The sequence below is a fragment of the Carya illinoinensis genome, chromosome 6, assembly GCF_018687715.1.
Source record: "Carya illinoinensis cultivar Pawnee chromosome 6, C.illinoinensisPawnee_v1, whole genome shotgun sequence".
Lineage (NCBI taxonomy): Eukaryota > Viridiplantae > Streptophyta > Magnoliopsida > Fagales > Juglandaceae > Carya > Carya illinoinensis.
In genome coordinates, this window is record NC_056757.1 from 24,394,597 (window position 1) to 24,466,685 (window position 72,089).

General features: G+C 35.4%; 1 protein-coding gene and 1 non-coding gene across 2 annotated transcripts; one reads left to right on the forward strand and one right to left on the reverse strand.

Moving 5' to 3' along the window:
* Positions 1-16,861: 16,861 nt before the first annotated feature.
* LOC122314549 lies at positions 16,862-16,969 on the reverse strand. Its single transcript, XR_006243770.1, has one exon. It is a non-coding gene; the product is annotated as a small nucleolar RNA R71 (small nucleolar RNA).
* A 21,618-nt stretch (positions 16,970-38,587) lies between these two features.
* LOC122314314 (ubiquitin-40S ribosomal protein S27a-like) lies at positions 38,588-39,330 on the forward strand. Its single transcript, XM_043129814.1, has one exon. It carries the CDS (start codon positions 38,689-38,691, stop codon positions 39,157-39,159), a length of 471 nt encoding a protein of 156 aa, XP_042985748.1. The 5' UTR covers positions 38,588-38,688; the 3' UTR covers positions 39,160-39,330.
* The last annotated feature ends 32,759 nt before the right edge of the window (positions 39,331-72,089 follow it).

Below are 72,089 nucleotides of genomic sequence, written 5' to 3' on the forward strand. Positions count from 1 at the left end.
TTTTCTTTTCAAAAAATTCAAACCTAATCTTTTACTTTTTGCATATGACAAAAGGAGCACACTTTCCTTTTCAAAAAATTCAAACCTAATCTTTTACTTTTTGTATATGACAAAAGGAGCACACTTTACTTTTCAAATTTTTCAAACAAAATCATCTTCCTTTTGTATAAGTCTAAAAAAGCATCAATTACTTTTGAAAATATTCAAATAAAACATGCACATGTGAAAGATGACAATCAATCATCTTTAATATTTTCAAAATTCAACCCTTTAATCAAGGCATGCACATGTAAAAGATGACAATCAATCATCTTTTAAAATTTTTAAATTTAATTTTCAAAAAATATTCATGCACATGTGGAAAATGTATTTTAATGCTTTATGATAAAATATTAATTTTGAGCATTAATCCTAATTTCAAATTTTGAAGAGATTTACAACATTACTCTATAACTTTAATGTGAACTTGTTCCCTTCTTGCTCATGCTTGTTTCCTTGATGTGCTTGACTCCATTGTGTAGACAACTTGAGTTTGAGATTTCTTTATTCTTTGAATTCATTTGTTATTATCAAAATTCATGTGTAGATATATAATTACACAAAACTTGAAACCTTGGGTTCAACACTAACATATGCACATTTAATTGCACACATATCTAAGAATGTTGCTACGTCAATCTAAATCAAAACAAATATAATTAACATACATCGCAAGATTGAAAATTCGCTAAGCTTTCTAATCATTTCTTGCAGCACAATGTCTAAAATTTCTCACTTAATTTTTGCACAAGTTTATATTGTATAGAAGTTAATTCCAAATCAATCTCAACCATAATCCCACTAGGATAAGAAATCTACCGAGTTAGTTACATGCAATAAAAATTTCTTCCTAGATCGAAGAAATGCATTTGGGCCAATCATAACTAGTTTATCATGTTCTAAATCCTCCATTTTAATTCTCATGCTACTTAATCCTCCATTTTATCACATTCTAAAAGTTTAAAAACTAATTTCTAATATTAGCCTAACAAATGCTAGCAATAAAATCAGCTCACACAATTACATGTAATCACAATACATGTAAAACAATTTATCACATTTAGCCCAATTAATTATTATTCACAAATAATAATAATCTAGGCAATTTATAACATAAAAGAAGTGCCTATAAAATAGGACAAAACATGATCTCGTAATGTCATGGCATGCACGTATTCAATAACCACATACAAAAAAAATATATATATATAAATATTTTAAAAAAATATTCATATGCCACAACGGTGTGCTGATTTAAATAAATAAAATCAGCAAATACACCAACAATAAGCTCTATCTCAATGGTTGAACTCATAGGGCCTTTTCTTGTTTGGCAAAAAAATAAGCATATTATTCCAAGCCAGATAACCTGTGGGCTGCCCTCCTAGGCACTTAGTCCATTGCTTAAAATAACATTTTTTTTTTATTTATAAACATATGGGCTTTGTTAAAAAACAAAGTACTAGAAGTCGGGCCCAAAGCTTAATTTAAAAAAAAAAACAGACACATCAACATTTGAGTCTAGATCTATTTTCTAGAATAAGCCAGTCCATCACAAGATAAAAATTGTTCTTATTCTTCCCCCACTAGGGCACTGTCCATCCAAAGAGAAAAAAAAAATTTCAGCCACCAACACCCTCTCATACGCTCCATAGGGCTCTACCCTCTCATACACTCCATAGGGCAATGACTTGTGGTGTTGACCCTTATCAAACTTTGGAGTACGACGTTCTGCCCCTTTGCATCCAAGGTGCTGCCTACAGTGGTTTCTATCAATTGCTGTAGAGCACACCACTTTTCACTACATAGATTGGCGCTAGTATGGGTGCTTGGCTGTAATGGATCCCAAAACTTTAATTGATAATGTCATACATCCATAAGCTTTAGAAATTTATTTGTGGTAATTCCCAAACCTCCCAGGAAAGTTCCAACTTCCAAATACAAGCATTCCGAATTAATTCCCTTTCATCCCTTCCCTTCCCTTTATATGAAATTACAAAGAAAATAACAAACTCTTCTAACTGACTTCACTGACTTTTGATACAGCCAGTCTACTCGACATGTGAATAAGACTACCATTTCTGCATACTACAATCATAAAACGCAACACTTCACTACTTGACATTTGAATATTCCTACTAATAGCCTCTCTTTGAATGATAAATTGGCATGTTATACTGCTCAACAATAGCTTGCAAAGATTCTTGAATCACTAAAGGCATTCCTGCACCTTACCTCTTTCTCTCCCTGGTAGCCACATCATCCCCATCATCATCATTGTCACTAACTTCTTTTCTAGCTCTCATTTTCTGGTTAACTGAATTTTTCATGGATAGTTGTTATAACGCCACAATAGAAGACCCAACCATATGGCCTGTACTAAAAAAAGACTAGTCAATGATACAATTAGAGTCCCATTAGAACTTTATAAAAGCAAGAACTCATCATTCCCAAGTAATGTTGGATCACATTTACCACTTACCATTATCCTCATTATATGGGGGATCATAGTAGCTCTTCAAAATTTATCTCACTGCCTGTAACAAGGATATCTACCAATTTGTGTACAAGAACTATCTCTAATAGAACTTTTGTCTTTCCTCCTTTTTTTGTTTATGCTCAAGAATATAATTTAACTCTGTGGCAACTACTTTGAATTGACTAGATAATTTCATGAAATTTGGATCTTTCTCCACTTGCTCCTTCTCAAGTTTTTTTTTTCTTTTTTTTTCAAGAGCAGCTGTCCATGCGTTATAAAGAGTTCCTCTGGTGCTAAGTTTTTGGACACTGAATCTGCACCAACCTTCAAGGATAACTAAGTATGTGACTATCCCACTTGGCTTCTCCACATTTTCCCTTCCCCTTCCTCTATCAAAGGGCCACAAACCACATCCTTCTTTGTGTGCAAACTGAAATGCCCAGCGCTACTCTATGTTCCCCTCACAATCTCCAATTTCAAGCCTTTGCCTAAAGATTTGCCTACCAATCTCCATATGCATGATGGTTACATTTGGGACATCCACATCAAACATTATTTCCTTAAGGGCATCTTTGGTGGCAATAGTAAGCTAAGCAGTAAATAAGAGAGCGAAACCCATGGGCTTCTTGCCTTTGAAGTTCACTTGTGAAGCCTCGTAGCCAAGCTGCCATCTCAGTAGATTCAGTAACTCTCTCTCTCTCTCTCATCCTCTAGAAGATCCATGATGAATGTCATACGCACCTTCAAACGTATAATTGCAATTTTCTCTTCCATGGAAGTCAGATTCGATCGTAACGACTCGATTAAAAGTGGGCCTAAGATGCGGGAGAAAAGGACATTCAAGAGTGTGTGAGAAAGCATAGTTTGAAACATACCCCAAAAATATCCCAGTATTAGAGCATCCTCATTGGCTTGGCCAAATGAGAAGGTTGACCAAACTTTGCATAATCTAGGTCAAAAACATCCCACATTGAATTGGGAATATCTAAAATAATTTAGATTTCTACTACAGTGGTTGGCTAAAGATGGAGGACGACAGTTGATTCACCAAATATTAAAATACTAATTTCTTATTGGATTGAGTATATTGCTAGGTATTTGGTTAGTAATTAAGAAATTTAGATAGAATTTTAGATGAGTTTAATCTTAATTTTTGGTTATTAGCATTAAATGACTTTTGAAAATATGATTTTTAATATTAATTTAATTAAAATATAATTATTATTAATATTAAATTGGTAGTTAATATTTTAATTAGAATATAAAATGTGATACAAATAAATTAAATAAAAAATTATTAATTTAATAATATTTTATTATTATATAGAGAGTGAATGACTAATTCAATGTGGAGATTAAATTTAAATGGAATAGGCAAATGTTAAAAAAGTGTATTATTAGCTAAATTGAAGATGAATTTGGCCAAACCAATGAGGATGCTCTATGAAGACATGGCCAATTGATGGGAGCATCTTCTCGTCGTAATCTCCACCACAATTTCTACAAAGGGTCTTGCTATCGACTTTGTCTTCACCCTTTTCCCGTCTAGAGAAATGAAATGGAGAAAGAACCCCAAAAGAATATGTGGCAGCGCTTTCTCTTCCTCTATCAAAGGGCTCAAAAATACCCTTAAATGGAAATTCATCATACAACTTAGGCGTCATTTTTTCCCTCCACATCTAATCAAAAAATTCATTCAAGTAACGAGAGCCATACTCGAGTAAAAATTTTCCACATTCACCCTTCATTTTTTGTTTTACTTCGAGATTCCTCAAAAAGTCCTCGTTGATCACCATACCACCTTACTCTCTTATATAGCTTATCAAAACCTTGTTCAGGTTGTTAGTCTTGTAGTACGAGAGCACACCGCCTTCAATACTACAAGAGAGCACATCGTCTTTGAACATGAACCACCTCGACTTCCACCCCTTGTCTTAGTTCACCCACTTGAACAAACTCTAGGCAACACTACCACTGAAGCCCCCATAAACTTTTAAATCAATGGATTTGACGACGGCATCATCCTCCACTTCCTCACTTTCAGTGTCATTCTCAGCTTCACTATTTAAGATTTCAATATCAAAATTTGGGATCTCTTTAATAACTATGGATTTTTGTACATTTTCACCAAACTTATGAATAAGGAGCTTTGCATTGTAAGGTCACTCCTATTTTTCTTCATAACTACGGAATTTTATTTTATAGTTTCTTTACCTTCCGTTGAGTCTACCACTTTTTCTAGAATAATATTCCTCCAATTATGAATATTGTTCTGATTTGCCATCAACTGCAGCACCATTTCATCAATTGGTTCCAATGTCTCTTGATCTCCTGATGGCATTGACTTAGCCAAATGCCAATGCATCTAAAAATTTTGGCTTTATATTACTTAAATATGCTATATTGGAGTAGTCAAAACGTGGGAACTCCACATATGAGCTACAGCAAATTCAAAGTCTTTTGGCATGACATTGTTCATAGCCAAAAGACATATATTATTCTGAAATTGTAGACGCAACTAATGGAAATCCTTTATCTCACTTTTCAGTTCCTCAACACCCCCTTTCACTTTCTCTCCCTTTCTCCCTCGCAGAATACCCTCTTTCAGATTTTAAATCCTCCCTCGATTTCTCTCATTTTCTCTATTCCCTCGCTGAACACACACACACACACACATACTCTCTCTCTCTCTCTCTCTCTCTCTCTCTCTCTCTCTCTCTCTCTCTCTCTCTATTTTTTCTTCTAGTTCTTTTTTATCAGTTTCACTTCTTCTCTTGTTGTCCCATGGTTGTCAAAGTCTTCTCTCTCAATTGAGGAACACTTGGCAGGGATAGTCTGTGTGTTTGCAAGAGGAAATTAGCATCTGATACTACCAAGAATGCTAGGATTTTGGCTTGATATTTTTGCCCTAGACTGCCTCTCCAAGTCTCCCTCATTTTCTATTATGCTTTACAAGGGTAAATTTCCTAACCGTTCTCGTGTTTTTTTATTTCTATTTCTATTGTTTGCTTCATTTTTTGAACAGGTTTGATCTGTGGTGGTGGTGGGGAAAGCATATTGTTGAAATGGGTTTTGCTTTGTGGTTTGCAAAATGTATGGTCAAGTTGCTTGGTTTGTATGCTCTGTGGTCTGCTATGTGTGTGCATTTCATAAGAACAAAATGCTTAATTTCCATTGCCGTTTCTTCATTGTTTAGAACCTCTCTCTCGGATTAGCTATGTTTTGTTTGCTTGGCTTTATAGAATTTGTTAAAAGGATGTTTGGTGGTATTAGTCGAGGATAAATGTTGTGACAATTAATATAGTGATAAAGAAAGATGTCAAACACACAAGGACTATTTACCTCTTAATTATTGAAATTGTTCTAATTCTAAATTATTTGAAAATCAAGAAAAGTGGTGGATTTTGAATCTGAAAAATAAAATAAAAAATAAATAAAATTAAATCAACAAATGAAGAATTGACCAAATACTTAAAAAGAAGAAGATTTCACCCAGGAAGAAAATACTAAGGCATCTGACTTACCTAACCAATCTAATCTCAAATCCTAACCATACAATCAATCAATTATCATCCTATTTGATGGTGAAATATTCTAACTTATCTAAGACTCTCTCTCGAGTAAAATTAGAATTACCCAACATACGATAACCCACAATATGTCTACGTGAATTTAAAAACATTTGAGCACATTAAGATTTATAATATTTCACATAAAAGATGCATAAATCACATTGGCACATTCCCGTCTTTTGCTCAATTCATGGCATACATCATACGAAGTTACACTATATGCATCATTTCTCGAATTAACATGCACAACAAATCACTCAACTATTGGGCAGATAATTGAAAGAATTAAACTCAATGATGTATACTCAAAAAGAATGATAAAATTACGATTATATAGAAATATGATTTGAAATTGTCATGGAGAGGCTACATTGTAGCCTTAGCAATAGAAATGAGCTCAAAACAAACCATAATCATTTTGAAATTTATAATAAAAATTGTACAAAGAGAAAATGAAAGAGTTAAGAAGGAGACTGTTTGTAGTTCAAGAATCTCAATCATTAACAACTCCAATTCGGCCTCTGTTTTCTTCTTCTTTTTCCCAATTTTGAATTCCTATTCAATGGTGAAGAAAATATCCAATTTTCAAGGCTTTCGTCATCCTCTCTCTTATCTCCCCAAAACAAGATTCTTCCAAAATCGGTTGTTTTTCTGCCACCTTCTTGATGTGCTATTTTCTCTATCGAGATCTTCTTTTCTTGAAGAGTCTATGCCCACCGGTCCAAGCTCCCGCTAGGAGCCACCATTAGTTCTAATTATGTTTTTTTCTTTCCTTTTCCTTACATACTTTTAAATATTTTTTTAAAAAAATCATAATATTATTAAAAAAATACTTCCCTAATCACTAAGAAAAATAAATTAAAAAATAAAATAAAAAATTCGACTGGTAACACTGAGCAATAAGTTTGAGTGGTGAGAGTAGCAATTTTTCTTTCTTGAAAATTCATCTACATGAAAGTTGTAGGATTTTATCTTAGTTTTTCATGTATACCGAGATCACCCTTTTTGGAGTTCTCTAGCAAAAATTATGCTCCAAATACTGAAGGATGTTTCAAGAAATTCAAGAAAGAAATGTTCTTTTTTTAGAACTCTTGATGAAGGGAATTTGAATTTGAAAATGAAAATTTTCTCCTTAATTCCCATGACTCCTTCAGTTTATTTATTCCTAATTAATAAATAAATAAAAACTCTAACAAATAATAAAATTAAACACAAACTAGCATAAAAATTAGAGTAAAAGTATGACAAAATTTGTATAAAAATTAAACATATTAATAAAAAAAAAAACTAACAATAAGATTATAAAAAAAGAAGAAGCAAAAATATTTTGGACATCTGAATGCAGTAGGAGAAATAACACCACATGGTGAGCAAAATCATAGAAGATGAGAAACTTGCAGTGCTACAAAAAAAAAAAAAAATCTAAGTTCAATTTGTTATGGTCTTAGATTTATTCCTTCAATTATTGTTACATCCTTGCATTGCTATAAAAAATAAAAAAGAAAAAAGAAAAAGGACTTGTTATTTACAATGAATTGATTCTGCATGTCGATGGATGGATGGTACAATGTGAGAAAGTATTTAGGTGGGTTGCAACCATGAACAAACTTTGTGGTTGGTTTAATTATTTCCAAATTTTTAGTGCTTTTCCTTCCTCTCTTTCCTTGGAAATACTATATATTAGTGCTATTAGAGATCATGTGTATTTTCCTTAGTGGCTCATTTTTCTTTAGAGATCATGGTAGAGAGGAGAGCAGGGGCGACGAAGGCAAATCGCGATAGCAATTGGAACCTAAGAAGCATGAATGAATGCCATGCAACAAGACTATTTTCTTAATATTTAGAGAGAAATTTAAGAAGCATCAAAGAATAATTACGGATGTACATCTACATCTACATCCACACCTCATGGAGGTGTGTAACAATTGGGCAGATTTGCAAAATTCTGATTTTAGTGGTTGCCTAATCACATGTGGCTGGGCAGCAACTATGAGATCTGATTTTTGTTTGAAATGGATGATATTCTTTTGTGGATGAGATCTGATTTCAAACTTTAGTAGTTGGAAATGGACAATATTGTTTTGTGGAATTTGGATATGTGGATAACATTGCTAGTAGAATTATTGCACGTTGTTTGTTAAGTTTGGAAATTCTTTTATGGACTGGTGGGTTGGGTTTAATTTTCAAAATGTTTTGTATCTGGATTGTGGGGCTATTGGTGTATGGTTTGGATTTAATTTCCAAACTGGAACTTGTGCATGAGTTTGTGCATGGACAACTTGCATGTACCAGGAAATACCAAGTTTAGATTTTTCCTGATTTTGCTTGTGGCTATATTAAGTTCTGATTTTGTGCATGTCACAAAATTTTCATGTTGCTAATGAAAGTGGAAACACACATGGACATGCTACCTAGCTACGTACTCATTGTATGTTTTATTTTTCAATGTGATGATGTCTCAATGCAATGAAGATTAATTCCTAAAATTCTTGGAAATAACGTTATAAAAATATTATTATTAAAAAAATAATATTATTTTATTATTTTGGCTAATATATAAGTAATGTTATACACCACACCACCATCCAACTTGCATCTAGGGGTGAGAATCGGCTGGTCCAGACTGGCCAAACCGACCGAATCGGCCATTTTTGGACTAGACCGAATTGGGTCCGGTCTGGTTCGGTCCACTTTTAGGAGGACCAAACTCATTCAGTTCGGTCCCCAGTCTAGGGGTTTTCCATCCCGGACCGGACCGAATGAAAAAAAATAAAAATAAATAAATCTAATTTATATAAATAATTTTATAAATTAATTATATAATTTTTTACTTATACTAATATTTATAATTATATACTAATATTAATAGTCTAATATGGTTTTTAAAAAAATAATGCTAATAATCTAATATTATAATATACTATAGTTATACTTACACTAATATAGACTATATAGTTATATTAAATACTATAAGTAATACTAATACTAATATATAGCTAAATCACTATAAGTATAATTGTATAACTATATATATTTAGTATGAATGTATTATTATATTCTTTAATGTATAACTATAATATATAGTACTACTATATATTAATATATTAACATATTATAAGAGTTATAGTATAAATTATAATATAGAAATTATAATATACTAAATCACTATAACAATGTAACTAATACTAATATATAACTATACTATTAGTCTACTATTAATACTATTATATAGTTATACTTTTCACTATAATTAGTATTAATATATAGTTATATAGTTGTACTAATACTATTAGTCTATTATATAGTCTAAGACTCTTAAGTCTAATATAGGCTATATGGTTATAACTAATACTAATATTATTAATACTAATAATGTAGAAAATAGTTATACTAACTAATTGATTCAACATAACTAATATTACTAATACTAGTATAAGTCTATAACTATATATATTACTAATAGTTATAGACTATACTAATTTATACCATAACTCTTATAATATGTTAATATATTAATACATATTAGTATTACATATTATAGTTAATATATAGACTTTACTAATAGTCTATAACTAATCGTACATTCATAATAACTAAATCATTATAAGTCTATAACTATATATATTTAGTATCAATGTATTATTATACTATTTAATGTACAACTATTAACTATAATATATAGTACTGGTATATATTAATATATTAACATATTATAAGAGTTATGGTATAAATTATAATATATCATATATGTATAAATTTATAATGTATTAGTATAGTTAACTTCATATGTAATATGTTAGGATTAAATCACTATAACTATATAGAGTATTAGTAATATAGTATTTAATATAACTACATAAAATATTAGTAATAAGAGTATTATTATTATTTAATATAGTATGACATAGAGTATTAATAAATGTGTGGTATTTGAAGAGCTATAATAATACTAGTATATTACATATAGTATTACTATTATTACATATAGTTATTAATTATAATATTAGTACTAATTTCTTATTAGTTATAGCAAATAAATTAATAACTATTACTAATTTACTATATACTAATAGACTAATAGTATTAGCATATTATTAATATATATTAATATAATTGTATACTATATATATTAAATATATCACAATATAATTACATAAGTATTAAACAAAATGTCATAGGATATAAAAAAAAAAAAAAAAAAAAAAAAAAGGTCAACCGTGGACCGGACCAGACCAAATGGGACCGGACTGTCCCGACCCTTAGGGAGTTCAGTCCGGTCCAGGGTGGGAAAACCTTGGATTGAATAGGTCCGGTCCGATCCGTAAAACCTCCCCAGACCGGACCGAACTCACCCCTACTTGCATCCCTATATATATTGTGACGCCCCCAAATTCCGTTTGGGATCGGACGGACATTTGAAGCGTCGAGACATGCAACACAAGGTTACCTGCCCCCGTTCATGACATATAAGATGCAATGTTCCTAACATGTATCTAACATTATGCAATATTCACAGCGGATAATTTTTTTCTTTAGCAATACTATGCACCAAATTGAAAATATCTCAAATGCTTAAAACATACTTCATACATAAAGACCTATTGAATAGATCACAACACTAGTCCAAAAATGGTTATGATCCAAAAAGTACTAGAGATGCAACTCCATTGTATAAGTAGTAATTTACGTTAACTATTATATTAACATTGACGTCGCACTGTCGCTTAGTCAACTGTGTCTAGTTTATCAGCTCCTGATTCTCTTTCAGGTCATGTAACAAGATCTACCATTCGGGGAGAATGGTAGTTAGGACTACCAAAGTGAGATTTGATTACAAATCTTATTAAGTTAACAAAAAAACTTCCACACAAGCTAATGATGCATGGATGACAGTAAAAGCATAAATGCATAATCAAATTCATAAGTAATTAAAGCATAACTTGGCGTACAATATAGCATAATTGACATAACTTAAATTGAAACATGAATTGAACTTGACTTGACATGAACTTGATCTGAAACTTGACTTAACATGAAAAATACAAACTCCATAGTTGTTGTGGTCCCATGTATTCTACGTGTAAATACATACTCCACAGTTGTTGTGGCCCCATGTATTCTACACAAACTTGACTTAACATGAAAAATACATACTCCACAGTTGTTGTGGCCCCATGTATTCTATGTGTAAATACATATTCCACAGTTGTTGTGGCCCCATGTATTTTACGTGTCACAATTGCTGTGTCTCACGTAGTGTATGCATCACAATTGCTGTGACCCTATACATAAGTAATCAAGATGAAACGTGACTGGAATACGAAATGACTGAAGCCCTGACATAACATAACGTAACTTGAACATAACTTGAAATACATGACCAACTTGAGATAGAAACATTTCGTAACATGGCATAACATATAATAGACAACATATTTAACATGACATACTTGCAACAGTGAATATTACATGACTTGACATACATGTAATAGATGACATACTTAGCATGACCTACTTGTAAGGTACAGTAATATATGACAGAATATATTATGTAACAAATAAAAATTGATGACAGAATAAATTCTGTATAATAGACAATTACGTGTTAACCTGGCATGGCATGACATATATGATAACACACATACATACACTGTAGTTCCTTTACTTAGCACACATACACAGTAGACTGCTAGTAAGTTAAAAGCTAACTTACCTCAATGTCCGCATTTCTTATAAAACTTCAAGTGCGATCACGAGGAACTGTAATTAGTGATTCTAAAAGTTAAAACTAAATCACTAATAATTTGAAATATGGAAAATACTAACTTAAAGAGTAAAATTTTCATTTTACTCTCTACATGTGGGAAAATGACCGTTTTACCCATAACTTAAGGATTTTGCATACTAACTCCAAAAGTTTCCAAAATTTACATTTCTCATGTAAATTTTGTCCTAAACTTAAATATTAACTTAGAAAAATTTAAAACAAAACACAACTATGAAAAACACACTATGGCCGAAACATCCATAGGCCATTTCCCTTGATTTTTGTTGCAATTCCTTTCAACTTCAAAACTCATGCTTAAACCAAAATTTTGCAACAAACATCTTCCAATCCTAAGTTCAAAACCATACTTAAAACATCCATTTAGAAAAAACTAATAATTAACACCAAACTTTTTTTTGTAAAAAGATTCAAGCACTTGAATCACAAGTTTTGACCTTAAATCAAAACATCTCCAAGAATTTCAAAAATCAAATCTTACTTCTAACATATTCATAATATCATCCTAACATCAACCATGCTTTAAATCATCAAACTAAAGTCACCAAAATCACAAAATAACATTTGAAGTTTTTGGTTTTACACTTAGTCCAAAAACAGAAACTTTTTCCTCAACTAGTTTTGATAAATCTCTTGATCTATGACTTATAAATATATGATCTTCAAACCAAACCATCACATGGTTTAAAAAGATGTCCTAAAACATATATAAGCTTCTAATTCAAGATCACATGGTTAGAAATTAATCAAAACATAAATTTAACCAAGAATATCCATACTTTGGCTTATCTGAATATCTCTTTGCATGAAATTTCATATCTTTGAAACTAACATCAAATATCTTCAAAATAATAATATAACATGTATATAAGATTCTTAGGATCCTCCAATAAAATTATTAAAGTCATTAGAATAGGTTTAGACCACTAAAGAGTTAAACTTTCTCAAAACAGAAACTGTTTTTCTTCTTCCAGTTTCTAAGTTTCTAAATCTAAGAAAATCTTTCATCAAAACCTTTAATCATGCAAAAATCCTCAACCAATAGTCACATATACATGTTAACAATACTCCATAAAAATTTCGGATCAATATCTATCCATTAGTTTGGTTAAAAACTCTAAAATATAACATATTCTCCAGTTTATCTCCCAAAATGGTCTTTCTATAGTTTATATAATATTTGACTGACCACATGATCTTCAAATGGGGCAAATAAGATATCCATGTAAATTAGACTAAAAAAGGAACAACTTATATGAAGGAGACTTTATGATAAAACACTTACAAAAGCTTCGAAATGGGCATGCAAAAGAACTCCTAAAAGCTATCCGAGAGAGAGTGTTTGATATTCTTTTAATGGAAAGTATAAATGAAAATAATTTCATGGGGAGAGGTGGCTGGAGATACTTATGGATGAGATATGGAAGAGATGAGGTTGGAGTGAGAGTTAAGTGTAGGACTCTCTTACCTGAAGTGAGAGTTAAGTGTAGGGCTCTCTTACCCGGAGTGATAGTGGAGTGTAGGACTCTCTTACCTAATAATATCTACAAAAATCAATTCAAGATATTTTTACCCAATAATATCCACGAAATTAGCTTAAAATATTTTTATCTAATAATATCCACAATATTAGCTTAAGATATTTTTATCCAATAATATATACAGTTTTGAACAGACGTTTTGTCCGAAAATATGAAAAAATGTTATTGCGCCATAAGACCTTAAATAACCCTCCGAGTCTAATGGCACAAACCATAATACATTTTGACACTTCTAACTATCTCCAATAATCAAAAACACACTTCTGATACCATAGTAAATAATAACACTAACTATGTAGTTAGACAAAAACCTATACGATTAATGGATTCGTGAAAACTTATGTGGTTTTCACGAGATTCCTAAAGTTAATAGAAATTTCACAATTGAATTTCTAGCGGGCTGTTACATATATCATGTGGCGTATTTATCACTATTTGATGATAAAAAAGCATTCAATAAATTATCATTTAATGATGGTAAATGTGGTATATCTTACCTAGTGGGATGCAAGTAGGATGGTAGTATGATATATAGAATTTTCCCTAATATATAGATAATCCAATGTGTGGTTATATATTGAATGGCTTTGTCTTTGACTTTAGGCAAGACATATAGCTTTAGCCAAATTTTGGCTTTGGTTTTAGCTAGATCATTGCCAATGCTATTATGTGTCAAATGTATAAATAACTTTTAGTATATAAAGAATAGAGAAATTCTAAAAGGAAGCCTTACACTACAAATAAATAGTTTTCTTGTAGTGTTTTTGTACTTACATCTTAATGCTTAAATATGTGTGTGTTTAAATAGAAAGAAGAAAGGAATCATATGTTGGTTAAGTGGGAGTTTATGGTGTAAGGCTTCCTTGTAGTATTTCTCTAAAGAATAAAATATTTTAACAATTTTGTTAAAAAAATTAAGAATTAAAGTGGGAGGGATATATGAATTGAGTTATGCTCAAAATAAGTATACAAATAAGTCCATTTCATATTTTTAAAATTTCATATAAGAATGTTAAAAAATAATCTTGACGTTTGTGTTAAGTAAATCATCATGGAAGATTTAGTACACTCCAAGAGAGGGGAACAAAGTAGTTCATCAGTTAGTAAAGTTTGCTTTTTTTTTTCTTTTTTTTTTTAAATGAAACACTATTTCCTTCATTCAATAAACGGACAATTACAACTTCTAACTTGAAAATACAAGCCAAATTCTAACAATTTCTCGATCTCCAACCTACAAATTTCTTTGTAGTTGATAACATCTTGTTCAATGCCTCCAGACTAAAAGTTTGAGAGACAGGCCTCCAGACTAACCATCTAAGAGACAACACTATCTTAGACCTCCATCTAAGATAGACCACACAACTCCTCCTTCAAAGAGTGGAGTACAAACTCTACGGACCCTAGGTCCTAGAGAGAAACTTGATGAGTGTGCGAAAGTGCACTCTATATACCCTATTATTGGACTAAAATGCTAAAATGTGAATAGAAATCATAGGAATTAATGTGTATTCTTAAATTCAATTTCTATTTACGTTGGGATACTCCTAAGCAGTTTTTTTATGTCTAATTTCAGAGTTTATAAAAGAGCAAGTCAAGCCCATTCAAATTCAAATGAGGACATTCGTGGGGTTTGAGAGCAATTTGGAAGAAAAGAAAAAGAAAAAAGTCACAAAATGAAACCACAAGAAGTCCAAGTCTGAAATTCGCTAGGAGACAGTTTGGATATACTTTAGTCTTTTGACTGTATCCTTTTACTCATATATCAGATTGATGCGATTCTTAATGCATTGGAAAGATATCTTAAAGGGCTATAACTTTATTTCTAATAAGGATTTCCAAATTCGAATTCTTGAAGGATGTACGTGGCTGCCAAGATAAGTCTTAAAATTTAGGCGATTTTTTTATGCGGAAATCAAGAGGACATTAGGGTTTCTTTCTTACCCTATATAAGCATATCATTAGCAAGAAATGGAGGGGAGGAAGAGACACAAGAGGTAGATCTTAAGAGAGGAGAAAATCACTTCCATGGCCATCGTTCGCTTCAGTTTTCTTTGGAGATTTTTGTTGTCCATTATATTTATGGGTAACTAAATTCTCAAGTAGGGTTAGAGATGAACTTGCACATTAGATGGTATTTCTAATTTATTGTTAATTCATGTATTTGATTTTCAATTGCTAAAACTCTTTTGTTTTATCATTCTCAATTCATCGTTGATGTTTTCTTTTCCGAATAATCATAGAATTTATTGTGTTTATGGATTCAGTCATGCTTTTTCTATTGAATGGATTAGTTCTTTGATTATGTTTGGATCAATTATTTATCTATATTGATTTAGTTTTTTGCTGCAATATCGCTTCCTGAATATATTGTCGTCATTGGATTTTATCAATAGGGGTAGTAATTCACGTTTTTTAAAAGTGGTGAATGTTTTTTCAAAGGATTACATTTGATTTAAGTCTGGTTTATAAATCTATATCTTCCGATTGGGAATTGCAGGAATTGAGTTCCTAATTGAGTTATCCAATGAATTAAGAATAATTAAAATACCAGATTTGTGCAAGGGATTCCTGACGCTCTCCTGTTTGTCAAATTTGAGTACTTTTTCCGTTAATCACTTTGCTTCACTTTAATTTACTTTAAAATTAATCTTTTTTTTCTATTACTTATTTAATATTTTTCTTTAGTTTCTTTGTTCCTCTTGCTATTCTTTTAATTTGTCTCCCTGTGGAATCGACACCCCAAAGCTGTGCTACAACTACCGCGTTATTCTTTGGGCGTAATCAAATTTTAGAGCCGTTGCCGGGGAGACGGTAGAAGAATTGTGAGATAGTTTTTCTTTTCAACAGTTTGTAAAGGCGGTAACTTCGTTCCCTATTTTAGCTTGCTGCATCTTTTTTTTTTTTATTTTCCTTTTCTTTTTGTAGTTTTTTTTAGTGTTGGGTTTTTCTCTACCTTGCATGCATAGGTATAGAGATGCCTTGGGTCGGTTTGCTTGTAGACCTGTGTTAGAGTCAGAGTTTAATTTTTTTGATCATTTGTTTGATAATTCTTCTAATTCTGAGAAAATGAGTGAACACGAAGATCAACCCACTAGGACCCTTCAAGATTACCTCTACCCTACACGCACAGCCACACCATCATGCATAATGTTTCCAGCTAATATTCGCCAATTGGATTTTAAAACAGGGATGATACAGTTACTCCCTACTTTTCATGGCTTGGAAAATGAAAATCCAAATGTGCACATTAGGGAGTTTGAGGAATAGTTGCGACTTTTCATAATCAAAATGCAACTGATGACATTGTGAGACTTAAGTTCTTTCCTTTCTCTTTGAAAGATAGAGCTAAGAGTTGGCTATACTCATTGAGACCACGATCTATTGGGTCATGGAATGAGATGACTCAGGTCTTCTTTAATAAATACTTTCCCCAACATAAGACCAATGCTTTAAAAAGATAAATCTCCACCTTTGTACAAAAGGACAGTGAGACTTTGTATCAGTCTTGGGAGAGATTTAAGGAGTTATTGAGTATGTGTCCTCACCATGGGTATGAGAATTGACGCTTAGTGAGCTATTTTTATGAGGGACTTACACCTAGATAGCGTCAATTTGTGGAGATAATGTGTAATGGTGAGTTCTTACAGAAAGATCCTGATGAGGCCATAGAATACCTCAATGAGCTTGCTGAAAAAGTTCACACTTGGACTGGACCTAGTGCTACTGAGAGCACAAATAGGTCACGACCTGCAGGAAACCTAAATGGTGGTGGAATTTACCATCTCAGGGAAGAAGATAACCTAAAGGCTAAGGTTGAGATGCTCATTAGGGAGCTAGAGGTGTTGAAAAATAAAGACTTAAAGCCAACACACGTGGCTAATCATGCAGAGTCTTTTAGACCATGTTTTGTGTGTGGCGGGGTAGATTATCTTGCCCAAGAGTGTCCCACATTTGCTGAGATGAGAGAGATGTATGAGGAACAATGTAATGCCTTAGGTATGTACATGAAGCCTGTTGCACCTTTCTCTGATACCTACAATCCTGGGTGGCGTAATCACCCCAATTTTAGCTGGAAGTCTGAAAACCAGCCGCCCGCACAACCCCCTAGATCATATCCTGCACCATATCATGCACCTCCATCTTCTAGGAGTCCTTTAGAAGACACTTTGCATGCTTTTATTGAGGCACAGAGTAAAACTAATCAAAAGTTTGAATCTTTGATTATGCAGGTTGTTGAAGAAAACAAAGAGATAAAGAGTCATATATCCAAGATAATGAGCTCCTTGAGTGTGAATGAGCGTGGCAAGTTTCATTCTCAAGCTCAATCCGCACCCCAAGGTCAGCATATGGCACAAAAAAATTTAAAAGAAGTCAATGACATTATGACAAGAAGTGGTAAGTCCTTACACATTCCAACAACTGATAAGCAAGAGGATGTTGAAGAGGAACAAAACAATGATAGCACCGAGTTCCCCAAGGATGCCGAGGTAATCAAGAGTCCAGTTAAGGTACCATTTCCTCAAGCTTTAAAATCTGGTATGCGAACTTTGGATCCTAGTAATGAAATCTTGGAGAACCTCAAGCAGGTAAAGATTAACCTTCCTCTTTTGCATGTTATTAAACAAGTTCCCACTTATGCAAAAGTTCTTAAAGATTTGTGTACAGTTAAGAGGAAGCACCATGTTAAGAAGACATCATTTCTGACAGAGCAAGTTAGTGCTCTAATTGAGCAGCGAATTCCTCCTAAGTACAAGGATCCTGGTTGTCCAACCATTGCATGTAATATTGGGAATCATGAGTTTGGGCAAGCCTTGCTAGATCTAGGAGCTAGTGTTAATTTGATGCCTTATTTCATTTATTTGCAGCTTGGTTTGGGTGAAATTAAGCCTACTTCTGTCGTGCTTCAGTTGGTTGATCGTTCAGTTAAGAAACCGAGAGGGATAGTTGAGGATGTTTTGATCCAAATTGACAAGTTTTATTATCCTATTGATTTCTTAATTTTGGACACTCAATCAGTTGTTGAGTCTAACTCTAAAGTTCCTCTCATATTAGGTAGACTTTTCCTTGCTACGGCTAATGCACTTATAAATTGCAGGAATGGGTTGATGAAGTTATCTTTTGGAAACATGACCATGGAGGTCAACATTTTCCATATTGAGAAGCAGCCAACAGATGACGAGTGCCACCAAACGTATATGATTGATGCACTCATAGACAAGGGAGTTCACACAACTCATGATTTTGATCCCCTTGAATATTCCTTTGTGAATTCTGAGTTTAATACATCTGTTAGTGATTCATCTGATGTTATTGATATTTGTGCTGTTTTTTATGAAACTCAGAATTATGACACACAGGTTTGGCAACAGAAATTTGAGGAGTTGCCTAAGAAATGTGGAAAACAGATTCCTGTAAGTATGGAAGCACCAAGAGTTAAATTGAAATCTTTGCCTAAGTCTAAAGTCTATAAGGTTAAAATGAAAACGTTTCATGATAAAAATATTCTTAGGAAGAGGTTTAAACCTAATGACCGAATATACTTATATGATTTTGGATCTCACAAGCACAAATGAAAACTTCAGTTTAGGTGGACTGACCCATTTCTAGTGAAAAATGTTTTTGTAAATAGGGTGGTAGAAATAGAGGATCCTAAGGATGTTCGGATCTTTAAAGTAAATGGTCAACGCCTTAAAATATTAATTGATAGGCAAGTTCCGGAAGTGGAAGACATTCCACTTGTGGATCCAGTCTATCAACCTTGACCACACTACCAAGGTATGTGTTTCTTTATTTATTTTGTTTTGCTTTGTTTTGTTTTTTCTTATTTTCTTTCTTTTCCTTTTTGTTTGCTGTTGTTTTCTTTGTTTTTGATTGCAGGATAGTTTCATTTCATCATTTCAGATTACCATCTTTGGTGTTTAGGGAGCTACCCACGTCACTCATCAGGTGTATTCTACCATTTTCAGTTACTCCCCATTCAATTTTGATTCTTAAACATTGAGGACAATGTTTCATTTAAGTTGGGGGGTGGTGGTGCAAATTCAGTATTTAAAATGCTTGTTGGAACTCTGTGGCATATTTTCATGTGTCAATTTTTTTTAATTTGCATCACACGTGCATCATTTTCACCTGTGTACTCATTCTCATTCATAGTCATCTTCGTGAATTCACCAAACCCACCAAATCATTTTTTGCTGAAACATTCACAGAATTTTTAATGCACTTATCCAAGTTTTGTGGTAAGATGGTGGTTTGACACATGTGGCTAGAGAACTCTTTTGCTTAAGTATTCGTGTGAGTTTGGAGAGGATTGAGAGCATACAAATGCAGTAAATTGTGATAAGCGTTCATTGATCTGTTGAATTTGGCACTTCTTTTGAGAATATCATTACATGGTTTGAGGTACAATGGTGGATATACTTGGGATATGACGAAGGTCAACTTAGGATTAACGTTTGAGCCTTTCAAGCTATCATTTCCATCATAGACCCCTAGTAGCCAACTTTGAGCCAATAAAACACTTGTAGCTTTTTCTTTTCATATGCCCATATCATCCATGCCTCTCCACATTGGAGTATAATCTATACACAGATTTTCTTACCCTTTTTACTTCCAAGTGTATACTAGGTGTGGAATTTGTATTTTCTTTCTTTAATTTTATCATTTTCAATTAAAAAAAAAGAGAAGAAGAAGACGACAGAAAAAAAGAGAAGAGTACAAGTTGCAAAGTGTTCAATTGAGTGAGCTCCAAAAAAAAAATGAAGTTGGTATAGATGGAAAGAATACAAAAGTGGCATGTGTTTGTCCATCAAATTATTGAAAAAAAAAAGAAGAAGAAGGAAAAGCATTATTATTTGATGATCTGAAAATTTGGAAAGTATATCAAGTGAGAAGTGTGGTCTATTGAGATATTTAATAAAATTCCATTTGTATGTACTTGGAAGTTTTTGAATCCCTTTTATCTTTTTTTTTTTTTCATATAATCTCAAAACCAAGCCACATTACAACCTTTTGTGTTGACCATTCTGATCCTAAATAAGCTGTTGGAAAGATTGATGGAAGTCTCATTTGTTAGTGTTCCTATCATAAGATCAATGTTTGCTTGTTGCTTGTACATAATTGCCTAATTTTCCATGAGAGTGTATATACACCCATTGTCAACTCCATAGAGAGAGCCCTTACACGAAACACTATTATACCCGTGAGTTATGAAGTTGAACCTTTTGCTTAAGATGTTCTTGATGTTGCATGTGTCAAGGTTAGTGGTACGATGGTTATGGCTTGGAGAACACACACACACTCTGTGGATTGCTATAGGTGGATTGATCTTGATGGGTTATTGGATTCCTTAGATTGTTTTGATATGTGAATCTGGAAAGTATGACTTGATGGCCTTTATGTGTGATTTTCTTTAGTCTCTTTCATTATTTTGACATGAAAATTGCTAGGGACTAGCAAGGAGTAAGTTGGGGGGTGTGATGAGTGTGCGAAAGTGCACTCTATATACCCTATTATTGGACTAAAATGCTAAAATGTGAATAGAAACCATAGGAATTAATGTGTATTCTTAAATTGAATTTCTATTTACGTTGGGATACTCCTAAGCAGTTTTTTTATGTCTAATTTCAGAGTTTATAAAAGAGTAAGTCAAGCCTAGTCAAATTCAAAGGAGGACATTCATAGGGTTTGAGAGCAATTTGGAAGAAAAGAAAAAGAAAAAAGATCACAAAATGAAACCACAAGAAGTCCAAGTCCGAAATTCGCTAGGAGACAGTCTGGAGATACTTTAGTCTTTTGACTGTATCTTTTTACTCATATATCGGATTGATGCAATTCTTGATGAATTGAAAATCTATCTTAAAGGGCTATAACTTTATCTCTAATAAGGATTTCCAAATTCGAACTCCTGAAGGCTGTACGTGGCTGCCAAGATAAGTCATAAAATTTAGACGATTTTTTTATGCGGAAATCAAGAGGACATTAGGGTTTCTTTCTTACCCTATATAAGCATATCATTAGCAAGAAATGGAGGGGAGGAAGAGGCACAAGAGGTAGATCTTAAGAGAGGAAAAAATCACTTCCATGGCCACCGTTCGCTTCAGTTTTCTCTGGAGATTTTTGTTGTCCATTATATTTATGGGGTAACTAAATTCTCAAGTAGAGTTAGGGATGAACTTGCACACTAGATGGTATTTCTAATTTATTGTTAATTCATGTATTTGATTTTCAATTGCTAAAACTCTTTTGTTTTATCATTCTCAATTCATCGTTGATATTTTCTTCTCTGAATAATCATAGAATTTATTGTGTTTATGGATTCAGTCATGCTTTTTCTATTGAATGGATTAGTTTTTTGATTATGTTTGGATCAATTATTTATCTATATTGATTTAGTTTTTTGTTACAATATCGCTTCCTGAGTATATTGTCGTCATTGGATTTTATCAATAGGGGTAGTAATTCACGTTTTTTAAAAGTGATAATGTTTTTTCAAAGGGTTACATTTGATTTAAGTCTAGTTTATAAATCTATACCTTCCGATTGGGAATTGCGGGAATTGAGTTCCTAATTGAGTTATTCAATGAATTAAGAATAATTAAAACACCAGATTTGTGCAAGGGATTCCCGACGCTCTCCTGTTCGTCAAATTTGAGTACTTTTTCCGTTAATCACATTGTTTCACTTTAATTTACTTTAAAATTAATCTTTTTTCTCTATTACTTATTTAATATTTTTTTTTAGTTTCTTTGTTCCTCTTGCTATTCTTTTAATTTGTCTCCCTGTGGAATCGACACCTCAAAGCTGTGCTACAACTACCGCATTATTCTTTGGGCGTAATCAAAACTCTACGGACCCTAGGTCCTAGAGACAAAAGTTTGCTTTAAATTGTGGGATGAGAGAGTATAGGTGGAAGAAGGTCCATCTTGTATTCATAATCTTATTATGCTTAAAATGCGAGCATCTATATAACTGATTTTTAATAACTTTTTATCATGAATGAATGAAATATAATTGTTTTGAGTTAAAAAAAAAAAAAAAAGTTTTATTTTTTATTTTCTCATTACTGTCAATCCAAATATCTTTAAAACAAAATAATATGATCAGAAATAACCTTTCACACAAATCTTTATCCCGAAGGGTGATACTACACTCACCAAGAATTTTCACCAAAGAGTCTAATTTTTTTCAAAGAGATTTGCTATACATAAGCCTACACACCACACAACACACTTTTTTTTATTTTTTTATTTTTAAAATTTATTTTTAAATTTTTTTTAGATTTATTCTTTTTAAACTAATTGAATTCTTCTACTCATTATCCATATACCAAATATTTGGTAAAAGAAAAAATAAATAAATAAAAAGTGTGGTGTGTGGGCTTATGTTTAAAATTTTTCTTTTATAAATATTTTTTTAAATTCCTTAAACCTTTAAAAGAAATTCACAAAAATATTAAAAAATATTTATTTAACTATTAAGTAAAAAATAATAATTGATGAGAATTCTCGATAGCCATTCTCGATTAGAGTGGCATTTCCTTATCCCAAACATGTATTCAATGGAACCTATGATTTTCTTCTATTCAAATTAAAACATCTCTTAAAAAAAATATTTACAAGTTTACAACCCAAATAGAGTCTTAATAAATCTCATCACTTCAACATAATCCATATTAAAACCCAATTTAAGGCCTTGTTTGGTTAGACAGTTAAGATGAGATGAGATGAGATGTTTTGTTAAAAGTTATGAATGATCTAATTAGTACCTTAGCCCAATTATGAATTACATTAGTAAGCATGGCCCAAACTAGAGGCTAAAAACCCATGGAGGCTTAGTATTCCGTTGTATAATAGAGCGGATAAGTATTAATGTGGCAAGCAGATTACTCCTATTATTTAGGGGTAAGATGAACATATAAGCGTCAATGTGATCTAATCGTAGTATTGATCCGACATTTCTCCACGCTTATATATACAGATATCAGGTAACCCTAAAGGAGATATGATCATATATATACTTGAGTTATTACACACTACCCTCTACTGACTTAAGCATTGGAGGGGTTGCAGGCGTACAACGTTGTCACTCTTTAATATTTCTCAAGTGAACGGTTATGTTTGGGGGTGGGACACGTCCTTTACAGTAGCACCGTTTGTGGGATCCTGCTATTTTTATTTCAATTTCTCAGTTGGACGTCAACGTGATTCTCACATGCCTACTGTGACTCGTTCTCTAGTTAATAGTGAAACAGAAACGCTACCAACCATCATGGAAGCACGACTAGCAGCAACGAAGAAAAAGTTAAATATGGCATTGGACACCATGGAGACTCTAAAGAAGGAGAGCGAAGATTTGAGCCAAAAGAACGTAGAATTCAGTACTCAATTGTGCCTAATCACAGTGAGTAGGGTGAGGGAGAAGTGTATTATAATGGAGAACTGAACCAGGAAGAGGAAGAGAAAAAGAAAATGCATGACAAATTACGAAGTTTGGCAAGGATGTATGAGAGGATGGCAAAAAAGATGGGAGGATTTTCCTCAATAGAACGCCTATCAAACCAAACCGATCTATCGTATAGTTAGAAGATTATGACCATGCCACTTCTGCCAAAATTCCAAGTGCCGCAAATAGATATGTATGATGGGTCCAAGGACCTCATGGACCATTTGGAGAATTTCAAGACTCACATCACACTCCATGGCTTCCCTGAAAAGATTGCCTACCAAGCATTTCCCTTGACCCTAAAGGGAACAGCAAAAGGATGCTTTGAAACCCTCAGACCAAGGTCGATAACTAGCTCTGAAGAGTTGGCCAAGTAGTTCCTTACATTACTCATGCCCAGTAGGAGGCATTGGTGCCTAGTCGCATACCTCATAATGGTTAAACATAGAGAAGATGAGAACTTGAAGGTAGACCTTATTCATTTCAACAAAGAAAGGCTAATGATCGACGATTAAGATGAGAAAATCACCCTTGCTGCCCTCTTTGGCAAAATCTGGCTGTGCAGACCCTTCATGGCTAAACTGGCCAAAATCACTCCTTTCACCCTGAGAGAGTTAATGGATAGGGCAAACGATTTCGTCAACGTTTAAGATACACTACAAGCCTTGGTGGATCCAAGAAAATAGGAAAATAAATTTGAATGAAAGAGCAATCATGTCGATAAGAAACCCGTTTTGAGTCATCTGGATAAAAGAAAAGAGAGGTGACCAGAACACAATCACAGATTGATACACAGCAACTTGAATGTGCAGGAAAATGAGGAGTCCAACAAGGATCACCTTCAAGCCAGAACAAGCAGTCATTACTGTAAGTATCATCAAACGAGTTCACACTAGATCGAGGATTGCACAACTATGAAGAAAAGAGTCATTAAACTGGCGGGAACAAAATAATTGGAGCGAATGGTTGCAGAATGCTCAAACCCTAAGCGACTTATGAGTCGGGGGCAATCCCAAAAGGAGTAATAGTCTCGATAAGCGGCAACAACATCAAGATAATGCTCGAGGGAATGATAGAGATAGGGCGCCCCAGAAGAGTGATAGGGACAAGGTGCCCTTAGGGGAGATCCAGACGATAGTAAGAGGATTTGATGGGGTGGTGTGTCCTTGTCCAACCGAAAGACCTACGCACAAAAAGTGAGATAAGAGGAAGTATATATGGCGGACAGGGCCCCTAAGCATCAAAAGCTTGATACCCAAACAACCATATCTTATGGGGAAAAGGGTCTAGAAGGGGTGCTATTTCCGCACGACAATGGCTTAGTAGCCATTCTCTTAGTGGCCAATTATATGACTAGGTGGATATTGATCGAAACGGCAGTTCAACAGATATATTTCTTTGAGAGGCCTTTACCAAGATAGGTATTAGTGCCAACAAACTAAGACCTTCCCCGACACCATTGAAGGGTTTCTCCAGGGATACAATACAACCAGTGGGTGCCATTACTCTCTTGCTGACCGCCAGGATAAGGGAATGTACGGCTACCACCATGATTTACTATTGGTCATGAATGCCCTATCCTTCTATAATGCCATATTAGGACAGCCAACGCTCAACAATCTCAAGGTGGTTACATCCACCAACCACCTCAAGAAGAAGTTCCCAACCAATGGCCGGGTAGATGAGGCATGGGGTGAACAAGCCTTATGACGGGAATATTATGTATAGGAGTTTAGGAGTAATAAGAACAAGGTATACATTTCTATAAATGGAGATAGAGATTGCACTCAGAAGACCTCAATACCACCTACCACCACCTTTGGTGATTTCTCTGGAGAAGGGCGTGGAGATCAGAGATGAGCAAAATTTGCAGCAGGCCAAAGTCAACTAACCGTTTGAAATAGTAACACTATATCCCGACTGCCTCAAAGCCACCACGAGCATTAGAGAGTTCCCCTGGAAGACAGAGAAGCTATAAAGAAACTGCTGATAGGGCACAAAGACGTGTTCGCTTGGAGCCATGAAGAGATGCTTGGGATAGATAACTGAGTTATTTGAGCATCACATGTGCATTGACCCCTCGTACAAGACCATACACCATAAAAGAAGGTTGTTCAGTGCAGAGAAGTACGCCACCATCACTAACAAGGTGAAACATTTGCTCGCCTCCAGGTTCATCAAGGAAGCCCATTACCTAGAGTGGCTATCCAACGTCGTCCTTGTGAAGAAGGCAAATGGGAAGTAGAGAATGTGCATGGATTTCACTAACATGAATAAGGCTTGCTCAAAAGACAGTTTCCCATTACCATGAATTGATGTTATTGTAAACGCCACCATGAGATACAGGATCTTGAGTTTCATGGATGCCTACTCAAGCTACAATCAGATCTGAATGCATCCGGGGGATGAAGAGAAGATGTCATTCATTACGGATCAGGGACTGTATTGTTACCAGGTTATGCCATCCAGGTTGAAGAATGTAGGGGTGACTTACCAAAAGTTGGTCAACCGAATGTTTAAATAATAGATCGGGAAGTCAATGGAAGGAAATGTTGATTACTTGCTAGTAAAGAGTAAGGAGCCCGCCCAACACCTGCTCTTCCTAAGAGAAGCATTTACAATTATATGCCAGTATAGAATGAAGTTGAACCTGGTGAAGTGTGTGTTCAGGGTCAGTTCAGAAAAGTTCTTGGGTTTTATTGTATCCAAGAGAGGAATTGAGGCTTCTCCTGAAAAGATTGAGGCCATCCTAAACATGAAGCTACCAAAAAACCTAAACGACACTCAACGGTTGGAGGGAAGGGTTGCCGCCCTGAATAGGTTTGTGTCCAAGTTGATGGACAAGTGCCTCCCTTTCTTTGGAGTGCTGCGTAAAGTGCACCCTTGGAAAGAGGAATGAAATGAGGCCTTTGAGAAACTAAAACAACACTTGGCCAATCCAATGCTTCTGAAGCAACAAGAAAAGGGTAATATATTCTATGCATATTTGGTAGCTTCCCTACACGCTGCTTCAACTATCCTAGTAAAAGAAGAAGGATCTGCCCAGCTTCCTGTATACTACTTAAGTTGAGTCTTGAGGGGAGCAAAGGTGAGGTACCTACGAGTGGAGATACTAGCTTTAGCATTGGTGACGGCAGCCAGGAGGCTTTGTCCATACTTCCAAGCTCACATAGTAAGGGTACTCACATAAAGTCCGTTGGAAAAAATATTGTAGAGACTAAACAGCTTAGGAAGGTTAGTAGGGTGGTCGATCAAGCTGAGCAAGTTTGATATAGAGTACCTACCAAGGAAGGCGATGAAAGGGCAAGCATTGGCAGACTTTGTGGCAGAGCTTTCCGACTTCCCCTCAAAAGTTGTGGTAGCTTCGACAGGGAAGTCGTGGATGCTCTTCATAGACGACTCCTCTTGTCAGGCTGGCGGGGGAATAGGAGTACATCTGGTCAACCTTGACAGCCAAAAATGCCATTACATGGCGATCCTTACTTTCAAAACGACCAATAACGAGACAAAATATGATGGACCAGTGGCAGGATTTTCAATAGCCACGATGTTAGGAGCAACTGAGGTGGATACGAAATTAGCAACCAAGTACTAGGCCTATACGCCACAAAGGGTGAGAAGTTAACGAAGTATTTAGCTCGGGTTTGGGAAGCACACAACCAATTCTCATACTTCAATATATCCCAAATACCTCAAGAAGATAACGTAGTGGGAAATAAGCTAGTGCGCGCAACATCAGGGATAGAGGATGTACCCCTCCCATGGAAGGTTGAAAGGAAGGTTATTGAATTCCCAACCATCTGAGAAGAGGTGGGACATGTCCTTTATAGTGTCGCCATGGAGCATCCCTGAATGGGCCGGTGATGTGGTCAATTACCTTGATGTAGGCGAACTCCTAGAAGGAAAGGAAGAGACGAGAAGGATAAGAATGAAGGTAGCAAGATTAATGCCTATCGATGGGATTCTATACAAGAGAGGCTTCGTGACCCCATTATTGCGGTGCATCTCTCCATGGGAGGCGTATTATGTCCTGGCTGAGATACATAAGGGAGAAGGTAGAAACCATTCGAGTGGAAAGGCCATAGCCAAGAAAGTGGTGAAAGCTTGATACTATTGGCCCAACGTGCTAAGAGACACTCGAGAATTTACCAAGAGGTGCATCAAGTGCTAGATGAATGCACCAGTGCCCCAGGCTCCCTGGAAGAACTAACCTCCATGATCGCCCCTTGGCCGTTCACCCAATGGGGAGTGGACCTGGTTGGATCTTTCCCACCTAGAAAGGGGGGGTGTGAGGTTCATGATTGTCGCAGTGGATTATTTCACCAAATGGGTGAAGGCAGAGCTATTGGCAACCATAACAAGTAAGGCAGTGACTTGATTTTTGTGGAAGAACGTCATTTGCCAATACGGAATTCCACAAAGCATAATCTCGGACAATGAGCGACAATCCAACTCAGAACACTACAAGGGATGGTGTGCAGAGCTGAAGATACAAGTTAAGTACTCATGTCTAGGGCACCCACAAGCAAATGGACAAGCAGATGCGACAAATAAGGATTTGATATCGATTATGAAGAAAAAGCTCACAAAGAAAAAAGGAGAATGGGCGGAGGAGCTACCAGAAGTATTATGGGCCTAAGTAAAAACCCCCAAGAGAGAGTCCCCATTCACGTTGGCATATAGGTGTAAGGTTGTACCCCTTAGTGGAGGTGGGGCTACCGAGTTTCTGAACCCTCCATTTCTCGGTGCCCTAAAATAGCAAAGCAATGAAGGAATAACTCGACCTTTTGGAAGACAAAAGGGAAGCGTAAGAAGTCAGGAGGCTGGATGAGAAAAAAAAAAAAAAAAGCCCAGTTGTACTTCAACAAGAGAGTAAAGTTCAGAGCGTTCAAAATAGGAGATTTGGTCTTGAAGAAGAGCGGGGAAACTACAAAGGAAGAAGACAAGCTAAGACCCCGTTGGGAAGGACCATGCGTGGTAATAGCAAACAAAAGGCCAGGGTCCTACCACCTGAAGGACAACCAAGGTAAAGAGTTACCACATCCATAGAATGCAGAACACCTGAAGAAGTTCTACTCGTGAAGGGATTTTACTATTTATTTCTTTGACATCATTGTATTGTTTGCAATATATTTTTTCATTACTCATAAAAACTCCGTTGTTTTTTATTCTTATATATTATGAATAAAGTGCTTTTTCCATCCTTATCCTTGACTAAAGAAGCTGTGCTAAACACCAATCACGAGCCTTAACGACTCATGGTGCCATGTAAAAAAGGCATGGAGCTCATCAGATCACGCCACCCTTAAACTCCAATGCCGAGCCTTAGCAACTTAGGTGCCATGAAAAAATGGCACGGAGGTCATCAGACCATGCCACCCTTAAATACCAATGCCGAGCCTTAACGACTCGTGGTGCCATGTCAAAAGGGCGCAAAGGTCATCATACCACACCATTCCTAAACATCAATGTTGAGCCTTAATGACTAGCAATGCCATGTAAAAAGGGTATAGAGGTCATTAGACCACGCCACCCCTAAACACCAATGCCAAACCTTAACAACTCGTGGTGCCATGTAAAAAGGGCGTAGAGGTCATTAGACCATGCCACCCCTAAACACCAATGTTGATTGTTAATGACTAGATGTGCCATGTAAAAAGAGTGCAGAGATCATGAGACCACGCCACCCTTAGACACCAATGCCAAGCCTTAGTGACTCACGGTGTGTAATGTCCGCACGAGCCTCGATCTACGTGTTGAACCTTATTCTACATACTGTATCTCGATGGTGTGTTCTGAAAGTTATCCTGCAGATTTCAAAGTAAAATAGATATTTTAAGGCTTACGGATATTTTAAATATTATGAAAATATCTATAGAAGATATTTTCAATATTATTAGATAAGCTTGTTTTAATGTAGCATAATTATAATATTTTAATGAGCTCTGAAAATATTATAATTGTAGATAATTACTTATATTAAATATTTTCGTTATTTTAAAATATTAAGAGGTTTAACTTTACGTTGAAAACTCTTATTTAATTTAAATGATTTATCCTCTTTGAGTAATTAACGATGCTTTATCATTTTAAATAATGATGAAGAAATATTATTTTATAAACTTTAGTTTATAAAATAATATTCTATCTTAATTCCTCTCAGTATTTTATTTAAGTGCTTTATTTTAAATAAAACACTTACGCGTTTTCAAATCAGTATTTAAACTCATCGTTAGATCCTTTTAAGGATCCCGAAACGTAGAACTGAGATTAAATGCCCAGGCTTTTTTCTTTTCTTCCTCACTTTTTCTCTTTTTCTTTTTTTTTCTCTCTCTTCTCTCTCCCTCATGCACGTCCAGTCGTGCTTCATCACTATGCATGCATTTCATCTTCACGGTTTGAAGCTTCCAGCCGGCGCCACCTCCAGCCGCCGTGCCCCACCTCCCACACCGGCGTGATCCTCCCTCATCGGCAAGCTTCACTGCACTGGTGGTGTGCTTCATCGGCCACCCAATCTCTCTCCTTCCTCCTCCAAACAAATGGGTCTTCAAGCCTTTTTCTCCTCTTTGAGCCACCATACACGGCCAAATCAGCCACCAAGCACCACCAATGGATTCACCACATCAAGGACTTCCTCCCCATGTCTTTCTTTTCCCCTAACACTCTCTTTTTCTCCGATGAGTCTCCGTAACTAGAGTTTCGGTTGCACCACCGTATGCCGCCGTACACGGCCACCCATGGTGTTCCACCACCACTATCTTGTTCCTCTCATCACCATGACCTTCCTCAAGAAATTTCATGGTCAACGGAGTTATTTATACCTCTCACTCTCCCTCACTCCCAAGGCCGAAATGAGCTTCAAGTGGCCGATCCGCCTCCGTGAGCCACCGTATGGCCCCCACCTCGCCACCACAGCTCCACCACATCTTCATCTACCTTTTCCTAGCTTCTCATGAAGTTTTATGGTCTTCCACCTCCCCAAGCAAACTCCAAGCATTTCGGATTTACTGTTCATGGCATGATGCCGCCGTGCTCCGCCACCTTTGACCACCACGAGGCCATCATGAGCATTTCCAAGGCCACGCCTAGCTATCCTCAAGCCTGAACCACCACCTTACGTGGTGGACAGCCACCATACGCGGTGTTACCACCACGTACGCTCCTCCAACGCTTAATCATGACGAGCAGCAAACGACGCACGGGTTAGCCCGTCGATGGTATAACCCTCTATCTCTAGTTATTTACATTTAAATTAGTTGATTGGTTGGATTGTAGACTGTGTAATTAGTAATTGTGGAGTTTGCTGTGTAGTTGTGAAGCGAAATGTAGTTGTAAAGTGTTGGGCTTGAATTGTAGTATTGTGGATTGTACTATGAAGTGTGGACATAAGATAGATGCCGTAGTTGTGATATGGCGTGATGTGTGAAGAGAGTACGCGTAGAGCGTATTCTGTGTAGTGCAGCGACGCGTTGTGTGACGTGCGTTGTAATAAAGTGTGGCGTAGAATGAAGGGAGTGCGCGTAGAGTGCACTCTATGTTGTATGGTGATGCATCGTGTAGTGTGCATCGTGTTAATAGAAGTTGTAGTAAAAGGAGTACGCATACCGCGTACTCCATGTCGCGTAGCGATACATGGTGAGCCATGTATCGCAGTGATGTTGTTATAGTGTGGATGGAAGAGAGTTCACGTAAATATACTCTGTACTAGGTTGTGATACATCAGATGACGTATCACAAAGGGTCAGATGGCGTAGCAAAGAAGCGTAGGGTGTTTTGTGTAGCGTCAGGAACTGTGTAATAATGTCCCAAAGCAATGGTAATATGGGCTGTAGTCTGGAGTGACGAATGTCACCTTGTGGTTGACTATGGTTAAGAGTATAAGGAAGTGGTGGAAAAGTATCAGAGCGTGCAGCGGAAGCATGATGGGTATCGTGATGTGACTCGGGATTTATCTCGAATTACGTGACGTGACAGAAGTGCATTTATGGATGTAATCCTCTCTTATCAAGTGTTGGGATGAACTTATAAAGAGTCAGGAAGTAGGAAGAGTCCTATCGGCCGGGTCTTAACAAGTTGGTATTGGAGTTTGGAGCTTGTTTATACAAGCAGACGTTTATTGGAATTATAAGTTGCTCTTAGGTGATAAAAAAGGAATGAGATACTTGTGTCTCTGGCAAGACAAGTGCACCAGACAGGTTTACCATATGTAATGAGTAATCTGTCCTAATCATAGTTACATGGTATTTTAGTCCCAGAGTTGGCTTGAATTCCTAAGTGAATGGGAATAAAGATGTAGTATGGGCTAGAATACATGAAAGTAGTGATGAGTATATAGTTTAAGGTTGGAACACATGACTCTGTATGTCAGAATCATGCATTGGATTTTGTAAATAGAAGAACGAGATGGAGGTCTTAGTGTCTTAACCCTAAGGTGAATCATAGAGGTTCACTTTAAGGAATAAGATCTCGAAGGTTTTAGCATAGTAAATAGCACGTAAGAGCTCAGGGATGGATAAAGAGTGTTTCAAGCAAGGCATAGCTCTATTTTTCTAGAATAGTTATTTATGCATTAGATAGATGATGACATAAAGTTATGTGTATGCATGTAGGTTGCCATCTGACACGCACATGAATGGACTGCATGGATTGAGTATGGCATGAAGTCCAGGTAAGTGTTACATTCATACTCTTCTAGAGTTTTCTCTATAGAAATGGAAAAGAAGACGAAAGCTTTTCTGTAAAAAGGAAAATGAAACGTAAGTTTTCAAGTATAAGTACGTAGCGGCCTTTCTTGGCAGCCCCTTTTTATGCACCCAAAGTATGTACGTATATGCATGTGAATAGATGTTATAAGTAGTACGTATTGTATGTATGTTTATGAAAGGAAAGAAATGAAACTTTAAAAGACGTTAGAACTGTTAAAGACTGTAAGGACTGATAAAGAAAGAAAACTATCTTTTCTAAAATAAAATAACTCTTTCTAAAACAACTTTAATGGAAAGAAAGAAAATCATTTCCTCTTAAACGACACGAATAAAAAGGAAAGAGCTGTAAAGAAATGAAAGGATTGAATGCATGATGTATGAAAATATGTAAGGGCCACATGGACTGGAATGGAAATGGTACCAAAAGAATGTATGGGGCAGATTGCATTGCCAGGTAAGTAGTATTGGAAGTGCACCCAGTGCTGCACCCTGATGGAATGGATTCCAACCCGTGGCCACGGGTGGAATCAGGTTCAAAAGACCGCTAACCCCAGGGCACGGGGCGTAACAGTGTGCAATGGCCAATGAAAGTGATAAGAATGAACGTACGCATGTTAAGAATAGATGCATGTATGTATGTATGAATGGACTGAATGCATGAATGTACGTAAGTAAGAAAAGATGATTTAATGAACGTATGTATGCATGAATGTATGTAGAAATATAAATGCATGAAAAGATTCTTTAAGAGATGAAGGCAGCGATGCGTGGGGAACTGTTTTAAAGAAGAAAGCACGTTTTAAATAAAAACCCCACCTCGAAACGTTTTCAAACGAAAAGAAAGATATATGCATGCTATGTAAGATATGTATGTATGGAATGATAACTGCATGACTGGAAAGCTATGTTATTATATTTTGACTGTATGAAGTAATGCTTATGAGTCATCGACTCATTTTAGTTTTTATATGTGCCTCCCAGGCACAAGATGAGCATGACAGGTCATGACAGGCACAGCCCAAGGGGAAGAGCACGAAGGCCTAGGCAAGATGTTTCATATTAGAAGCTTTAATTATGAATTGTAATGTTTTCCGTTGAAAGCTTTAATTAAGAAAAAAAAATGAAATTTTATTTATGACATGGAGTCTTTTGTATCCTGGTATGAATGGAAAAGAAATTTAAAATGAATCATAATTCCCGTCGATTTTTATCAAAATTGATATGAAAAATGACCCACCATAAGGACGGGCGTTACACGGTGCCATGTAAAAAAGGTGTGAAGGTCATCATACCACACCAACCCTAAACACCAATGCTGAGCCTTAGTGACTCGCGGTGCCATATAAAAAGGGCACGGAATTCATCAGATCATGCTACCTTTAAATATTAATGCCGAGTCTTAATGACTCGCGGTGCTATGTAAAAAGGGTGATGAGGTCATCAGACCACGCCACCTCTAAACACCAATGTCAAGTTTTAATGACTCACAGTGCCATGTAAAAAGGGCGCGGAAGTCATTAGACTATGCCACCCTTAAACACCAATATTGAGCCTTAGCAACTCGCAGTGCTAGGCAAAAAAGGGGGTAGAGACCGTTAGTCTACACCACCCCTAAATGCTGACTATGAGCCTGAAACGACTCATAGCACACCATATGGAAGGCACAATGGCCAATGGAGTATTCTCTCCCTCCTTCACGGAGAAGAGAGGGCAAGAAGGCCAACGCTACTCTCCAACCCAAACTACTTGCCAATAATAATAGAGAGACAAAAAAAAAAGCAAAAGGGAAAATCAAAGATGCAAACAATAAGGAAACACAAGGGAAAAAGAGAAAAGCAGCAAACCACCAGAAGAAAAACACAATCCAATCCATATACAAAATATGCAAAGCCACAACTAGGCAATCATAGCTAAAACAATTGTTCTCAAAATATACAAAAACCTTTATTATAGAGAATTACACGATCTATAATTCTAGAGGGAAGGAAAAAGGAGGTATTGTTGCAAGAGAGACTTAGGCTACGTCATTTCCAGTGGGTGGGGAATGAGGAGGAACATCCTTGAAGGCGTTTGGCATCTCTGCTTGACCAAATGTGACGGCCTGATGGGGGCAACTGTATCAGGCTTGAATAAATTCTAATCCAAGCGTGACAAGTCGGCAGACGGATTCGTCTTTAGGTGGGACCTAAGCCTTAGCACACTAGAACCATAGCTGTAAGCAAAAGCGTGGTCTTGAGTGGCCGGGACAGAAGCCAACTAGGAGCACAGGCATGCAATTTCCTCTATGGCATCTTTCATTGCGACCTTTGTCTCATTCAGGCGAGTGTCTTTCGCCATGATGACCAAATTTAGCAACCTCTGCTCCTCATTAGAATTTTCCCAACTCTTCTTATATTGATTGTGGTGCTGCTACAACTATGCAGGGTAACCCCAAACCTCAAAGAGGTCAAGGCTGTCTGTTTCCCTTTTTCCAAAGCAACCCCCAGGTCAAGTTGAAGCCCGTGAACGTGGTCTTGGGAACAAGCCAACTCCTGTTGGACAGAGTCCAACTCTCCCCTGAGGGCCAGAAGAGTGGAGTTAAGACGCCCTTGCTCGAACTCAAAATCCCTTTTAGCAAGGGAAAGTTGAATCCTAGCAGAATCCCACTCCGAGGTCAACAACCTCATGGAAAAGTCATCCTTACTTTTTGCCTCCTGGCGGCGACGAACTTCATTACCGAGGAGAATGACTTCATCTTGAAGGATTTCCAAATCACAGTATAGAGAGTAGGAGCAACCTTTAGCATGCTCCAGTAAAACCTCTAGCTCTTTCCTCTCAGCCTTCCACCTCTCAAACAACACCTCAATTCATGTCCCCTTCACTTTCCATCTCTAAAATGTAGTTTTAGCATAAAAGCTGAACTTCCACCTCTCTCGAACCTCCTCCTCTAAGTGTGCCCAGTCCTCTAGGATCTAGGACACCGAATCATTGATCCCCTGCACAAGACTAACACCCATAATAGAGTGATCAACAAACAAACAAAAAAGAAATTAAAGAGGGAAAGGTCATAAAGTGATCAATGTTACCCTAGAGAGCAAGGCCCTTAGTCGATCAACCATCTCAGTGGTAGCCTTACCTTGTTCATTGGTAGAGGAAGAGGAAGCGTCACCCCAAATCCCCCTAGGATCACGGCCACCATCAAGTGGGAGTCCCCCCAAAGACATCCATCACTTACATTTAGAAAGGGGGTAGTCCCCCCATAAATGGTACTTGGCAGTGTCTGGGGAGGAGAGTCTTCTGTCTCAGCGCCTGCAATCGACTCTTCTTGGTGAGGAACCCTGTTGCTATTCTCGTCACCCTGGCCATCCTCACCCCCTAAAGGGGCCACCCTTCGACCCATCTTAGGGGTAATATTCACTTCTCTATTCAGCTTAGCCTCCGCCTATGTGTCGCACCCACCAACACTCCTTTGGTGGGCAGGATCCTTCGTCTCAAAGGTGTTAGTCTTTGCACACACAATGGAATCCAAATCAAGGGTGGTAGCAATGTACACACTCAGCCCACCATCCCCCACCAGGTTTTCAAAAATCGGGAACTCGAAAGCAGGACTAAACGCTGAGTTTGGCTCCTCTTGAGGAATATCTAATTAGAAGGTGGTGGCCAAGTCTAAGAGGGCCAGACTGGCTAACTATTCAGCATCACCAAGGCCAGGGGAGGTTGCACGTACATGCAATGCATCAAAAGTGAAAGACGGCGTAACAAATTGGGGCGTAAAAATGTGGAAGGGGGGGGGGTTGTTAGTTGTAGGCATTAAAGCCTTTTTCTCCGTCATAACAGGAAAATGGCGTCTTCAAAACAAGCCTACTTCTTCTCCTTTTTGTCCTTCCTATCTTTTCTTTCTTTCTTCTCCTTCTTGTCTTTGTTGGTCTTGCTTATCCAGTTTGTCTCTCTTGTCCTTCTTCAAAGACAATTTTGGCAAAGAAGGCAGAGTCATGGCCTTGGTTAAAAACAAGTGCCCCTTAACACGGGAGCGAATGGATGACATCAAGAAACAATCTATATGGGCTGGAGTTAACATGTACTAGGTCCAAAGTTCATATGGATGGGCTTTTGCCTAGAGGTGAATCGTTTCAATTCGAGCCAGTTTGCGGTCTGATAAGGGTTCCATCCCTGCCTGCAATTCTCCTCAGGGATTTTCCCCCAACCAGCCCTAACAGGAAAATCCTGCTGGGGAGTCTCCAAACTGGAAATTCCCAACACGTACTGGAAATGAAGAAAAATTTCCTTGTTCAATTCTTGACATTCGAGTGGCGGCCCTCAAATCGGGCCAGCGTTTGCCCCTTGTTTTTCTTCCGGAAGCTTGAAGTGTTGCCTTTAGTGGTCAGGCGCAAGTGGTAGAAGGCTAGAAATTCTCGAGCAATTAGGTCAGGGTAATCGTCCCTAAGGGGCTCCAAAACCATACGAAACATAATACAAACACAAAAAAAGGCCCTCAGTGCAAATGGGTGAAGCTAGGAGGGAGCTAGATGAAGAAGATCCAACATATGCGCAAAGGGCGATAGAAAGGAAGCCTCAGCCTATGGGTCAGTAAAGAAACGGTTAGGGCAACCTTACCACTGAAACCTTCATCGTCCACACATCCTTGAGAGGGAATCTCCAAACGAGCTGTGTCTGGAATGTGGTAGTCTTCCCGCAAGGTTTTCTAGTCCTGAGGCTTGAGAGAAGAATGCCACCCAAACCCTTCATAGGTTGGGGCATCCAGTATGTGAGAAGATTGAATGTCAATTAGATGGGCAGAGAGACCATATTCGACCATGGAAAATAGAAGCGAAGAACGAGGTGAAAAGTGAGAAAGTTGCAAGAAATCTCAAGAAGTCGCAAGAGAATACAGGAAATCACAAGAGAGAAGGGTAACAGAAAAAAGGACGTCAGAAATAAAAAGTAAATAAAAAGGAAGGTAGAAACCAAGTGAGGAATACGAGAGGCCATTTGTTCTAGCATCACAACCTGACAACAATACGTGATGGGAGGGGAATAGCTACACAGTTCCCAGTAATCGCCACCACATCATGGGCAATCAAATCGTCTCTTCTTGATTATTGAAAGTTGGAAATGGTAGAATAAAATGATCAACGGGTTGGTAGGGTAGCCCATTAGTTTGGTAAGTGCAATGGCCCATCGATTTTAACACAAGGAATATTGGGGTAGTTAAAAAGCCCAGAAACTAGTCCGTGTCACTTACAACGAAAGACAAATTTAGGTTTTGAGACGAGACCTACACAAATTATAAGGATGGATTCACTGAAATAAAAAAAATCCCTCATGCCTACAAGCGAAAGAAATTAGCGGGATAACTGGAGGGTCTATTGGTACCTTAGCCCAACTATGAATTACATTAGTAAACATGGCCCAAACTAGAAGCTAAAAGCCCACAGAGGCTTGGTATTTAGTTGTATAATAGAGCAGATAAGTATTAATGTGGCGAGTAGATTACTCCTATTATTTAAGGGTAACATGAATATATAATCATCACATGAACATGATCTAATTGTAGTATTGATCCAACATTTCTCTATGCCTATATGTATAGATACTAGGTAACGTTAAAGGAGATTTGATCATATATATACTTGAATTATTATACATTACTCTATACTGACCTAAGCATAGGAGGGGATGCAGGCGTACAACGCCATCACTCTTTTTTATTTTGTTGGTGAATTGTTTTGTTCAGAGGTGGGATACGTTATTTACAAATTGAATAAAATATTGTTATAATATAATGTTTTAATATTAGTTTTGTTTTAAAATTTAAAAAAATTAAATTATTTATTATATTTTGTATGATAATTTGTGAAAGTTGTAATGATTATATGAGATGAGATAATTTGAGTTTTCAATCCAAACAAGTCTTAAAAGTTTTTTTAAAATATCTCAAAAAGGTATTTAGGAGTTTTCCACCAGCGTGACGACGTCGTACCCAAGCACCACCACTCAGCAAACCCTAGCGTTCCCTTCCATTTCTCCTATATAAACCCCTTCTTTCCATCATGGTTCCATTTCTTCAGTCATCAGTATCCCACCTTAGCCTCCTCCTTCCCCCGAAGGCGGCGCGGCTCTTGGGCGCCCACAACAACCGGAAACCATGCAGATCTTCGTGAAAACCCTAACCGGGAAGACCATCACGCTCGAGGTCGAGTCCTCCGACACCATCGACAATGTGAAGGCTAAGATCCAGGACAAGGAGGGCATCCCGCCCGACCAGCAGCGCCTTATCTTCGCCGGAAAGCAGCTCGAGGACGGCCGTACCCTAGCCGACTACAACATCCAGAAGGAGTCTACGCTCCACCTCGTCCTCAGGCTCCGGGGCGGTGCCAAGAAGAGGAAGAAGAAGACCTACACCAAGCCCAAGAAGATCAAGCACAAGAAGAAGAAGGTCAAGCTCGCCGTCCTCCAGTTCTACAAGGTCGACGACTCCGGCAAAGTCCAGAGACTCCGTAAAGAATGCCCCAACTCAGAGTGTGGAGCAGGTACCTTCATGGCCAACCACTTTGACCGCCACTACTGCGGCAAGTGTGGCTTGACCTATGTTTACCAGAAGGCTGGCGGTGATTAGATTATGCTTTTATGTCTAGTATTTCTCTCTGATTTTCCGCTGTTATTTTCATTCTAAATATCGAATCCTGACATGGATCTTGACGGATAGGCATTTTTCTGCTTATTTTGCCTTTAATTTCGATGTTTATGGAATTTATTTCCTCTTAATTTTGATGGATTTTTCTCTTAAGATTCCATTCCACTTTCTTGTGGGTCAGTTTTATTTTATTCTCTATAATTTGTATTTTTACTTGTTTCTTTGACTAGAAATACTTTATCCACGCATGGTTTTCAGAATGTAAATCACAAAGTGATGTGCTTTATTGGAGTACATGAATAATGTGAGTTAGTAATCCATCTGTGTAGCTAGCATTTATCTTCTTTGATATATTAATTTTTTTCATCTTGGGTATTTAGTAGGTTCAGATCCTTCAGGGGTTCTTTGGGTTATGTGTTTTTTCTGCCGTTTATTATCGCTGAAGTCACTTGAGTTTTATGTCTTAAGAGCATGAATCTGTAAGCTGCATGTTTGAAACTCTAGGTTTTCCACATATGTTTATATGTTTTTACCGTTTTAAGAAAAGCAATGGTTTACATTGCTTTGTTAGACGGATGTTTGCAACTCTAGCTTGTACAGTTTGAAAGTGTTAGGGGTAAGTCTCCTTTGACAAAGGCTTTTAGAAATGTCAAACTTGAAAAGTTGGTCTATGTATTTTTTGTGCAAATGACTAGTTGGAACTTCTCTATATTACTCTTGTTATAAACAAATTGAACTTAACTAGTAGCGTGTTTATATAAGCAGTGTTGTTTTGGAACATCTTTATCCTGCCTCTTTCTGAGGGTGATGATTTATCTATCTTTTATTTGAATGTGATGATTACTGAATTGTTCTGTGCTCCTCCATATTGTGGAATTAAAACCAATGCATGGATTATCGCTTATTCTTTTTTAATAATGCATGAACGGAGTGTGATTGCAAACTCCAAGTTGTGGATATGATATGGAGCCCTCGTTGATTTTTAGCCAGAATATCAGTTAGGGTCTCACCAAATAGTTTGGTAATCGATTCCCTTGGTAATTGTTGAAAAAGTTCTTCATTAACTTGAATTAGAATAGGACCCAACCTTGAAAGACTTGTCTTTAGGCCATTTGATTTGCTCTTTGGTTGTTATGGGTATGTGTTTCTTTCTGCAAGACCCGTTTGATTCAGTGCTTGGGAACAATGTTCGCCATGATTTTTTAGACTTTTATTACCATTATAGGAATATCTTTATAGATTCAAACATTCTATGATGTAAATAGTGCATCTATTTAAAACGTTTACATATCCATGCTTTAGTGTTTTAAGCAAAGTTTTGAATACGGTTTCGGTGGCCATTTCGGTTAAGGTACAAGAACGAAATATTTCAGTATCAGTACTGTTTCGGAATTAATTATATATTATATATAAATATTTATATGAATATATAAATTAACAACTAATAGAATAAATATATATATATATATATATGTAAGTATGTATAATGTATGTGTGTATATATATAAATATATATGGAAGAATTGAAGATTTGTAAAATGAAAATGTGTTGAAAAAATTACAAATTTGAGTTGAGATAAAAAAAAAAATAAAAGAATAGATAAATTATTAAAAATAATGATATTTAAAAAGAGAAGAATGAGCAGATATATTAAAAGTTACAAAAAAAATTAAAATTATATAAATATATTTTATATTCTAAAATTAATTAAATATCATTTGAATTTAAAATTTATAAAAATTTCATTTAATTATAAAAAAATTAGAAAAATAGCTTGAAACATAATAGAGATAGAAATGCTCAGTTTCAGTTGAAATGGCCTAAATTTGATCTGAATGAGTGGAATTGAAGTGAAACAGAATGTGGTGGTAAAGTGTACTGGACACATCGGAATGACAAATTCTAATCGTACCAGCCGATATAGATTGGAATTTAAAACTTTAGTTTTAAGCATATTTTTAAATTTCGTTCCATTCTGGCTGTTTAGGCTAAAATTTTCCATTTCAGTCTAGTATCTAGTACATTATATCTCATTGTTTCGTTTCGCTCTAAATTTCAACCAATTTCAACCATTGTGGTTATTTCGATCGGAGGTGGCATTTCGGGTCCTATTCAATTTCATACCGTTTTTGTAATTTTTTTAGTGTTTGGATGACATTTTTATAAATTTTAAATATAGATAAGATTTAATTAATTCTTGAATATAAAATATATTTATATAATTTTAATTTTTTGTAATTTTAAATATGTTCCATCATTCTTTTTTTAAATATTGTTATTTTTAATCATTTCTCTATTCTTTATTATTATTTTTTTTTATCTTTGTTTTTGTGTCTCAATTCAAGTTTATGATTTTCTCAATAAATATTTATTTTATATATCTTCTATTCTTTCATATATATATATATATATATATACACACACAATCACATACATGATACACACCTACATATATATATATATATATGTTTTTATTCTATTAGTTGTTAATTTATATAGATATATAATTATTTATATATAAATACATAGTTAATCCTAGAATGGATCTAAAATATTCTATTCTAGTACTTAAATTATAATGATCACTAGAACGAAATTTAAAACATTAGTTTTAAGTTTTAATTGAAAACAAATACATGATCAATGCTAGCTCCTATATTTGGCCCACCATCATTACTAACTTTGTATTGGGTGGGCAAATAGATGCATGCGTATGATTAGATACTAAGCTTGCAACTTGATCATGCATAGTTGGGCTTCGGCTTGGGCCCGACCCGACTCGGTCCGATGAATAGAAATGCACCACAACCTAAATTGACATGACCCATTCTGGTCAAGCATTCTTTATTTAAAATGTAGTTACATTTTGGACTCTAGAACATAACATGGACGGTATGGTCTTGCAAAATACAAACCAACAAGGTGTCCAAAGGTTGAAACCATTAACTCGGGCTGCACCAACAACATGAGGTGGTGACTTCTAAACCAAAAAAAGTTGGGGAAGAGCAAAAGTGATCTTGAGTTTGAATAAGTAAAAGGTTTCAAGGACTTGGGTTTCACATTCGACAAAGACTTCAACTCAGATTTGGTTAAGATACTTCCTAGTTTGCAAGCCAAGAAGAGTGAACATTTGAAGGAAGATAAGTTGAGGGGGCCTTATCTTTCAAGGCATGGTTTGTGCAAAGTTTTGCCCCTCCAATGCCAAATTGGGCTTCTGAAGTATGGAAGATGTGAAGGCACAATTTTGGGCTTAAGTTGTGGCTTTGAATGTGCGCTAAAAGTGTTGCAGATTGATCAACAAATGAAATTTGCAGAATGAGATTTGCTATACCTATCTTTTCTGTTGTTCTTGTATTTGGATCCATCGCCTACATCATGACCTGTCTGTGATCTGTTTACCTCGTTGACTACTCATGCTATTGCTTGTCCTTGCTTCTCCAAGTCAAGTTCGAATTGTTCATGGAGCACTCCAAACTCACTGGGGATTTCGACGACTCGTGGTTGGAGTTCCAACGCAAGATTCTTGAATGCTTTGGTATCGTCAAGGAACAGAGCATGTCGGGGGCAGGGGCTAGGGTTCAATATAGAAGTGAAAGTGAGGGTTAAATAGTCGGGTTTCAAGTGACGGCTCGACAATCATTGAGTCCGATAGAGTCGAAACCGACTTTTGATGTCAATTCGACTTTTTCGGGTTGGGTCTAATCAGGTCACACAAGTCGATCGGCCTATCAGGATTCTTGCACAAGCCTATCAGATACCCACGCCATATAGGTTGGCCGCAACCCGGTGATGGAGATGCATGAAAGACCAACTATTTGTCACCTAGAGGTTGATCGAATTGTTGGCAAATCCCTTGATTTTAGAAATGAGACTTGTTGGCAAATTCTTTGATTTTAGAGAATGAGTCAAATCTCTTTATTGTAGAGAATGAGACAAATCTCTTGATTTTGAGGATGAAGCAGATTGGAGGAAGTAACAAATATTGTTACTTCTAAAAATTAGGGATTTTACCAATTTATTAATTAGTAGATTTATTTCATTAATTTTAGAGATTGTTTCCCACATTGCTGAAGTAAGACTTGTATGGTCTTGGAGTTTTATATAAAGTTGGCCTAGGGTGCCCATGCCATATGCAATACTGTGAACAAGTTTCACTCTTATGAACAAGTCTAACAAATTTAAAAACTAATAACATAAAAAAAAAATTAATAACATAATTTTTATTTTATTAGTTTTTAAATTATTATTATATATATAAATTTGAATTTACGATTTAATTATATAATAATTTAAGTCTAAAAATATTTTTAGACCCAAAAATAATTTTTAAGCCTAATGGGACATTATTCTAGAAGTGGACGTGGGGTGGGGTGGATAAGATGTTTGCCCCCCCCCACCACCCCCCATATGCGGGGGCAAGGTGCTGAGAAGGGGTGCCCCCGCCCCCATATATGCGGGTAGCACCCTTAGATCTTGGTGTTGCCCCGAGATAAGCTTTGATTCATCCATCCAACACGACCTTAAATACCTAAACGTAAGCGAGGCCTCTATCACCCGGCCTGCCTCCCAATTATATTAACAAGTGGGTGGGTGACCACCTATCCTGATTTTTACCCACTCACCCATATAATATATTTATACAAAAAAAAAAAAAAAATCTATGTCCCCTCACTTTCCTTGGAGGATACCCATGGGCCACGAAGTAGTGCATTGTGGAATCTATACACCCATGACCAAGTCGTGGTCGTGGATCATGGGTAGTCATTGCGTCAAGTCCAATGGCTAGTCGCAATCATGTAGAGACCTACAAGCCATAGTGCATTGTGTCTCTACTCTTTATGCAGATTCACGTGCAGTCGCAATCATGTAGAGACCTACAACCCACAGGTGGCCTAACAGCCATGGTCTAATCAGCCCATATGTCTAGCCGGGTGGCAGGGACAAAAATATAGCCAGCTACTCAATTGTAAGGGTGAGTAGAAGCCCTACACACCATGCTGTAGTTGTGGCTCATGGCTTGCTCAAAAACCCAACGCGAGGGTGGTGTTGTGGGTTAAATGCACTTTTGTTGTGTTTGTATGTATTTACTAGATTTGCGCATTGTGGTGGATCTGCAAGCTTGGATCTATTGATTTAGAGATTGATCTGTTTATTTATCAATCATTAACTCTAAAACAATATGTACAAATAACTCTTAAAAACTTACAAAAAAATAACCCTAAAACATCTCAATACGATTAGAATCTCCACCTATTGGAGTGGGCGTGGCTTGTCTGGATAAATATTCATCCATATAGAGGTGTAAAAAAAAAACAGGTAAACCGAACAAGATAGGACCAAACTAGTGGGTTTGGTTGGGTTTAGTACTCATTTTATTTTTTTTAAAATGGGTCAAAATCGATCCGGTACTTTTTTTTTTTCTAAAATCAGATCGAACCGGTTCATATATATATTTTAATTTTTTATATTGTAATATAATTTATATATAATATATAATTATATAAAAAATAGTTTTATATTATATGATAAATTACTAATTAATATAATATTAAATTTAAAATCTTATATCACTATAGTTTATTGTATTATAGTTATACTAATATTATATAGTATATATTAATAGTTATATTAATACTATATCACTATATATTATAATATACTACAATATATTATCACTATAGTTTATTGTATTATAGTTATACTAATATTATATAGTATATATTAATAGTTATATTAATACTATATCACTATATATTATAATATACTACAATATATTATCACTATAGTTTATTGTATTATAGTTATACTAATATTATATAGTATATATTAATAGTTATATTAATACTATATCACTATATATTATAATATACTACAATATATTATCACTATAGTATTATATACTATATTATATAATATATACTATATATATATATACTATATTATACTAAAATATACTATTTATATATTATATAATATAGTATATAGTATATTAAAACTGAAAAATCGGATCGGAAACTTGTAAAATTGGAGTATCGATTTAGAATGATAACCGATGCGTAATCGATTTTAGAAAATACAAAACTAATGCATATCGATTCGGTCCTAAATTGTATCCAAAATCAGATCAGACCAAATTGATTACACCCCTACTTTCATATACATTGATATGAAATTTGCATGCAATTGTACTACAGTGCCACCGGCTTAGAATTTGAGAGAATTAGGCATGGTTTGGATATAAAAAAAGTATCTCAATTTATCTCATTTAAATATTAAATTTTTTTTAAATTTTCATACAAAATGTAATAAATAATTTAACATTTTTAAATTTTAAAATAATAATAATATTTTTGTTCTTTTTTTTTTCCCAAGCAAACAAATTTCATTAAAGTAAAAGATGATACAAGTTAGAGAAGGTGTAGTTCTCCAACAAAACACCCCAAAGCGACAACCACAATACAAACAAGGTGGAAAAAAAAAAAAAAAAAGTTTTTGAGACCAATTTCTTGGTCTCTACCTAAACCTAACAAAGAGGGTACCGTTTTAAAAGACGTTTTAAAAGTAAGTCACTGCTAAAGGCAGTGAAAGCATAAATATTGTAGTTGAAAGTCTTTAGCAGTGGTGAGGCAGTTGGGTTTGGGTGTTGAGAGATATTGAGGTATGTTGTGAATAGTAGTAAAAAAGTAGGTAAAAAGTAATAATAAAATATTAAATAGTTGTAAAAAGTAATGAATAGTAGTAAAAAAGTAAATGAAAAATAATAATAAAATAATGAATATTAATGAAGTATGTTGAGAAGTGTTGAGGATACCTCAACACCCAAACACAGTAAGATCACCGGTTAAGAAAAGCAATAACCTGGATAGACTGGTATCAAAAGGGTAGATATGCAGTGGCAGAATAGCCAACCTGTGCCTCTGGAGTGACGTGTGAGGACCACGCGCTAGTAGAAAGGAGAAGAGGTCATTCTGATATGAAGGATCAGAGAGTGGGGAGTCTGCTGGTATAGCGTGTGTAGCCGACAAAGCTGTCGGACCTCGGCGGAGCATGAGGGCCACGAGTCGACATTTTAGGCGTGGTTCTACATCGTTCCAATAGATCGGTGGGAGGGGAATGTCGTGGTGGGGCGCGTGTCGACTGTTCATGGCCAGAAAGCCACATATATGAGAAATTCAAACCGGTGGAAAAACACTACCATATAAACATATTCACATATAGGTAACAGAAAGAGAACAGAAAAGGAAAGCAAGATGGAGAGGAAGGAGGAGATGAGACTCACACCTTCCTCTCTGGTGAAACTGAACAGAGAGATTTGTTTTTCTTAGAGAGAAGTCATAACTTCTCTTTCTAAAAACTGAGTCTTCATCTGTGCGCTACTGAGCACAAAGATGTCTTGATTACGCAATATCAGTACATACTACATAAGGTCTTTAATGTTGTACTGATGCTGACAATATCCAAAGCATCAATTTTACACAAGAAACTAATGGAAGAAAAATCAGAAACTAAAAAACGAACAAGAAACTTACATGATATAAATCTTTGTTATATATGGGGATAACGTTATACAAATTACACCTAGTGCGACAAGTAGTTTTGAGATCAAGAAAAAAAAAAACAAGAAAAAGCAACTCTTCTTACACTGCTGCTTCTATGAGCAAACAAGAAGTCAAAATCTTGAAAAGCTCAATCTTTTAATTGACTCAATTCTTTGAACCAAAAATGTAATTTTCAACTTCATTCCTCGAATTTGCATTCGATTCATGGGATCCTATGTGTAGTGGAAGCACATGGATGAAAGTAAAGAGCACATAAAGATGGTTGTGAATGAAAATGATAAGTAGATATTGGCATTAAGAAGCTGTAGGACTGGCAATATAACACAATTCATGAATCCAACATAAACAAGAAACAAAAATTTGTGAGTTTGGTTTTAATATAAATAGATTCAAGTCAAAACGGACTAACGTGTTAAAATATGATTAATAAACAGGTCAACAAGCTTGACCCAAAATTAATTCGCAATAACCTGTTTAAATTTTATTTCAAAATTACAATAATATTATTGTTGGGTTGTAATATTAATATTTCTTAATATGCTTATGTTTTTATTGTTTGAGATTATAATTCTAGAATTATGCTCATATTTTTTATCATTAAATTTGTAATATTGGTTTTATTATATATTAAAATCTAAAAACAATATTGATATTTTTGTTAGTAGGTAGTCTTATTGTGTTTTTTAGATATTATGACTACTAATAAATATATATTTTAACTTTAATGTAAAATTATGTTAATCAAGCCAAGTGGGTTATACGAGTTAATTAAACGTATTTACATTAAACACATTGAAATGAGTTGTCATATTGATTCATTTATAATTAATTATTAAACGGGTCAAAATGAGTGACACAATACTACCCTTTATTTAAAAGGGTTACATTAGGGTTTGAAGGTCTAACCCATTTAGTTTAATGGATCGTGTTCAAATTGATCAATAAAGTTGAATATCTATGACTTTACTCGAGAACATGACCCACAAACACAATGTGGCACCCTAGAGTGAGTTTAAATAAAAATAGAAAGAAGAAAGAAGGCTAGGGTCAATATTAAAAGAGAAACCAACAAATGAAACAAATTAACACCTTACCTACTGTCATAGAACTTTAAAACTGTGAACCTCTAAATGTTGGATTTATAGAATCCAAAATCGCCAAGATTGATTGTCAAGTCTATGTAGAAATCTAGCAAAGAGAGTGTACTTGTAGCCATTAGAGAGAAAAAATAGTGTTATGATCTTCCACATCCAGGATTCACTCTATGGAAAAACTCATATTAATGCGATATGTAGAGTTAAGAAGATGAATCTGGAGTGGAGACTATGACCTATATATAATACCTGAATTTTAATTTTGCTCATCATAAAATAATGGAATTACATAGGTTTCTAATGGATGTTACACATGAATCGAGCTCGTACCATGTAATGCTCATGATCTGACCAAAAATGACAGGCTTCTAGAGATGAGTCAATGACTCGTTTATATCACTTTATTGATCATACTTATTTGGCCTTATAGACATTATCCAAACCTTATATTTGACAATTATACAATGTATGATTCATAATCTATGTAGGTCTATTAATTTAAAAAAATCTAACAATCTCCCACTTGGGCCACATAGATTTATGAAAAATCAAACTTTGTAAACTTTATGAGCTCAAATTGTAATTGCCAAACTTTATGGATATGATCTTGAATCAATCTGGTTCGTTAAATAATATCAATGTAGGATCATGGTAGTTGTTCTCACATTTATCGTGACAGGACTCATCCATGGTTACAAACACTAATATCATCAAGAACATAGATCAAGTACGGATTTGTAGCATAAAACCTTCATCTAATATGATATGTTATTATGCCTATTTCCTACTTGTCCCTACATCATTCTTTCAAACCTTATGTACTACCACATTTGGAAAGAAATGCAGCCTTAGAATCATCAATAAACCAAAAGCATGATTGTAGTAAGTGTCAAATAATTCAGGTACGTAATAGACGAACTCCCACTAATAAAATAAGTCACTAGAACTAACTATTTCCATACAAGCTACATGCTCCTTGAACACTTTAGGTGGTAAGCCCTTAGTGAGTAGATCCACAATCATGAGATTTGTATATACTCAGTTGACACATGATGATTCTAAACTCTTTATTTCAAGACAAGAAGCTTTATGCCAATGTGTTTAGACTTTGAAGACTCCTATCGTTCTTAGTATATAACTCAACAACCTTATTATCATAATAAACCTTTAGTGGATTTTCGATACTATCCACAACTTGAAGACATGTGATAAAATTCCACAACTGTATTGATTGATTGGAGCCTTATAGTAAGCAATAAACTTTGCTTCCATAGTAGAAGAAGCTGTAAGCATTTATTTGATGCTCTTCCATAACACAGCTCCTCCAGACAACATGAAAACATAACCTGAAGTGGATTACCTACTATTGAGGCAACTAGCAAAATCGGAATTTGAGAACCCAATAATCCCTAGTTGTTCTAACCTCCGATACATGAGCAAATAGTCTTTTGTTCTTTGCAAGTACCACATTACCCTTTTAGCAGCCTTCTAGTGATCTATGCCTGGATTACTCAAATATCTGCCATGCATTCTAACTGCATACGCAATATCAAATCGTGTGCAAACTTCTCAATATTGTTCTTTGGGTAATGGAGCAAACTTAATCTTTGGCCAATGGGCAAATCCCCAAATGTACAATTTTGTGTGCCAAACTTGCTAAGTATTCTTTTGACATACGCTCTCTGTGATAAGCCAATTGTACCACATGATCTGTCACGATGAATCTGTATGTCTATCATAAAAGATGCCTTATCAATATCTTTCATTTCAATGTGTTTCGAAAAATTTCTTGATTTTATGTAATAGGCCTATATCATTACTTGTCAGTAGAATGTCATTGATATACAGCACCAAAAATATAAATTTTCTCCCACTTATCTTATGATAAATATATTTTTCCACAAAATTTTCCTTAAAACCAAAGAGGAAATTACTCGATCAGACTTTCGATACCATTGACAATTCAATAAGATCCCAAACATCATTGCCCTTCATTGACTTTGACTCATCTAACATTGCACTTGTCCACTTTTGGGAGTTAGCACTTTGTTTGGCTTGATTGAAAAAGATTGGATCATCTTGCAACCCTATATCAAACTCATGCTCTTGGTAATAAACAATGTAATAATTTGGAGTTGCTGATCTCCTCTCCCTATTTGATCTCCATAATGGCACTTCCTATTGAGTTTGTTTAAGTTCTTTCGTATTAGTAAGAGTATGGGTGAAGAACAGTCCGTCTAGACTGGAGACACCGACCGAACCAATCATAAACTCTCAATGAATTTGGAATTATTCATCTCAGTAATGGTATTACCTGAAGAGCAGTAAAACTTGAAACCCCTCAATCTCTCAGAGTATCCAACAAAGTAACAACTAATTGTTCTTAAGTTTAGTTTCCTTTTAGTAGGCCTATAAGGCCTAGCCTGAGCTAGACAACCTCATACATGAAGATGCCTCATACTAGACTTCTTTCCGGTCCATAACTCATATGGGATTTTAGCTATTGCTTTACTAGGTACTCAATTAAGAATGTAAACTGTAATTTTTATGGCCTTTTCCCATAGTGACTTTGGTAAAGAAGAATGGGTTATCATACTTCTAATCATGTCCTTTAGGTTTGATTTCATCTCTTAATACACCGTTTTGGCGTGGAGTCCCTAACATGGTATATTGAGAAACAGTGTCACATTCTTCTAGATACCTCACAAAATGTTCGAGATGTTGTTCACTTGATCCATCATATGTACCATAGTATTCACTACCATGGTTAGATCTAATTTTCTTATCAAATTAATTTTCAGCTTCAGCATTATAAGCCTTAAAAACGTCTAGTTCTTGTGATTTTTAATGTATAAAAATAGATATTCATAATGTGAATAATCATCTATAAAAATGATAAAATATCTTTAATCATTTCAAGATGCAGTAGGGAATGACCACAAATGTCAGTATGTATCACTTCTAAGAAGCATGAACTCTTTTTGGAACCCATTTTTTTAATATTTGTTTGCTTGCCTTTTATACATTCAAAACAATTTTTAAAATCTGAAAATTCAAGAGTACCAAAAATTTCAGTTGACACAAACCTTTCAATTCTCTCTCTCTTGAGGTATGTCCTAAATGCTTATGCCATAATACCAAGGAATTCTCATTGATTAATATCATCTTTATACCACAACTATTTACCTGCAAGATTTTGTTTGTCCTTAAGTGAGAGGCATCCAAGTCCAAAAAATAAAGAATATCAAGCAAAAAGCCAGTACATACAATATTTCAATATATATATATATTTAAAAAAATTTTGAAAAGAAAAAGTGAATTTCTCATTTCTAAATGAACAAGGATAACTAGATTTGTCCAAACAAGAAACATAAATTAAATTCTGTTTAAATGACAATACATAAAAGTCTCATCCAAATCCAGATAAAAACTAGACTCTAATCTTAATCTATAGACTCTAATTGCCTCCATACTAACTTTATTGTCATCTCCCAAGTAAATGAATTTTTTAGGATCACTTGGTTTTTGGCACTTTAGATAACCCTACATAGTAACACATATGTGAATAATAGCTCCCAAATCTATCCACCAACTCTTAGGTGGCACAATAGTCAAATTAATTTCCGTGCAAACAAAAATAAAAAATAAAAATCTCCTTTCTTTACAAGCCACTTCTGATATTGGAAACAATTCTTCTTCACATGATCGGCCCTATTGCAATAGTAATAGGTAGATACCTTATCTTGTTTTTGTTGCACAATTGGCTATGAAGTCCCAGCATCCACAGCTGCCTTAGTTTTGTCATTCCTATTTTTTTTCTCTATGCCTGGATTTCCACGAAAAAAAGTGTCAGGTGAGTACTTTCTGTCCTTTCTTGTTTTAACCTCTCTTCCTTTTGCACATAATGAGCAATAAGCTCATTAAGAGCTAATTTTTCCCTTTGAGTATTATATTTTGAAAGAACCAAATTGTGGAGGAAGAGAAATCAGAAAAGATGCACAAGAATTTCATCAAAAAATTCTAACTTTAGTGCTTTCAATCTGGTAACAAGATTTGACATTTTCATAATATACTCCTTTATGTCCTCTTTGCCATTATACCATATTGAGACAAGTATGCTTCTTGGTTTGCTAAGAATCGTACTTATCTCTAAATTTTCCGACGCAACAGATTGGTTTTCTATTTGGCACAGGTACTTCTTTGCATTTTCCTCTTCAAGCATTGCACCTCAAATAGAATCAAGAATAGAATGCTTCATTATCATAAGATTTATGTGATTAGACCAATCCCATTGTTCATAAGTTTTCATATGATCAACAAAACTCTTATTAGTAGGCTTGGGAGGCTCATCAACCCGAAGCACCTAGTATAGATCCATACACCCAAGAACAATAGTAACAGACTCTTTCCATTTTGTGAAATTTGATCTATTAAGAACTGGAATGTTATTCAAATTGGCATATATTGAATATGCATTCCCTATAAGGAAACAAAAGAAATCCACAATAAATAAATATCCCATCAATCTTGAAGTATCAATAAAGAAACCATAAATTTCGTCATTCAAACTTTAATCCAATTAAGCAAAAAAATCGATTAGACAACATGAAAAAATTAAACAAAATGTTATGGTTTTATAAAAGTGGGCCTATTTGAGATACCAAATGCTTCATTGCAATCAAATCTTTGGACATAGACTACAATATGCAAGTGATCCCTTCCCAACAAGGTTGATTATTGTGAATAATGCAAAAATTGGGCCTGGCTTGGTCAAACAATAACCTTCCTTGGGGACGACTATTGAGTGCATAGGTTAATCCTAAAAATTATACAACCTGGCAAAACAATAGCCTTACTTTAGGCCGACTGTTGAATGCATAGGTTAATCATAAAAAATTATGCAATTCACATATAACCACCTTATACCGTCATAGCCCGACCAAATAACAACCTTCATTTGGGCAATCATTATTCGCATGGATATAAATGTAACTTGATGCAATTAATTAAACTTCTACATTTTAGGCTTAGGAGAAAATCTCCATGATAGAGGCCATTTAGGTGACATATCACTTTAATTTCTCTAACCACATGTACTCAAAGTTTTGAAATTCGTTACGGTGACCATTCCAATTGAGGCACTGGAATGAAATATTTTGGTATACTGTTTCAGGATATAGATATTATATGAATAAATTATATATATATAATAACTATATTCCGGTTGTGTGTTCTATTGAGAAGAAGAAGAATCTGGTTATTATTGAGAAGGATGAAGTGATACAGGATGCTTCTCCTTTGTCAAGGGAGGCTGAGGAGGAAATAGACAAGTTGGGGGGTTGAAGATGTATCCCTTAAGGGTAAACAAATAGAGTAGAGTGATGATGATCAATATCAGGAGGATGCTTTCTTTTTGGAAGAGGGGTTGATGTCCGATCCGGAACTTGAATTACTTGCAGAAGTCTTTTCGTAGGACAAAGATTACCATACTGAAACAAAGGGTGACACCGTGAAGAGGAAATACCATAAATGACATTTTGAGAAAGTCAGGAGTTCTACTTGGGTTCTCACTCAAGCCACAAAATTATCTCTATGATAGGTCCCATTTTTGTTTGGAATATAAGGGGGATTGGTACATCCAAGGGTCATTTAAAGAAGTTGATAGTTCAGTTCAAGGCGAAGATGGTTGTGTAGATGGAACCTTTCCAGAATTTTGATAAAACTCCAAGGTATATGTGGTTTCTTCACTTTGATAATGTTATCACTAATGAAGAAGTTGGTGGAAAAATCTGGGTTTTTTGGATGAATGATATGGATTTACAAGTTGTCCGTATGGGGTCGCAGTTTATTTTGTTACGTGTATCAGAGGGACCTTATCATTTTCTGGGCACTTTTATCTATGCCAAGTGTAATATGTTTGAAAGGCATATTTTATGGGAAGAGCTTATTTCAAGCCATATGGGTGCGGAACCTTACTTATTTGGTGGTAATTTCAATATTATTTGCTCTAACTCGGAAAGTAGGGGTGGTAGACCTAGGCCACACACTACTACCAATGAATTCACCAGGGTGGGTTGATTGATATGAAATCTCAGGGTAGTAATTTCTCTTGGTGCAATGGCTAGAGAGGTTTATCCAAAAGCTGGGCTAAACTGGAATGAGTGTTCCTTGATGCTAATTTACTTTCTACCTTTCCTAATGCGGTTTGCTCTTATTTGCTGAGGATGACTTTGGATCACTGTCCCATGTTCATCGAGTTCCTTAAGTATCCTTATTCCTATCCCATCCTCATTCCGATTTCAACAAATGTGGATTGATTATCCTGATTTTATGGACTTTGTCAAGAATGTCTAGTCCAAACCAACAGTAGGTACGGGGCTTGAAAAACTTGCTAGTAAACTAAAGAAGGTTAAGGTGGCTCTTCGTGAATGGAATGGGTGGACCAATGATCAGATTTTTGTTCTTGAAGAGAAGGTAGAGGGACTAGAATTTCATCTACAAAGAGAATAGGATGAAGATGTCGAAAGGGAGCTTGTGTTGTCCTCCGCTAAGTTGTCTTCTTGGAGGCATAGGGAAGACACCAGGTTAGCTCAAATGGCTAAAATCAAGTGGAAGATGGAAGGTGATCGTAACTCTAAATTCTTCCATGTATGTTTAGCTAATAAAAGGAATAAAATAATTCAAAAGATGAGAACTTCGGACGGAGTTGAGTTTAATTCACCGAAAGCCATTCATCAAGGTGCCGTTGATTATTTTTTTGATTTTCTTCTAAATCCAAATCAGCCAAGAGATCTTCCGAATTTATCTTATTTAATTTTGCCTGTTATTGAAGAAGAGGACTGTGTCCATCTTTGTTGCATTCCTTTGATGGAAGAAGTTAATAAGGCAATCTCCTCTATTCCTATAAAGAGTTCTCTGAGGCCGGATGGTTTTGGTGTGGGTTTTTATAAAAGCTACTAGGAGGTGGTAAAGGTGGATGTCTTGGAAGTGATTTCAGAATTTTTTCTCTCTAAACATCTTTTGAGGTTCTATTCAGCTTCGTTCATCGTGCTTATTCCGAAGATGGATGTGCCTTCAAGTTTTGACAAATTTAGGCTGATAAGTTTTTGTTTAGTTTTCTATAAAATTTGTTACAAAATTATTATTAATCGTCTGACAGGTGTTCTCCCTAAAATGATATCTCTTAAGCAAGGTGCATTTATTCCCAAGCAGAGCATATTAGAAAATATTAGTCTTACTCAGGAAATAGTTCAATCTATTAATAAGACGTCCCATGGTGGCAATATCATGCTTAAAGTTGACATGGCTAAACCGTATGATCGGGTGGATTAAAATTTTTTGTTAGAGGTTCTTCATTGTTTTGACTTCTCTTCTCCTTTCTGTGACTTAATTCATGCTTGCATTTCTAATATTTGGTATTCAGTGATGATGAATGGGACGACAAAGTGTTTTTTTTAAGGTGGTCGTGGGTTACGTCAGGTGGATCCCCTCTCGCCTTATGTTTTTATTATTTTTCAAGAGGTACTCTCTAGACTTTTCAAGCATAGTGTGGCGGAGAACAAGATAGGGCAATTCTCCCAAGCTCGAAGTACTCCTCAGATATCTCATCTCATGTATGCCGATGATATTGTGATTTTTCTGAATGATAGTAAGAAGTCTATTCGGGAACTCTTATTGGTGTTCGATAAGTATGAATCTTGGTTAGGCCCAGAGGATTAATAAAGAAAAAACTTCCATTTTTTTCTCAAAAAATTTCTCCGGTCTGTAAGAGAGCTCTCAAAAGGTTGCCGGGGTTCTCGAAAGGCTCTTTCCCATTAAATATCTAGGGCTTCTGATTATTTTGGGACATCTCGATCATGTGCATTTGGAGGAGATGGTTAATTAAGCCTGGAATAAAATAAGTAGTTGGTAAATGAAGATCCTCTCCTCGAGTGGCCGTTTGATTCTTCTATGGCATGTAATTTCTAGTATGGCTTTACATTTATTTGCTATTTTGTAGGTTCCCCACTCCATTATCAAAGCTTTAAACCGATTGATGAGCACGTTTTTTTGGGGTGAGGTGAATGGTAAAGGTAAAAAAAAGTGGGTGGCTTAGGACAATATTTGTAAGCCAATTGAGGAAGGTGGCTTGGGATTGTGCCACTTGGATGATATGCAAAGAGTCTTGCATATGCTGTTTGCATGGAATTTAATTCAAGGTAAATCTTTATGGACTAGATTCTTTAAGGCAAAATATGTGGGTTCGTCTCCTTGGTCCCTCATTGACATGACTAAAGGAACGAGGTTTTGGAAAATGATTGTTATAAGTCTCCTTGGTGTCCTTAATAATTCTAAGTGGCGTGTTAGAGATGGGAACATTTCATTTTGGTATGATAAATGGAGGGATAGGAGTACTTTAATTGATGATTTTCAACTAGTGGGAAGCATGTTGCTTAAAGTTAAGGATTGCAAGATGTCTAATATTTGGGATGTGAAGCTGTTGACTAATTTAGTGGGCCAGAAAAATGTGGATGACATTATTGAGGCTTTGGCTGGTTGTAAGGGGGAGTCTAATTTGTTGATGTAGATAAAGCATGAGAGTGGCAGTTTTACTACTAAATTAGCTTGAGATTGTATTCGCATACGAGGTTCTAGTATGGAATGACATTCTTGGATGTGGCATAAGTTACTTCCTCTAAAATTTTAGGTTTCTATGTGAAAAGCTTCGAATATGGTTTTGAGTGTTGATGATCGTCTTTGACGTATTGGGATTCCGATAGTTTCACGATGTGATTGTTGTGATGAAGGAAATTATGAAGACCAAAATCATGTACTATTCGGAGGGGCATTTGCTACTAAGGTATGGCATTATTTTGGTGCGATATTTGGTCTTCCTTTAGGTCATAATTGGATAGAGATGGTGACATCCTGGTTTCGCTGTGCGTCTTCCTCTTCTCAAGTGGGGCTCATTGTGGGGTTTCTTCCTTCTATTATTACTTAGCATCTTTGCCGCAGAAGATGCACTACTCGTATGGAGGGTTGTCTAAAGTCTTTCAAATCCGTTTGGCATGCCATTAAGCTTTGGATGGGTTAGTGTGTCAAGACATGAATAAGGTTACTAAATGTTCTCGGCAGGATTCACAGATTTTGTAGGCCTTACAATTTCTGGCTTTGGTTCCCTCAAGTTAGCAATTAAAGCTAGTGGCTTGGTAAAAGCCTGCTCAAGGATGGTTTAAGTTGAATAGAGATGGCAGTAGTCTTGGTAACCTAGGCTCTTTAGAGGTGGGTGGTATTATTAGAGACGATCGAGGTCATTTGATTCATGCCTTTAATTCTCATATCGGTTTCAGTTCGAATAATATAGCTGAGTTGTTAGCTCTTATGCAAGGCCACAAAGCCTGTAAAAACCTGGGGATCAATTTTGTGGAAATAGAATTAAACTCTCACGCGGTGGTTTCGTGGTGGAATAGGAGGAGATGTGGCGTGTGGTAATTGGAGGATTTTTGGGAGGATATCCTTGCCCTTAGTGATTCTATCTATGGTTTGCATTGTTCAGCATGTTTATAGGGAGGGAAATAAAGTTGATGACTGGCTGGCTCAGAGTGGTGCAACTGATCTTAACACAGAATGAAATATTATTGGGGATATGCCTAGGTTTCTTCGAGGGTTAATTCGCTTGGATAAACTAGGTTTTCAATCTTTGCATTACTGTTAGTGCCTTCATTCATGACGTGCTGGTTTGGTAAGTTTTTATTTCCTTTATTTTTTATGCTAACATCTTTTTCGCAGGTGCAGTCTTTCTTTTCTTTCTTTTTTTTTTTCTTTTCTTTTTTTGTTCTTTTTTTGTACTCCTTGGTTTTTTGGTTAGAGGCTTCTAGTGTTTTTTTGACACTTGGGTTTGGGTCATTCTTGCTTATCTTGTAACCCAGGTGTTGGTCTGTAACTAAGGTTTTCCTCCGCCATAAGTGAGAATTTATCAATAAAATTGGGATGGGGTCACTATTGAACAGGTGATCTTCGACTTTTCTAATAATAATAATAATAATAATAATAACAACAACAACTATAGTACAAAATAAAACCAATACAAATCTTAAAAACATATATACTTGATAAACTTAATAATATTTCTCAATAGTGAATATAAGTCTTAAAAACACATATTTATAAAACTCAAATAATATCATAAGTTCTCAATACAACTGTTAAACGAAATAATCATTCATTTTCATCAATAAGACAAAAAGCATCAACATTCACAAAGTCACTCAAAATATTTTCTTCAATGTCACCACCATCATCATCAATGTCAAGACCAACATTATCACCATCTTCCAAATTTAGTGAGGCTAATGGTTCCTCAATACTTCCCCAATCCAAGTCTTCTCCATCAATAAGCTCTGATTCTTTACCTACCCATTCCTCCATCAAGTCAATGTTCTCAAGATTGATTGGATCCAAAGTATCTCTTCCCCTTTTAATGTTTCTGCCAAAATAAAAGAAGTCACATGTAAGTGAAAATGATACATAATTTTCAACAATCAAAAACATAATTTTGAAAAACTTTACCTCTCACGTAGCTTCAAGTTATAATGAACAAATACTAAACCATTCAAATGTTTATGCTCTAATATATTCCACTTCTTGGAATGAATAAACTCAAATGTGCTCCAATTTTTTTCACAGCCAGTTGCACTACGACATTAACTTAATATGCAAACTACAAACGTTTGAAGAGTTGGAACCTCATTTCCAAAAGTACTCCACCTCGCAACTACAACAAAAGTGTAATTATAAATTATTACTTAAAATTAAATAAAAGAATTAAAATATAGATTCACACTATTTAACAAAGGATATTGAGGTTACCTGGACTAATTTTTTCATGCTGGCGGATTGCTAAAGGTTCTCCAAAATCACCATGAGCATTCTTATACAAGTCAATTTTTTGAATGATCTCATCTTGCTTATCAGGATCAAGTTTCAACTTTATAACGCAAGTCAAAAACCATCTTAAAACATCATTTTTACTTTTAAAGTAAGGTTCAAGTAAATTTCAAGGTTAAGAAAACAATCTGCTACATGTAATGGACTATAAAGCTGCTTATCCCACCTAGCATCAATGACCCTAATGAATGACATAAATGCAGTAACTTTGTTCTTCAATCTTTCTTTTATATTATCTTTGGCTATCTCCATTACATCATACAAGTATCTCATTGCAGGCTTTTCATCCCCATCGACAAGTCGTAGTACTCGAACCAAAGGCTCACTGATTGTTACAATAAATAGACATTGAGCCCAAAACTCTCAATCTTCTAGAACAATCTCTACTATCTCCTTCCCTATGTTGCTTTTAGAATAACTTGATACAACCCACTTATCACAAGTAAACATTTGTCTAAACTCTTTCTTAAACAAAAGTAAGCATTGAATACTTAAAAAATTTGTAGCAAACCTTGTGACTGCAAGGCAACATAAATCACAACCTTTAGTAAAGTCTTTTCTCATCAAAGCCTAAACCCAAGTATGGTTATAAATAAATTTAATTATATTTTTTGCCTTCTTTATAGTTTCATCAATAATAGAAAAATGTCTAGAATCACAAAATTTTCTAACATCAAATCTATACAATGAGCTGCACAAGGGGACGGAAAGAAAGAGTCATACTTCTGCTACAACTTTTATCCGCAGCCTTCTAACTTGCATCATTGTCCGTTATGAATTCCACAACATTCTCAACCCCAACTTCTTGAACAACTTCATCAAAATTGTTAAATAATGTTTAGTATCTTTTCTAAGGCCCAATATATCAATAGACTTAAAAAATATTGTACATTTTGGGTTATAAACTAAAAAGTAAATTATTGGTTGTTGCCTATGGTTTGTCCAACCATCTGCCATTAGTGAACAACCACCATACCTCAAAGATGTTTTAATATCTAAGAGATCATTTTGAACCTCAATCACAGAAATCTTCAACAAATTTGCTCTCAACTCATGTAAGGAATGACCATTAAATCCTAGTTTGATGGTAGCTATGGCATCTATAACTGGTTGATAAAACTTGAATTGAGATGCATTGAAAAGTAAAGTAGCATCATACCACCAATTTGCTATAGCCATCTTTACTTTGTCAATCATTTCCTTTGAACACATAGCACTCTTAATAGAAAGTTGAGATCCAGTAGTTGTTCTTAGAGCAAAAAATCTATTAAAACCCTCATTGACTTTTCACTTACTTTCTCCTTCCCCCTTCCCTTTTGAACCATGAATATGTCCATGACTCTCTCCCTCATCATCATCATCAACAACATCAACATCATTATATGTTAAATCTAGAGGGCTTCCAGTTCCAATCTTTAAGTTTAGTTGTCTTTTCTTCTCTTTGTTTTCTTTTCATTTCATTAACCAACTCCTTCATTTTCCATTTTTTTTATCATCATATAACTTTTTACATGCTTCTATATCACCTAAAATCCCACCTAGATGATACTTCAATCTCATGACTTCGCCATCTTTAATTGTTTTGCTAGAATAGAGACATTGAGTACTATTTCTTGCCCCTAGCACTACACGAGCGTGGGCTCATGCTAGATCATCTGATCTAGCAGGAGCAACTGTCGTAGATGTAGCACTATTTTATTGATAACTAAACATTTATAATTTATATACTCCTATATTATGGAAAAAAAATCAACTCAAGAACCAAAAGCAAATCTATCATCTATATATTATATATAATTATATATGCACACACATCAATGATCAATCTCAAATTCTCAACACACAGAGCAAAAATATTATATATATGTAGATCTTGAGCTAATAACCTAAAGACAACTCTTAGTTTTTCAAGGTTTTGTTAATTCAATTTTTGTTTTTTTTTGTTTTGTTTTTTTTGTTTTTTGTTTTTTTTTTTTTCATTTTATCAACTATGAACAACATCGTGAACTTCAAACTTCAGAATCTAGGCATGGCTTAGCATTGTGGGTAAAAGGAAAACCAAACATTTGCACAAACAGATGATGAGCATTTCACTCTTGAGGTATTTCGGTTTCCACAAACATATATAAATATGCATTCATTCATAACAACTAACAAGATATGCACCAACAATTCACATTTCACATGCAATGACATTAAAGGTTAAAGGGGATCAAGGGGATCTATGATTTGCTATGGTAGAGGAACGACGAACTGGCAAAAGCCAAGAGTCAGTTGTGGTGGTGGAATGGCATCATCGGGATGGTGAAAAACAAGCTGCGATGGTGGATTTGTGAAATGAGAGCTATGATGTTGTAGAGGCCGAATCAGCAAATCCACAATTTGGGATGGAGCTGCAACGAATGAGTTGCGACGTGGAGGTGGCGTCATTGAAGTGTGGAGTCATGGGCTGTGGAGGAGATCAATGATCGAAGTTCGAAGGCCAAGACTCACGAAACGGAAATTTGGAACTCCGAATTTCTAAGAAAACCATTAGAAATTGTAAGGAGAAGGGAGAGAAATGAGGTTCAGAAAAGGAACAACCGGAAAAATAAAATGGAAAATAAGAAAAATTGAAAAAATATGTAAATCACATAAATGCCATGAAATTAGACATAATTATAAAACAACCACTACATGTTTAATTTTGGACCGAAAAGAGAATTTCGGCCAGAATGCTGGAATCCTGCCGAAATGGACCGAAACGAGGCAAAACGACCAAATTTTTGAGTGGTACGACATATATAGGTATGAAGTTTCGACCTTTATTTCGGAACGACAAATTTAGGCAGTTCTGACCAGAACATAATAGATTTCCAAAATTTGGTATGAATTACCATTGAATATCTCAAAAACAATAATCATACATATAAATAAGACAATATTAAACAACATATCTACAACAAAGATATTCTGATATTTTTTTGTACTTTTTTTAAAATATTATTAAAATAATAATTAATAATATTATATTATAATGAATTAGGGTCAAGATCCAAATTTAGATCAAATCAAGAAGGTCAAACGGGTCAGTCAATTGGTCAACTGGGTCAAAGTCAACAATCAATATGGGTTAGGGTCAACCATGGTCATGTGCTTGTGGTATGATTCGGCCCACTGATATTAAATACAAAGGTCTTATAATCTTAGACCCAACACATGACAGAGCATCACATCTAAAACACAATCCTTATTTAACTCAACTCACCTTATATCTATTAAGGATTAGATCCAGAAATTGGGCCAACTAAAGCAAGCCCAAGGCTTGTCTTAAGACCCAAGTCCAACTCAAAAAAGAAACCCTACCAAAATTTAAAATACCATGAACCAAAAAGAAACTGATCTGACCCAAATTACTGCAGTAGAAAATGACCACCATACCGTCAAACTGGACCACACTTTCTAGTAGAACTTGATGCGGGGACACCAATGAGGACATTTTCGACTTCCTCCTATGCTCATAGTGGCTTTTTTTTTTAAATGAAAAAAAAAAAAAAGACTTTGGCGACCATAAGCAACGGTTTTGGACAAATCAAGTGAGCCACACACCAGCGATCACTACAATAAACCAATACAACTTTTTGGTCACCCCCAAACACTCAAAACCAAAATAAAAGGGACTTTGAGTGGTGAAAACTTCACAAAGTATGAAATCGTCTGTCATAAGTATGAAACTTTATTTCTGCACAAATCTAACAAGGTGGCTCTTATACCACTTGTTGGACCTATAGAATCCAAAATCACCAAGATCACTTGTCAAGTTTGTGTAAAAATCTTGCAAATAGAGTGTCCTTATAGCCATTAGAGAGAATAGTGCAGCGGGGGCTTGAAAATAAGAAAATCTCGAGGCAAAAATTGAAGGAAAGGTGACTGATTTACAAGAGGTGAAAGATCGAGGATGATGGTTGGAAATGATAAATGGCAAGAGAGAAAATAACCAAGCAAAACTAAAAATATGTGCACGGGTTAGGGCTAAAACAGGGCACAGTTTAAGAAGAATTAAGGGGAAAAATACTAACACAAGACTTGAGAGGGAGAAAAGTGGTTTAAGGGATGAATTTATATGGTGAGGAATTTTGGTTTTCAGGGGAAAAATAGGGGCACGAAGGATGCGTGACCCACAAGAAGGACAAAACAAAGGCACAGATGAGGTAGAAATGGTGGTGACGGCAGATGGTGGTTCTCACAGTGGGATGCACAACACGATGGAGAAATGGCGAAGAGAGAGTGGTTAGCAAGGAGGCTCACAAGTCACGGGTAAGGCTTGCAATGGAGAAAAATAAAGGAAATAAAATGCAATAGAGAGAAGGGAAATGCATAGGTTCGGCAGGGGAAGAAAATAGGATCAAAGAGAGAAAGAGGAAATGAACAAAACCAGACGAATGAGAATCAAAGAGTTGCGCTGCAACAAGATTTGCAGAAGAAGACGAAAATGAAGAGGAAGAAAAAAGGCAACGACACAGCAAGGAAGAAGAAGGAAAGAAGAAGAAAGCCCTAAGGGCATAGCCAAACGACGCATTTTAAGGTCCTAAGGGGCTGGGCTGAAATGCAACAAGAGGCTAGGCTTCAAACTGGGCCATTCAATGGGCTGAGCCCAAAACAGAAAATAAAACACGCCAAACAAGCCCAATCCGAAAAATAAAGATCCAATAAAATTAAAATGGTACAATAAAATAGATAAAAGACAAATAAAAACACTACAACTAAATATTAATAAAAATTGACAATAAATCCAATAATAGACTAAATTAAAATAAAGAGTAATTTAAATATTAAACAATAATTAATATCAAGAAAAGTACATTAATGGTCTATTACTAGTCCACTTTTTTCTGCTTTTTCAATAGTAATGGCTAATGATAAGTTGTTGGTCACTTAATTTATTGAGGTTCTGTAAATGAGTTTGTGTCTGAGATAACTTTAGGGGAATTTTAACTTCCTGGCAACATTCCATGAAGTTTTGCCAACTACTGTTGGTTGTTAATCAAGAGATCGAAACTAAAGATTGAGATTAAAAAATAGATTTAACAACAAAAGAAAAAGTCAAATAATAAAGATTATTGATAAAATTGAAATGGGTTATTGAAACATACAAGCTAGCTAGGTTCATATAGTGACCAAACGGCCCAAGGAAGAACTCATCATGGGCTTCAATGATAGTCAGAAAAAGAAAGCCGTAGTCCATACATGCTCTTGGGGAATGAGGTTTTCACAGCAACTAGTAGATCATGAAGAAAGTCTAATGTCTATAGTTACCCGTAAATGACAGAGCATTGACTTAGAAAATAAGATGCTTAATATATATATATATATATGCAGATCAGCTATATACATCGATATTGTCTTTAACCCTACAATTCATCTTGAAAGACTAGCTAGCTATATATAATTAATATGTTGCATAGTCTTCTTGATCAGTTTATGATCATCTCTTTAATTAATTCCCCCACCACATTCCATGTATAATTCATTAATAAAGCAGCTAATTCCATCGTCTCGTTCTTGCTAATTTTGATGGCCTTTGAATATATGATCTACCTGAAAAATGAAGCAGGATTAATTCATAGATTAATTACAGTATTCATCAATAATGCATCAGAAAAGCATACACATACAAGAAATTATTTTTTGTTATAGACAAAAATAAAGTGAATTGGTTGGTGCCCCAGAAAATCTTGATTGATGAAATTGTAATAAATAATTATCTAAAGGTGATAAAGTCCTATAAGTGTGTGTGTGTATATATATAGTCAATACAGGATCTTCAAGCATCGCCTGCACTAGTAGTAATCCAGCTTGCATACAGTACTGTTCGTACGTACACACATTCATCCAACAAAAAAACAGGCCAATTCATGCACATGCACGCAAATTTGTAGAATTTTTTAAGACTATATATCTATTGACTGCCATTTCTAAAATTAAAATTACTGAATGCAACTAATTAATTCGCCCAAATTAAATATAAGGAAAAGGTTCATGCATGGGGTCTTACTCATTTAAGGGTCTCGGCGAAATGGCATGAAAATATGCTTGAAAGAAGTGCTTGTTCTCTTTCTGCAGCTCCCTCCACACTGCAAGCGTACGTTCATTCACATCACCAAACAGATGATTCATTATTCATAGAGATCACCAAGCAGATGTGTGCACAGTTGCAAATACACATGCACTGATGCATATAAGATATATATGTGTGTGTGTGTGTGTGTGTGTGTGTATACATTTGCAGAGAGAGAGAGAGGGGACCTGTGAGTGTAACGAGAGGCCGAATGCTCGCGTGCTCTGCAAGCGTCTTTACGCATTGGTCTCTACTCATGTGAAGAAGCAAGCATCTTTCTATAAGATGTTGAACCTGTTTTTCCCCCATGCAAAACCGTACGTAGTTTGCATTTAATTAGTTAATTCCTTTTCAGTTCTAATGAAGTAAAAGTTAAGAGTTAAATCTGTGTCGTATCAACATATATATAATTCCCAGACAAAGAAAAGATTCTACACAAATATTCAGATGTTTGTTCGCATGTAATACTGTTTTTATAATTTTGGTACTGTGTTGAGCATGAGAGAGAGAGAGAGAGAGAGAGAGAGAGAGAGAGAGAGAGAGAGAGACTCACTAACCATTCTGATGTAGCTGTGGGGATGGCAATGCAAACACGGATAGAAGTGGGGGTACATGATTTCTGTTGTTGGGTAGGAGTACTGGACAAAACGAGGAGACATAAACAATGGAGAGAATAAGAATACAAGGGAATGAGAAAGCAAACAAAATGAAAAAAGTGCGTAGGTAGAGAGAAGATATTTGGTTAGGCGTTATATATATATATATACGAGAGAGAGAGAGAGAGAGAGAGAGAGAGAGAGAGAGAGAGAGATCAGGTGAGGAATAAGATCAGAAAGAAAGTAAAGAAGATGACTGTTATCCACAGATATCTAAGCGAAGGGCCAAAAGGGTACAAGAAATCCAAACGAAAGAGAAACCTCATCTTCAAAGAGATAAGAGAATAAATGTGGGAGATTACACACAAGTGGCCGCCAATTAGCTCGGAGACTGAAGAACTTGAACAACCCAACTTGGCCCTAGTGCAGTACTCAATTATCATTTGCTGTATGCTCTTTTCCGGGGACCTACATTCTTCAATTGCCATCAATATTGCGCCAGCAGTGGTCCCCATATCAGCAAAGGGCCGGGGTGCTGATCAGAGGCCTCTTGACGTAGCGAAATTAAAGCCATGCATCTTAAACACTACTACTGATCATAATTAAATTGAATCATAACCACTCGATAGTGTTTTTATATATATCCTTATTGTACAGACCAGAATAAAGTATGATGGAATTACATAACCGTTATCAATCCGTCGAGTCCATGTTTTTGGATTATCGAGGGGAACTGAACTCAAATAATTCAAGTGCTCAAACTCAAGTTGATCATGAAACAAAAATTCAAATCTGAGTCTTAAGTTATTTATGGAGTTTTGCTTGTACTTTTTTAAATATTTTTTATTTAATTAAAAATGAATTGAATGATTAAAAATACCAAATTACAAAAATAATTATTAAATTTAATGAAATTTTTACATCTAATCTATAAACCTTATGCTATTCAAGATTTATCATGGGTTTTTCCTTTTGGGCCTGGGCCCGTAAGTTGTGTAAACGGATCTTGTGGACTGGCCTCTCCACATTTTTTATATGGTTCCTGCATTAATTTAGTATATGAAATTACTGAGTCCTACATATATACTAACTATTATACATATTATAAAATAGCTACTATAATTTAACCACTTAGGTACTTAACTAATGTATAAGTAAATGGTTTACATGACACATATTTTAATTTAATTATAAAAGTTACTATACTTATATTATTAAATTTAATATGTATAGAAGCATATATATATATATATAAGAATATTAATATATAGAAATAAATTATATATATTAGGGGTATAAAAAAACCAGACAACTCGTATTTTGGGTTTGTCATGTCTGTCTCCTCACCACCAACTGGTTGAACTAGACTGAGCAGACCAAACCCGTAAATTTGGTCTAGTTCATAATCAATTTGGTGCGGTACCCATTTTCATATTTTGAAAATCAATTTGATTTGAACCGGACTAGTATATATATTTTTTTATTTTTTATATACATATAAGTTTTTATATTATATTATATAGTAAATTGCTAATAAATATAATATAAATTTTTAATCTTATTGTTCAAGTATATTAATTTTATAATACAAAATTAATATAAAATTTGAGATAAGTTAGGCACTAATTACATTATTTTAATCTTATTATTTAAGTCTAAATAAGTTAGACATTACTTTTACCATACTAGTATAATTAGACACTAATGAATTAATAATTTTTAATAAAAAAAATACTAAATTCTAACAATTAAATTTGGTGATAAGAAAATTATAATACTAGATTTATGTAGTATCACATGTGTAAATGGTATACAAGAAAAATCAAACCAGACCAAACCAAAATCGAAAAAACCAAAACTTTTAGTTTCAATAATAAATCAATCTGTATCGATTTTTAAATTTTCAAAAGCGATGTACACCGATTCAGTTTCAAAATTTGTCCAAAACCTGACTAAACCGGATATGTTAGACCTCTAAATTATATATTCAAATATTTATGGATGAGTTCTAATTTAGTCAAGCTAACGAGTTAAGTCAGGTATAAACAGGCGGGTATCTAGTTGAGTCAAGTTTAATTGAGTATATGTCATTCAGAATCGAATTTTTTTTAGTCGAGCTCGATTCAAGTTTAACCGAACTAGTATCAAACAAGCAATCGTGCCGACCAGTTCTTTGATTCAACCCTAGATGGAAATTACAAAAACAATGATGATACACTAACGGGCCAAACCCGTGTGTTAGTGTCCTATGGTGCTAACATGTCATTCAAAGTCAAATAGCAACTTCGTAGTAGCATTTTTGTTTTTTTAGTTAGAATCTTTAAACACATGACACCCCCACTTTCTTCTCTATTCTAGATTTTCCCCATTTTCTTCTATTCCAAATTTTCCCCATTTCCTCTTCCACAAACTTAGGCTAGCAAAGGCATCAAAGGCGGGCAGCAAATTATCGCGGACTACAATTTAATTGGGCATCAAAGGCGGGCAGCAAATTATCACGGACTAAAATTTAATTGGGTATCTTTTGTAGTGGCAGGTGGCTAACATATTTGTGCGACACGTCAGCCCCGTGTAGGCCACCCCATATTTAGCCTGTTAGCCTCTCACTACTGTTAGAAAAATTCATAATTGATAATTAATTAAACAATATATATAATAATATTTACAGCTTTAGGGTGTGTAATGTTGGAATTAACTAGTTATCAAAGGCTAAGTTAAAGTGAAATAGTGGAAGAAAATCAAAAGAAAAATCAACAATCATACACAGAATACCAAAATTTAAATGGTTCGGCTCAATGTGAGCCTACATCCACTAGCAAGGTTGGTCTCAATAAATTCACTATCAACAAAAGGGTGGAGTTAAGAGATCAATCACAAAATCCTCAATACACCAAATAGAATCTTGGGATTCTCACAAAAGCACTCTCCCTCTCTCTATAAGTATACGGCTACCCTAAGTGTAATAGTCGTAAAATACAAGGAGAACAACATGTATTTATATTGAAATGGTGCGGGTCCCTAGAGTACAAACTCTTGCTCGAGCAAACATTAAGACTGGTGTTGAGTGTCGAGCGAACTCTCAAGTTGACATCCCACTCAAGTGGGTGTCAACCGAACTCTCAAGTTGGCATCTGGCTCGAGCTGACTGTTGAGCGAACTCATGGGTTGTGTCCTGTTCGAGTTGTCTATCGAGTCACTGATAAGTGAACTCACTGACTGAAGCTTCACTTGAGCGACAAAGACGCCGCTTGAGTGAACAATCTGTAGAGGTGCTTTTTCAACAAGAATCAAGCCACCTCTCAACAAATCACCACCTTGGCTTGAATTCTGTTAAGCCCAACCAAAATCCATCAAACAAAGGACTGACCCCTCCACCAAATCCCCTAAGGGAATCATAGATCCTAAACACCAATCAAGTCCAAACAGAGTTTGAACTTGTACACTGGAACTGACTTCATCATCATATTTGTTGAATTCTCAGTAGTAGCAATCTTCTAAATTTCTATCACACTCTCTATAACAATCTCTCTAAGAAATGATACCTGACATCAATGTGCTTGGTTCTCTTATGATACATTTGATTTTTGGTCAAATGTATTGCACTCTGACTGTCACAAAATAATGAAATTCCATCTTGTTGTAGTCTCAAATCATTGATCAAACCTTTCAACCAAATGGCTTCTTTCATAGCCTCTACTGCTGCCATATACTCTGCTTCTGTAGTTGATAAAACAATAGTAGATTGTAGTGTTGCTTTCTAAGTAATGGCAAAACCATACAAAGTGGAAAAATATCATGTCAATGGTCTTCTCTTGTCTATGTCCCCAGCATGATCAGAATCAACATAACCAACAACCCTATAATTGGAGTCAGTTTCTCTGTCAAAGACTAGGCCAAAATTCGAAGTCCCTTTCAAATACCTGAGTATCCATTTCATAGCCTGCCAATGGACCTTACCCGGATTAGCCATATTCCTGCTAATAATGCTCACTACCTGTGAATATCTGGATTAGTGCAAATCATTGCATACATAATACTGCCTACTGCACTGGAATATCAAACATTAGCCATCAACTATTTCTCCTTGTCTGTCTAAGGAGATATGGATGCTAAAAGTTTAAAATGTGTAGTAAGTGGTGTACTTATTGGTTTGAAATTAGACATTCCAAATCTCTCAAGAATTTTCTCAATGTACTTTTCTTGGGACAAGTACAACTTTCCAGCTTTCCTATCTCTGTGGATCTTCATCCTCAAAATTTTCTTTGCAACACCTAAATGTTTCCTTTTAAACTCACTATTGAGTCAAGTTTTCAACATGCCAATAGCAGACATGTCTTTAGTAGCAATAAGCATATTATCAACATTAAAGTAGCAAATAAATGAAAGATTCATCAGATAATTGCCTATGATAATCATAACTCTCATAGCTACTCCTCAAATAACTATTATCAATTATAAAAGAATCAAAATGCTTATATCATTGCCTTGGAGACTGCTTCAAATCATTCAATGATTTCTTCAATCCACACATATGATCTTCTTTACCATAAAAAATAAACCCCTCTAGTGCAGCTTGTAAATGGTCTCCTCAAGTTTACCATGTAGAAAATTTGTTTTAACATCAAGCTATTGTATCTCTAGATCATATAAAACAACCATGGCAAGCAGCACGTGGATTGAGCTGTATTTCACAACTTGAGAGAAAAATTCATTGAAGTTAACACCTTCTCTCTTATTGTAACCCTTTCCAACTAGGCGTGCCTTGTACCTTGCATCTGCAACACTTAGATTCCTTCTTTTCTCTTAAAGACCCATTTACAACCAACAGTCTTCGTCTTCTTGGGAAACTTAACCAAATCCCAAGTTTGGTTCTTAAAAAGACTCAATCTCTTCAGTCATCGCTACACACCACTGTGCAGACTCCTTACTCATGACAGCTTCTGAATAACTGTAAGGCTCCTAACCATCAATGTTCTATGCCATAGTAAGTGCATACATCACCATGTCTGGATGATCATATCTCTAAGGTAGCCTGATCTGCCCCCTCTGCCTACCAGAAGCTATATTGTAGTCTTCTGACCTTGTATGCCACTATTAAAATCAGAATCATGCTCATCAGCAATAGCACGATCTTAGGTGCTGCCTGGCACCTCTTCTGAAGCTTCAACTTGCAACTCCACTTTCTTGCCATTACCCTACTCTTCACCTAGTGACACAATAAACTCCTTTCTCGGAATAGCATGGATTGTTTATCAAATACAACATTCCTAATAATAATAAACTTGGGTGATTTAGGTTTAGTACACCACAACCTGAATCCTTTCACTCCACTAGCATATCTAATGAATATGCCCTTCTTTCTCAAGTTTTCCATCATTAACATGAAAATATGCAAAACAACAAAAAGTTCTCAAATTTGAATAATCAACAGGAGTACTAGACCGTATCTCATTGGGAGTTTTTAGACTAATAGCTGTGGTTGGAGAGTGATTAACCAAATAGTAAGCTATGTTGACTGCTTCAGCCCAGAAATCTTTAGACAAGTCAGCATCTGAAAACATATTTCAGGCTCCCTCCAAGAAAGTCTATTCATCTTCAGCTACTCCATTTTATTGTAGAATGTGTCTAATTGTATGGTGCCTGACAATATCTTCATCTTTATAGAATTCATCAAACTCACATTCGCAAAATTTCATACCATTGTTAGTTTGAAGTCGCTTTACCTTCTTGCTTGTTTGATTTTCAATCAAGGCCTTCTACTATTTAAAGTTAGAAAATACATCACTTTATTGTTTCAAAAAATAGACCCAAACCTTTTTTGAGTAATCATTAATAAAAGTAAGCAAGTATTGAACTTCACCTTTCAATAGAACAGATGATGGACCCCAAATATTAGGATGAATATAGTCTACAATAGTTTTAGTTCTATAAACCCCTGTAGTAAACTAAACCCTACACTGTTTCCCAAACACACGATGTTCACAAAATTCAAGTTTCACTATCTTTTGATCACACAACAAACACTGGTTACTCAGAATAGCCATCCCCTTCTCACTCATATAATCCAAACTCATTTACCACAAACAGGTAATGTTTGAGTTTGGATCATCTGAAATAGACACTATAGCTGCACCTGTCACTGTACTACCTTGAAGGAAATAAAGACCATTTGTCTTATCTCCTTTCATTACAATCATGAGATCTTATTAACTCTAATAGATCCACCTTCACCGATGTACCGATTTCGAGAATCAAGAATGTCCAAAGAAATAAGATTTTTCTTCAAATCTAGGATGTGTCAAACGTTAGACAATGACATGAAAATCCCATTAAACATCTTAATCCTAACTGAACCAACTCCAGCAATTTTACAAGCCATATCATTCCCCATCAAAACATAACTACCGTTAACTTGCTCATAGGTAGTGAACCAGTCCCTCTTAGGACACATATGAAAAGTACACATTGAGTCCATGACCCACTTGTTACCAAAGTGACTATTAGAGTCACTGATTACTAAGAAAAACAAGGTCATTAGACTTTTCATTAGCAACACTAATACCATTAGAGGAACTAGTGCCTTCCTCTTTATTTTTCATTTTAGGACACTCATTCTTATAATGACATTTAATATTTTTC

Bases quoted from the DNA above. Each gene is read 5' to 3' on its own strand.
- LOC122314314 (XM_043129814.1), top strand. From the start codon at position 38,689: ATGCAGATCTTCGTGAAAACCCTAACCGGGAAGACCATCACGCTCGAG.